Source organism: Camelina sativa, chromosome 13 (genome assembly GCF_030686135.1).
Source record: "Camelina sativa cultivar CO46 ecotype springtype chromosome 13, ASM3068613v1".
Taxonomy (NCBI): Eukaryota; Viridiplantae; Streptophyta; class Magnoliopsida; order Brassicales; family Brassicaceae; genus Camelina; species Camelina sativa.
This window is the reverse complement of record NC_141892.1, coordinates 22,063,701-22,127,620: the sequence shown is the minus strand read 5'-3', so window position 1 is coordinate 22,127,620 and position 63,920 is coordinate 22,063,701. Positions and strand designations below refer to the sequence as shown.

At 37.3% G+C, this 63,920-nt stretch overlaps 5 protein-coding genes and 3 pseudogenes across 8 annotated transcripts; 3 read left to right on the top strand and 5 right to left on the bottom strand.

Moving 5' to 3' along the window:
* The first annotated feature begins 2,384 nt into the window (after positions 1–2,384).
* Positions 2,385–2,842, top strand: LOC109128419 (protein RALF-like 28 pseudogene; annotated as a pseudogene). Its single transcript, XR_015578780.1, has one exon. The product of XR_015578780.1 is annotated as a protein RALF-like 28 pseudogene (transcript).
* A 6,121-nt stretch (positions 2,843–8,963) lies between these two features.
* Positions 8,964–10,774, top strand: LOC104738380 (uncharacterized). The gene is made up of 3 exons (XM_010458564.2): positions 8,964–9,053; positions 9,322–9,728; positions 9,937–10,774. The coding sequence occupies exons 1-3, from the start codon at positions 8,964–8,966 to the stop codon at positions 10,772–10,774; spliced, it is 1,335 nt and encodes a 444-aa protein (XP_010456866.2).
* An 8,216-nt stretch (positions 10,775–18,990) lies between these two features.
* On the bottom strand, positions 18,991–19,335 carry LOC147929843 (putative cysteine-rich receptor-like protein kinase 32 pseudogene; annotated as a pseudogene).
* Positions 19,336–28,977: 9,642 nt separating this feature from the next.
* LOC147929842 (protein RALF-like 28 pseudogene) lies at positions 28,978–29,340 on the top strand (annotated as a pseudogene).
* A 5,549-nt stretch (positions 29,341–34,889) lies between these two features.
* LOC104737148 (putative cysteine-rich receptor-like protein kinase 33) lies at positions 34,890–39,211 on the bottom strand. Of its 2 annotated transcripts, XM_087482641.1 has the most exons (9): positions 38,711–39,211; positions 37,230–37,894; positions 36,967–37,092; positions 36,569–36,684; positions 36,243–36,453; positions 35,899–36,136; positions 35,642–35,795; positions 35,228–35,549; positions 34,890–35,137 (listed from the first exon to the last, which is right to left on the bottom strand). In XM_087482641.1, exons 2-8 carry the CDS (start codon positions 37,768–37,770, stop codon positions 35,253–35,255), a joined length of 1,683 nt encoding a protein of 560 aa, XP_087338767.1. In that variant the 5' UTR covers positions 37,771–37,894; positions 38,711–39,211; the 3' UTR covers positions 34,890–35,137; positions 35,228–35,252. The 2 variants fall into 2 exon arrangements, with proteins under 2 accessions (XP_087338767.1, XP_019090136.2); XM_019234591.2 differs by lacking the exon at positions 38,711–39,211 and having other exon boundaries at positions 37,230–38,037.
* Positions 39,212–44,271: 5,060 nt separating this feature from the next.
* Positions 44,272–47,447, bottom strand: LOC104738379 (putative cysteine-rich receptor-like protein kinase 32). The gene is made up of 8 exons (XM_087480747.1): positions 47,201–47,447; positions 46,224–46,952; positions 46,019–46,140; positions 45,711–45,921; positions 45,382–45,619; positions 45,145–45,298; positions 44,899–45,056; positions 44,272–44,437 (listed from the first exon to the last, which is right to left on the bottom strand). The coding sequence occupies exons 1-8, from the start codon at positions 47,445–47,447 to the stop codon at positions 44,272–44,274; spliced, it is 2,025 nt and encodes a 674-aa protein (XP_087336873.1).
* A 678-nt stretch (positions 47,448–48,125) lies between these two features.
* Positions 48,126–50,012, bottom strand: LOC104737146 (putative cysteine-rich receptor-like protein kinase 32). Its single transcript, XM_087480180.1, has 5 exons — positions 49,617–50,012; positions 49,313–49,523; positions 48,971–49,208; positions 48,695–48,848; positions 48,126–48,601 (listed from the first exon to the last, which is right to left on the bottom strand). Exons 1-5 carry the CDS (start codon positions 49,959–49,961, stop codon positions 48,269–48,271), a joined length of 1,281 nt encoding a protein of 426 aa, XP_087336306.1. The 5' UTR covers positions 49,962–50,012; the 3' UTR covers positions 48,126–48,268.
* Positions 50,013–50,748: 736 nt separating this feature from the next.
* On the bottom strand, positions 50,749–53,365 carry LOC104737147 (putative cysteine-rich receptor-like protein kinase 31). 2 transcript variants are annotated; one of them, XM_087480074.1, is made up of 7 exons: positions 52,676–53,351; positions 52,424–52,585; positions 52,215–52,336; positions 51,917–52,127; positions 51,597–51,834; positions 51,356–51,509; positions 50,749–51,270 (listed from the first exon to the last, which is right to left on the bottom strand). In XM_087480074.1, the coding sequence occupies exons 1-7, from the start codon at positions 53,337–53,339 to the stop codon at positions 50,938–50,940; spliced, it is 1,884 nt and encodes a 627-aa protein (XP_087336200.1). In that variant the 5' UTR covers positions 53,340–53,351; the 3' UTR covers positions 50,749–50,937. The 2 variants fall into 2 exon arrangements, with proteins under 2 accessions (XP_087336200.1, XP_010455558.1); XM_010457256.2 differs by having other exon boundaries at positions 52,424–53,365.
* Positions 53,366–63,920: the final 10,555 nt, after the last annotated feature.

Below are 63,920 nucleotides of genomic sequence, written 5' to 3'. Positions count from 1 at the left end.
TTGGAATCATGTTTTGTGATGTGCGTGTTGCATCAAACGATGCAAGGCTAGATTATCGTGAAGCGAGTTAATTTAAATGTTGCTTAATGGGTCAGGAAAACCCTTAGGGTCGTGTATAAAAGGAGAAGCTCATGCCGAGTTTGGCCGTTTTTGAGAAAGAGAGAAGAGAGGAAGAAGTGCTAAAGCGTTCTTGTGAGTATTTGTGCTTTTCTGGCTTTTCCTGTGGAGAACTGTAGTTGGGATCATTGTAGGAGCTTGATAGGAGTGTAGATCTGTCGGTTTTGAGTCAGAATCTTCGTTGGCAAAAGTGAGTGCAGGACCATGGCTTATCGAAGCTTGAGATTCCTCTGATTTTCGTGTTTATATGTTATGTGGTTGATTCCTTGGCTTGTTAGAACGTTATTGGATCACTTGAGGCTTTGATTGGCTTCTTTGTGGCATTGGGTTGTGTTTTGGTGGTTTAGAGACGGAGATCCGGCGAGGAGCTTCAGGGAAGATGATGCTCGGCAAGTGCGTTGATCGATGCACTTTGTGCGTCAGTCAATGCAATGCGATGACGGCGCGGTTTGACCTAGGAGCATCGGTTGATGCTATGTGAAGGCGTCGATCGAAGCAATTAAGGATTTCGTGCAATGTCGAGCATGCATCAGTCAATGCAGTGTTAGTGTCGGTAGATGCATGTGATCTTGCATCGGTCGATGCAGGTTTGCGTCTAGCCCTGGGCATTCGGGTTCGGGTTTTCGGGTTTAGACATATAAAACCCGTTCGAATTTTTTATACTATCGGGTCGGGTTCGGGTATTATCCGTTCGGGTTCGGGTGATTCCGGTATACCCGAACTCAAACAAATCATGAACAAAAAAAAAAAAAAACTAACTTTTTATTTTTTATAAATTTTAGAACACTTGTATCTATATAAATATTTAACGTTTCACATTATGACAAAGAAACTAAGATGGCAAAATGGTTAAAGATACACTCTTAAATGGCAAAAGGCAATGGGTTCAAATCCCTTTAGATGCATATTTTTACATTTAATTCAGATTAGTTCGGGTGGACATTCAGGTTCGGATATTACCCGAACCTGATTGGGTATCCGAACCTCAAAGGTACTGAACCCGATCGGGTTTTACACACTACCCAAACCCCCTACTTCGGGTCGGGTTCGGGTATGGGTTTCGAGTTCAGGGTAATATGCCCAGTCCTATTTGCGTTGGTTGATGCAACTCCAGTTGGTGTCGGTCGATGCATTGGTCCTGGTTTGTTGTTTGTTTTTGATTGTTTTTTGATGGTTAATGTTATCTCAATTGCTTGTGTGTATACTCCAGTAGATGGGAGGATTGTCTCACGGAGTGTTTATAAAATACTCACGCATCTCATATGTGTTGTGGTGCAGGTAAAGGCAAAGTGTGATCATGAAATTAAGGCGATGAAAAATAGGATGTTCTAGTGGCTTATTGATGTGGTCTGACTTCTATTAGATTGTTAGAGTTGGGTCATTAGAACTTTGTTAGGTTGTTGGTTTGATGTTTTATGATTCTGTTAGTGGTTTGTTATTGCTATTAAATTATGGGTTTATTAATTTTTCGTTATTGTTTTAATGGTATCTGCTGGTTATATTTCTCTGGTAGTTTAATTGTGGTTAGGCGGCTAGTAGATGTAGTATCACTAGTTGAATTAGTGTTATTAAATTAAAAAAAAATTGATCGGGTTGATATAATACTTTTGTTAAACAATATTGTTTTTCACAAATTACAATACTTTGCTACATTTCTATATATCTTTTATTGGATAGGTGTTTTGATATTTTTTTATCTCTAATAGACATTAGCTAATGATTATATTTTTCTAACTCTTTTGATTATGACTATATTTTTAAAAAAATAGTTAGTAATATAACCCTTGTTTTAGTATACCAACAAAATTTCATGAGGATGTATTGTCGTTAGTAGAGTCAACAAACTAATATGACACCTCATCACTAATTTTGCAGATAACTATAACAAAAATTTGTTTTTTCTTTTGCAGATAAATATTACACCTAATATAGTATGGATATAGAAGTAAACTACCAGTTATAAAATTAAACTATTTTAGCGTCTGTCAAGTTTATATATTCTTCCTTCTTTGATATCTTTCTACATACAATAAAAAATAGAACATAATCAAGTTTATGTAGAAAGATATCAAAGAATGAAGAATATATAAACTTGAAAATACTATTTTGGCATCTATCAAATTTATATATTCTTCCTTCTTTGATATTCTCACGAAACAATGGATCTAAAGATTGACCTAAATTTCTTTCATTATGGTATCTTTTTTGATATATATGATGGATTTGTCTTCTAAAATTTGTATTCACTATAAATATCACAAAGTGAATCCCTTTTTATATACATCTTTTCTATAAGAAAACAAAAACACACACACACACAAGTCATCATCATGGGCATTTCGAAAGGAACACAAAGGTTCATGCTCGTTGCCATATTCATAGCATTTGTGGTTATAAGTAACATAAACGTAGCAGTTGCAAAATATATTAGCTATCCAGCGATAGGACGTGATCGCCAACGAGGATGTAGTCATGGGCCTCATGGCAAATGTCCACCCGCTCAGCATATGAGTCCGTACCATCGAGGATGTGATTTGATACACAGATGTCGTCGTCAACCTTCACCTCCACCAGTTCCTAAAAAAATGTAGTAGCGAAAAACAATAATAATAATACGAACAACGTCTATTGATTAAAAATGTAACCAAACCCTTTGAATCATAAAAAAAAAATTATTGGTTATTGCTTTTGTTTAACAAAGTTATTTTAAATCAATTTCCCATTATATTTTACGACTGATGAAAGAAATATTCTTTGTGTCTTTATTTCCTATATCATACAACAAAACAATAAAATTTTCAAATATCAGTTACAAGTGATAATGTTATACCAAACTAAAACGATTCGACTTATTTAAATATATATATATATATATATAATAATAATAATTCTGTACTAATCTCATATCTATCTTAACATTTTTGAAGTATATTTTTGTGTCATTCTCTCTTATCTTTGTATCCAAACAAGTCTCAATTAAATTCTCTACAATCCTTACAACCAAACACAATCATTTTCTTATTTGATAATATTAATTTCCTAAAAACTATCTACCTAATTTAAATCAATATGTTAGATTAAAATATAATTCTCCTTGCACTTTTATTTAATCTTATATTTGATTATTTTAATTACTATTTAATACATAAAGTTAATAAAATTTTAGATTTTTTTCAGCATATGATGTGATTTGGATTTTTATAAACGGATATATATTTTAAAATTTTCTTAGAATATTTATAACCAAACAAGTATATCCACATATAGAGCTCGAAATACATTTTTGAAGTACAATAGGGTGTCATCACTTTTTGGTTTTTTGCCAACTTCAGATCAGATTTTTAACTAAAATTATAACAGATTCAATTATCTGGATTCTCCTTAAGATTACCGAATATTTTGGGCCGGCTTTTAATCTATAGCGTACTTATTTACATCCAATTAATGTCAATTAATGCCCATTGTATCTTAGGAAAGATCTAATTTACATGCCGAATTTTTAGTGCTTAGTTTGACAAAAAGAATTGATAACACAAATTCTGTAATCACATCCCGATAATATAACAACTAATTTAGATGAATACATCTTAGAAAATATTTAATTTGTGTTTAATAAACTATTACATATTTGCTAAGTTCTTATTAGCTTTAAATGCATTATTAATCCAATAATATCAATTGAGAATCAAAATAAGAATATGTCATATCATTCATTCATAAATCATAACTAACCAAATCATAAAATGTATATTCTCAATTTGCGAATCAAGAGTTTATACAAAACTTATCTACACCCGTTAATAGGATATATATAGATGCAACTCACCATCAACTACAAGCACCACTAAACTATTACAGTATCATATCAACAAAATAAAAGACCCGTGGTGTACCACGGGGTAAAACCTAGTTCACTAATATACTAACATAATTTAATACAAACAACGCAAGATACCAACTGTTATATCCGTGAACCAAATTATAATTTTTTTTAGGATGAGTGTCGATCGACAAGAAGGTGAGTGTCGAACGACACCGCCATTTTCCGTTTTGACCGGATTGATTTAAATTGTCAATTTGGTTCAGTTTGGTTTAGGTAAAATCCTTAAAGGGGGAAGTCAACCTAGGTCGTGGTAGAGAGTGTTGTTTGCCATTTCCCGAGTGTTTTAGTGAGAAAGGAGAAGTTCTTGAGAGTTTGGGAGATTGCTGGAGTTTTCTAGTTGTTCTCGAGATATCTGAGGCTAGGATTGTGTGGGAAGCTTGCTAGGAGTGTGCTTTCTTCAATTGCTGGTCAGAATCTTCTGGTAAAGAGATGAGTGCAGGCCAATAGATGATATAAGCCTGAGATTTTCTTTGTTTTGCTTGTTTTATATTGTTTGTGGTGTTTTCTTGCTTGTTATGATGGCTACATGGTTCCTATGGCTTCTTGTGGCTTTTGGTTGAGTTTGGACGGTTTGGAGGTAGAGAGAAGCGGTGATTCCACTCTCGGCTCAAGCATATTGCGTAGGCAGAGTCAGTGTTGATCGACACCAGGTGGATGTTGGTCGACACCAAGTAGATGACGGCGCGGAGACTTGGCGAGTGTCGGTGCTAGGATTTCGGGGACGAGGGAAAGTGTCGGTTGACATCAGGAGGTAGTGTCAGTTGACACTAGGAGGTGGTGTCGGTCAACACTAAAACGATCTAATCCGGTTTTTTTAAATATAATAATAATAATCTAGTGATCTCATAGTTACTAACCACCTAACCACATTCAAACCAAACATCCAAAATAACCAAAAATTCAACCCATGAATTAGTCAATAACCAAATAACCAGTATTAATTTCATAACCACTAAAACAATAAACCAAACAAACATAAGTCAAGAACCAGCAATCCTAGACAACATTCTAAAGACTCAACTCTAGCAACCTAACAGGAGCCAAACAACAACCAATCGATCCACTAGAACATCCTCCTCTTCATCGCCTTGATTCCACGATCACACTTTTCCTTTACTCGTACCGCAAACACAAATTGAGATGCATGAGTATTGTCATAAACACTCAGTAAGGCAATCCTACCCATTGATTGGGATACATAAACAAGCAACTGAGATTCCAATGTTAAACAAACAACAAACAACCAAAAACAAACCAGGAAAACAAGTATCAGCCGCCTGCCAAAAGGATGGGTGTCGACCGACACAAACGTGGATGCGTGCGTGGTCGTGGTGTTGACAGAGGTCCAGCGGTTAGTGATATCGTGGACGAGAGTGTGTCAGCTCAGGGCGTCAATGAGTCACAGACGTTTCAGGAGGGATCAGTGGCTGTGGTTTGTAGTACCGATGGGACCGTAGGAGCCGGTGGGGGTGATGTCGGTGCCGGGTTAGCTGGTGGTGCTGGGCTTTCGGGTGTAGGAGTTACAGCAGGTGGAGCCACTGGTCGAGAGGACCGCATTGCAGACTTGTTGGTGTGGTTATTGGAGCGGTTACCAGCTGTGGTACCTGCGCAGGCTTTGGTAGTGCCGCCTGTGATGGCAGAGGTGCAGCAGCCAGTGGCTGCGGGTGCAGAAGTTCATTCTCGGTATGTCAGCATGTTTACGGAGATGAGGAGGATCGGTACAGTGCATTTCTTGGGTGGTACCGACCCTACTGCTGCTGATTCATGGAGGACGAGAGTGGAACGAAACTTCCAGTCTCTCAGGTGTCCAGAGGAATTTCGGGTGGACATAGGGGTCCACTACCTAGGAGATGATGCCCACTTGTGGTGGTGGTTAGTGGCTGCCAGGAGAGTGTAGAGGGAGATTTTATGGGTTGATTTCGTGGAGGAGTTCAACCACAAGTACTCTCCTCGTGAGGCACTAGAACGGTTGGAGGTGTCGTTCCTAGAGTTATCTCGGGGGATTCGTACTGTGCGGGAGCTGGACGTAGAGTTCCGTCAGCCTCCGATTTATGGGGGTCGGGCGATGGAGTGTGAGGAAACACATGTTCAGAGGTTCATGAGGGCCCTTTGGGATGGCTTAAGTGTCCACTGCAGAGGGCGGAGTTATGCTTTGAGAGTCGAGCTAGTTGTGATTGTAGTTGTGATCGAGGAGGATATCCGTGCACATGTAGTGATAGTGAGTCCAGTGGTTCAGCCTAGGAGGGCTCATCATCCTGGAGGTTCTAGGAAAGGCGGCAAGCCTGAACAGGAAACCAAGAGGAAGTGGGAGGCGACGGGTGCTACGGGTGTGGTAGCATGGACCACAAGGTGGCCAACTGTCCGCATAGGGTCGAGCAGCGGGCAGTGACGGAGCAGCGGGCGAATACAGGGAGACGAGTAGACATGGAGACAATGCATATGAAGCTTTGTTGTCCCAAGTTGTAGACTTGCAGTAGATGGAAGTAGCGACGCTGCAATCGAGTACACCCCAGTACGGATCAAGCCAACGCCGTGGGTGTACTCGATTGTGGAGACCGGTGGCACTAGTGCAGGAGCGTTCACATGTATAACTTCTGCTACTCGGTGACCTGATCCTCCCAAGGAATCGACGCTCTAAGGTAGGTAGACTAATAATCATTAAACTTTGAAGGTTCATGAAGCTGGATGATATGGCGTGAGATGTAGTCAAAAATCATTATGCCCCAAATTCTCTGAAAACAAACCAAATAAAGCAAGGCGGTGAAACTTTAGATAGAAGCTACGTGGGGATAGATGACAAGGCGTGAGACAAATCCCAAAAATCCTTGTGCCCTAGACTTTCTTGTAACAACTCTTCAATCTTTAACTAATGAATGGTAACGTCAAGTACTGCATAATCACTTGATATACCGAAAACTCTTTAATGTAACCCACCAAGGAGAAATAACAAAGGAGTTTACCGCTCTCAAATAAAAGATAAAAGATTTCTTGGATTGATTTATTTCTCAAATGAGATTACATTTGTTTATATAGAGACAAGAAACTTGGTCACAAAGCCAAGTATTAATTATTCTTGAAACTATATGATAATTAAGATAGTAAGTTGAATGAAGACCCAACTCTTGGTGCATGTTTCCCTTCCTACACCAGAGTCCAAGGTACTTGGCTCCTCTCAGAGTGGTTGAGCAGGTGGGGCCAGTGGCATATAAGCTGGAGTTTCCTGATGTTATATGTGCGTTCCATAAGGTGTTTCACGTGTCGATGCTGAGGAAGTGTCTTCACGAGGATGATCAGTTGTTTGCTAAGATTACTAAGGATCTTCAGCCCACCATGGTTTTAGAGGCGAGACCGTTGAGGGTTCTCGAGAGGAGAGTCAATGAACTTCGGAAGAAGAAGGTTCCTTTGATGAGGGTCCTATATATGGGACTGTGATTGAGTAGATTAACAGAATTGGGAGTCCGAGGAGCAGACTAGGGAGCCATAGGCGAGAATGAAGGCAAGGTTCAAGAAGAGATACGAGAAGCAGGTCGCGACTTGATTGTTGCTCCATCGTGAAAACTTGGTCATGCCAAAGTCCGCAATTTTGGGGTTCATATCAGCATCTAGAAGGATCTTGCTTGCTTTCAGGTCGTAGTGTATGAATGTGAGTCGTGAATCTCAATGAAGATTTAGGATCCCTCGAGTAATCCGTTTGATGATATTGTACCGTTTGGTCCAGTCCAGCAGTCGTTGATTGATAGTGTCTGCGCATGGATGTATTGGTAAGTTAGTCATGATTGTATTAAAGATTCATTAGAAATTCAGGCAGGTAAGGTACATAGAGCTTTGTTCAAAAAAAAAAAAAAAAAGGTATATAGAGTTGGCAATTAGGAATGTTAACAGACCAAAGAGGAAACAATCGAGGCTTTTGTAGGATAAAAACTCATAGACAAGTATCTTCTCCTCTCCCTCCAAGCAAAACTCAAGAAGCTTAAGAAGAATTTTATGCTAAAGCTTTGTTACAACAAGGACTTCGTTCTTGAACTCTTGAGCCTTTTTCTGAGGTTCTTGATAGCCTCTTGACCGCACTTGCAGTTCCATTTGGAACAAAAAGGTTCATGCTCTTGGCGATATTTCTATCATTTGTGGTTATAAGTAACATAGACGTAGCAGCTGCAAAAGAGATTACTCACCGTGAGGCAGGAGTAGAGCACTTCTTTTTGACGAATCAACACTGACGATCCACACTACCACGAAGATTCAAGACTCATGACGAACTCCAGCGAAGATCTCAACAACACTTCCGAGCAGCCAACGGAGCAACGATGGGGGCGAACGAGAACACGAACTGTCCCGCCTCTACCTTCCTCGACGATCTCAATCGCAGGCTCCCTGCCGAGCACAGTCTCTCTGCCAGCGTCCGACACGCCCTCTGAACCTCTTGTAGCCACACATGCTGAAGCCGGAGCTGCCACAGACCAGCTCATCACCAGCACCGCCACTCTCCTAAGCGCCGCCCTCCCTAGCGCCGCTCCCCCTAACGCCGCTCTCCCTAACGCCGTTCTTCCCAACGCCGCTCTCCCTAACGCATTGCCCTTACAAAGGAGTGGGATCGATAACCTGATGCAAGTAATTCTCGACCGACTTGACGGAACAAACGAGCGACTCGAGGCGATCTCAGCTGCACAGGAGACCTCCCAGAACCAGATCAGCAGGCTCCAGCGAGCGCCGGAACGAGAGCAACCTTGCCGAGCAGAACGAGAATCCTCCCCCGCCGCAGCTATTGGTGGAAGATCGATACGACAGCCACAGAAGCCGCCCGACATCCATAATCATAGGATCCGTCGATCAACGCAGAGAGGAGCCAACTGATTAGCAGCAAGATAGCCAGGGCCGACGGAGCGGAAGTCCGCCGACTTTGACACTGCCAAGCCGGCGGTCTGATGGAGATGTCAAAGACGAGACCATACGAAGTCTAGAGACGATGTTGCTCGAGGAAGCACAGTGCTCGCCATTTACGGCAAGGATCTCACGCGTTTGCATCGGCTATGTGAACAAGTTCAAATTTACCCCTGTATAATGGATTGGATGATCCAAAACCGTTTCTAACTTCAGTGAGTGTCGCAATCAGCCGAGCTCACTTCATTGAAGAAGAATACGAAGCTGGCTGCTGCCAGTTGTTCGTCGAGAATCTAGCCCATGAAGCTCTAGGGTGGTTCTCCCGACTTCCGCCGAACTCGATTGGGAGCTATCACGAGCTGACCACCGCCTTTCTCCAGCACCACTCCACGTTCATGATTCGAGGTGCCTCGAATGCTGATCTCTGGAACTTGTTCTAGCAGAACGATGAATCACTCCGGGATTTCATGGAGAGATTTAAAAGAATCGTTTCGAAACTCTCCATTGCCGACGACACAGCGATATCAGCTCTCCGTAATGCTCTTGTTCACGGTTCCCGATTCAGAGAGGACATCATCATCCACAAGCCTCTAACTTTGGATGACGCACTGCACCGTGCTAACAGATACATCGAGCTCGACAAAGAGAGAGCATCAAGAACAAACCATGCAGAACCACCGACCTCCAAGTCGACCAAAGGAAAAGAGAAGGTACAAGATGAGCATCACGAACCTCGTCAACACTTCGACAAGGAGTACGCCGAAAAGTTGGACAAAGGAAAGAAAGTTCAAACGTTTGCAGTTAGTAATCAAGCTCCCCAAGCATCTTCGTCAAAGCCTTGGAACAACAAGTGGGTCTGAGACCCATCGGTAAAGGTGGTAACAAATATTGTGATTACCACAAGCGAGCGGGGCACTCAACAGAAGAGTGCCGCACCCTCCAACAAATCTTGCTTGACAAATTCAAAGAGGGCCAGATTGATGTCGATCTCGAGCGACGAAAATCGCAGCCCACAGGGACAATCACTTCTTTAACTCTGAGAACGAAAACCCAAGCAGGCAATACGACACAGCTCCAACGCCACAACAGGGAACCGAAACCCTGTCGCCACCTCCGGCCCCAACCCTCAAAAGAAACCCCGAGCCGGCTGAAGATACTAATGCTCCAGCCCCGCGTCGAAGAATCAATATGATTATGGGCGGTCTGACGACCTGCCACGATTCAGTCCGATCAATCAAAGCTTACCGGCGAGGATTGGAGGTAAAGAGGGAGTGGATAGCTCAAAGTACGCCACCTACGACAAACTCTGAGCCGATCGTATTTACCGAAGCCGACGCAGCAGGTCTAACTGGCCCGCACAATGACCCGCTGGTGGTCGAGCTAGAAATTGGTGAAAGCATGGTCACCAAAATCTTGATCGACACAGGCAGCTCAGTCAATGTTATCTTTAAGGATGTACTCATTCAAATGGAGGTCGATCTACGGACGGCCGAGCATGACGTACAACCTCTCACCGGGTGCGACGGTGATACTGTGATGACAGTAGGCACGATCATGTTGCCAGTCTACGTGGGCGAAAAAATGCATTGTATCAACTTTGCCATCATCGACAAGCCTATTGTCTACAACGTTATCCTCGGCACGTCTTGGTTGCATAAGATGAAAGCAGTAGCATCGACCTACCATCAATGTGTAAAATTCCCGACCTCGAGAGGAATATTCACACTACGAGGAGACCCGCTAGTAGCAAGAACCTGTTTCATTATCAAGCGGCAGCAACGCAGCTCTCGGACGTTCGCCATTTCAGACCCCGCCGAGCAAAGGGACGGTCGTGTTCGCCCGGACACAGAATCTGTCATCCAAGTAAACATCGATCCTTCCGACGTAACTTGCTGAGTGGGGATCGGCGCCGACCTGCCACAATCTATCAAGGAAGAGCTTGTGCAGTTCCTATGCCAAAACGCCGCGACATTTGCATGGAACATGAACAACATGACTGGGATTGACCCAAGCATAACCTGCCACGAGCTCAACGTCGACCCAACGTTCAAGCCAATTAAGCAAAAGCGACGAAAGCTCGGCCCAGAGCGCACTGCTGCCATCAACGAAGAAGTCAAGAAGTTGCTTGATCGATTACAGAGGTCAAGTACCCCGACTGGATAAGTAACCCAGTGGTAGTCAAGAAAAAGAACGGCAAGTGGCGGGTATGCATCAATTTTACTGATCTCAACAAGGCATGCCCAAAGGATAGCTTCCTCTTACCGCGAATTGACCAACTAGGTTAGGCCACCGCGGGGAACGAACTTTTGTCGTTCATGGACGCATATTCAAGATACAACCAGATTATGATGCACAAAAACGATCAAGAAAAAACAGCTTTCATCATAGATCAAGGAACTTACTGCTACAAGGTTATGCCGTTTGGCTTGAAAAACGCTGGTGCGACCTACCAGCGCCTTGTTAACCGTATGTTTGCCGAACAGCTCGGACAGACCATGGAAGTTTACATTGATGACATGCTGGTCAAGTCAACCCGCGTCGCGGATCATGTCTCCCATCTCGCAAAGTGTTTCGAAGTACTCAATAGATACAACATGAAACTAAATCCGGCGAATTGTTCGTTCGGCGTAACATCAGTAGAGTTCCTGGGATACCTCGTCACCAAGAGGGGTATCAAAGCGAACCCGAAACAAATCTCGGCGCTTGCCAACTTGTCGTCCCCACGAAATACTTGAGAAGTTCAACGCCTCACCGGGCGAATAGCTGCTCTCAATCGATTTCTTTCGCGTTCCACTGATAAGTGTCACCAGCTGCTTCGCCGCAACAAGAAGTTTGAGTGGGACGACAAATGTGAGTCCGCCTTCATGGAACTCAAGAACTACCTAGCCACTCCCCCCCCCCATCCTTGCAAAGCCCGATCAGGGAGAGACGCTTTACCTATACATCGCTGTGTCCTCATCCAAGAAGATAGGGAAGAACAACATCCAATCTTTTACGTCAGTAAAAGTCTAGATGGAGCCCGAGCTCCGCTATCCCACGTTAGAGAAGCTCGCCTACGCCTTGGTCATCTCAGCTAGGAAGCTGCATCCATATTTTCAATCTCACACAATGGAAGTTTTGACTAATCAACCACTGCGCACCATTTTGCACAGCCCAAGCCAGTCAGGTTGCCTCGCGAAGTGGGCAGTAGAATTAAGCGAATACGACATTGAGTATAAGAATCACACTTGTGCGAAGTCCTAGGTACTTGCTGACTTCCTAGTCGAGCTCTCTCCCGAGCTAGAATCCGGCGCCCCAAAAGAGGAGAAGTGGACGTTGCACGTTGACGGCGCGTCCTCCCGACACGGCTCTGGGATCGGCATACACCTTGTCTCACCGACGGGCGAAGTGCTCAAGCAATCATTCCGGCTCGCCTTTCCTGCCTCAAACAACGAGGCCGAGTACAAAGCCTTGATCGCAGGAATGCGACTGGCAGGACGAATTGGGGTAAAAAAGACACAAGTCTTTTGCGACTCACAGCTGGTGACCCACCAGTTCAGTGGCGATTATGAAGCTAGGAATGAACGAATGGACGCTTACCTCAAAGTTGTTCAAGATCTTTCTAGCTTATTCGAGTCGTTCGAGTTAACCAAAATCCCCCGCAGCGACAATGCACCGGCCGATGCCCTAGCCGTCCTCGCGTCAACATCTGACCCCGACCTTCGTCGAGTTATCCCTGTTGAAAGCATAGATCAACCAAGCATTAATCTCCTTGCGAACGCCGAGCCCAATGATCAAGATTCAAAAAAGAAAAAGATCATGCAAGATAAGACTTGCAATAATCAAGTCTCAAAAAGACAAAGAACAGATGACAGCACCCCCGTGCTCACACTGCTCGTCGTCGAACCATCGGCTAGTTCACTCCCAACATCTGTTGAGAGCTCAGCCGAGCTAGAGTCCGCCGAGCACGTATCTGTCGAACAAGGACAAGCGTCATCATCCCAAGAACAAGTGTCACCTCCTCAAGGACTAGACTCATTCTCCCTAGACCAAACGTCACCTCTTCAAGGGCTAGAATCACTCTCCCAGGAACAAGTGTCCCCTCATCAAGGAAAAGCATCATCGTCGCAAGCACAAACTAGCCCCGAACACCACGATCGGCCATACGATTGGCAGGATGAAATCCGTGGTTACATCGCAGATGGCATTGCCCCATCCGACAAGTGAGAAGCTCGGTGCCTCTGAACTCGCTGCGTGCACTATACACTATACCGCGGAGAAGTGTTTTGCTCGAACGCATCTGGCGCACTTTTGGCTTGCGTCGGTCCCAAGGAAATCGATAACGTGATGAGAGAGGTTCACGAAGGCGCCGACAGAAATTACCCAGGCGGCCGCGCGCTTGCACTGCACATTCGCACCAACGTACACTATTGGCGACGATGAACGAGGACTGCGAGAAGTTTGTTGCCAAATGCGAGAAATGTCAGCGTCATGCTCCTTTTATCCACGCGCCGACCGAGCTTCTGCGAACAACTTCGCCTCCATACCCCTTCATGAGGTGGGCAATGGACATTGTCCGACCCCTCCCCGCATCCAGTCAAAAGAAATACATCCTCATCGTGACGGATTATTTCACCAAATGGGTTGAGGCTGAAGCCTTCGCAAAAATAGGAGCAAAACAGGTTCAGAAATTTGTCTGGAAAAACATTATCTGTCGGCATGGACTATCATACGAAATTGTCACTGACAATGGCTCGCAGTTCACCTCATTGGAATTTGAGGGTTTCTGTGCGAGGTGGAGGATTCGCCTGAGCAAGTCCACGCCCCGCTACCCACAAGGTAACGGCCAAGCTGAAGCAACCAATAAGACTACCATCGATGGGCTTAAGAAGCGATTTGAAGACAAGAAAGGCCTCTGGGCCGACGAGCTCGACGGCGTGCTATGTTCGCATCGTACCTCTCCGCACCGATCAACAGGACGGACCCCGTTCTCCCTCGCACATGGGATGGAAGCCCTTGAACTCGAAGAAATCGCCGTGCCAACACTGCGACGCTCCATGCTCGTCCATGATCCTACTCTGAATTCCGAAATGATACTTGATACTCTTGACACTTTAGAAGAGGAGCGCGGCAAAGCACTTCTTCGGATCCAGAACTACCAACAGCAAGCTGCCAAGTTTTACAACAAGAATGAGAAGCAACGCCACTTCGACGAAGGCGATCTAGTTCTCCGAAATGTTTTCGAGAACACCACCGAGCTCAATGTAGGAAAGATGGGCGCCCATTGGGAAGGCCCTTACCTAATTTCTAAGATCGTCACTCCTGGCGTCTACCAACTCCTCAACTTGGACGGCACTCCAATTCCACGGTCATGGAATTCCGCAAACCTGAAACGTTACTACCATTAGAAAAAGCGCAAATCGCTAAAAAAAAAAAAAAAAAAAAAAAAAAAAAAAAAATAGAACGCTCGTACAACTGAGCTCTCCCTTTGTAATATGAACTACGAATGGCTTGATCCCTTTCTAAGGGTACGTAGGCAGCCCGTCAAAAGGCAGAGCTATAGAAAAAAAAATAATAAAAAGTTTCACTTAGAAACACAAACGAGCTCTCTCGAACGAGTCCGTCTCAGCGAGTTGTCCAGCTCTTACATCGATCCTTTTGCCAAGGGAACGATTTAAAAGGCGTTCCTCATGGATGCAGCGGCGAAAAAATCCGCATAAATAAGCTGACCCAGATCGCATTCAGCTAGCAGGCGGTTAAGTTTGTATAGGCCAATTTCTTATTTGCACTCTCTTGTCGACCTCGTGGCACACACAGGGTAAGCCAGACACCAGAGCCGCACCTAAAAGGTACGACGAGCTCATCGTGACTACCACCCTAAACATTTGGTATTCAACACACGTAATAGGATAAGCAGAGAGACGTCTCGCCCCGTAAAGTACAACTCGATACCAAAGATTAGAAGAACACAATAGAAAAAAGCCACACTTGAAAAACATACAAATCCGACCATAACGGAAAGGTCCAAAAAGAAAATACAACGCCCAAACGGCTCAACATCCGCTACATCACGGGAATAAGTTCGGACAATACAAGGAAATCAAAGCAAATCACTGGTCGGCAATGACCTGAGCATCTGAGGTCGCAGGTGCCCCTGCCGCGCCGACCTGCGCACTACCAACGCCCTCCCCGATGGTCGCAAGAACCTCCGAACTCTCCGGCACCACCTGAGGAACCATAGGAAGAGTCGCACCCTCCACGCCGAACATCATAGTCTTTGGAAAGGCCTCGAGGTCGCTGTCCAAAACATCGGTGATGTTGAAGCTGAGAACCTTGTCCTCCCACATCTTCGCATCAACCTCCGACCCAAGCAGAGTCTTCGATGGAATAACCGTACCATCCTTTACCAGCTCCTGGAGACAATCATAAGTGCCCGTCACCTGGCTCAATGTCAGAAGGGACTCGTTCGCCGCCCTATTCTCAATGATGTGCCTTCTCATCCTCTCAATACGAGACCTGTAGCCAGCAATCTCGACATCAACACTTTGTTGCTCCGCTTGCAGCTGCTGCATCTGCCCCTTCTGAAATGCATGATCGGTCTCTAACTGCTCAAAACGAGAGTGGGAAGCATCAAGAGAAGCCGTGACCTCGGCCACCTGCCTCCTGAAACCGGTGGCTTGCTTCGTGAGAGCAGCAGTAATCCCTCGCACCTTGTCAAGATCCTGGCGAAGTTCTTCAGCTGACCTTCTAGATGGCTCAGAAGTGCGAGAATCAGCAAGCTGCTTTTCCAGATCGGCGATGCGACGCTCGTACGAGACAACCATGCGGTTCACACCCCACCATCCTGAAACGTAAGAAGTGAGGAATCAAGGCAGCAACTGGAAACTTTAACTCAGAGCGTAAAGAAGAATACAAACCTGAATGTGTTTCCGAGCCCACAAGCGATACAGCTCAGGATCGTAGAGAGAACCCACAGCAGGAAGCGGGTCGAAGGAGCCGCAAACCTTTCTAGCAAGCTCGCCACAAGCAACTCTGTAGTTGATAAATAACCTACGAGATCTCTTAGTAACCGAAGGCCAATCGAGCGCCCTTAGTGCTCTAATCTTCCTGAGATTATCGAAGAAGCCTGGAGGATGAGCGGGCAAGCGAACGACGGGATCTGCAAAATATCAACCAAAGCAAAGAGAGGGTTAAAACCCGATCAAGGAGAATCAAACAACTATAAGTGAGAAACAATGAAGCTACCGGGAAACATGTTCCACTCAGTAGCGTAAAACATATCAAGACTATCAACTGAAATCTCGTCCAGCCTAACAAAGAAGAAATAACGCTGCCAATGACAAATCTTCTTTTCAGCCCCAACGACGATTTGGTGACCCAATTTAGCACTAGTGTAGAGATACCCTGGGCTACCTCTGACTTTCGTGAACTTGGTGGCCTCCTCAAGAAAGTGCACATCAACCTCTACGCCACAGTTGGTACTAAGTATCGCCAAACCAGCCGTGTTACGGATACCGCCCACAGAAAGTTGAGAGATAGCTATCCTACGCCTCACGCAATAACGCGTCAAAAACTCTAGTAGAGGGAGCCACAGCCACAATCAATAAAGTAATGCTCGTAGAGTGTGATGAAACCAGCTGGAGGCGTCCAAGGGCGTTCATGAGGCTCAGGAACCCGGAAAACCAACCCCTCGGGCATCTTGTTCCATTTCACCATCTCAGCGATAGTATCCAAGGTACACAATGAAGGACCATGATCGGACGGACCAATAACAAGATCGACATCGGGACCAATCGGAATAGCACTAAGACCCAGAACAGCTGAACTCGGACCAGCATCCTCAGCTGGGGTAACGTCCATGGGACTCCCACCAGAGCGACTCTCGTTGTCTTTGCTGAACTCGAGAATATCATCAAGATTGAAATCGTTGGCCAAACTGTCAAGATCTCCACACTCTGCTCCAATACCGACACGAACTTCATCGAAAACATCTTTATAAGCATCATACTCCTTGGAGAAAGCGCGTTGGATTCCCGCAAGAGTTTTACCACGCGCATGAATTGGAACTTGGGAGCTCGTTGAAGAACGGCCTTTCTTTCTACGAAGTGAGTCGACCTCGCGACCTCCCATCATAAGGTCGGCATCGCCACCATCAGAATCATCATCAGCCTCAGCGTCGCAACTAACACTCCTCACGCCACCCTCACAAAGATGAGAAATGTCGGGATCTGCAAGTTCCCGATCGTGCCGACCTCCGGCTCCAGCGTTCCTGACCTTGCGGGAAGTGGTGACCTTGCAAAGAGAAGTGCCGACCTCGCGAGAAGAGGTGACTCATACCCGACGTATACCTACATCACAAGAGGTGCCGACCTCAAACAAATCCTCTCGCCGATCTCCCATCTTGACCTCACCTCCCTGCCGATCTCTACCACATGAAACCGCTCCATCACTCCGGCAGCCAATCATGGAACCAGAGCCGACCTCAAGAGGGGAAGAGCCATAAATGATTCTTGATCTCGCCGATCTCAGATCGACGGATCTCGCTCGGCAATCGCCGACCTCATTGGATCCGGGTGCCCTCTCTCGCAACCCGCTGAGCTCATTACCATCAATCTCGTTATCGCCGAACTCATCATCACCTCTCTCAAAACCAGTCACGACCGACAGATCTCCGGTCCCAGAATCGAGAAATCCGCCGACCTCACCCAGATCTCCTCGTGCCGCAACCCTTGAACTAGCACGGCGACCTCTGTCCGGCTCTATATCGTCTTCACCGTGCCGATCTCCGACCGAACAAACCCGCCGATCTCAAACCGATCGGAAATGTTCAGATTTGCCGATCTCACCAATCTCGCCGATCTCCAGCCAGCTATCTCGTCGATCTCTCGCCGATAACGCCGATCTCCAGTTTCGAAATATTCAACCAAACAAAAGAGAGAAAACTAGAGTGAGAAAGAAGCAAAACACAAAGATTAAAAGAATAGAAAGAGAAAGTTACCTTTTACGAAGAGGAAGGAGCAAGTGAAAGTAATGAGAAGAGGAGGATACATAAATAAGTAATTAAACGGAAATTTTACTGTCAAAATCCGTCTTCTCAATCTGCGATCCATTCTTTTTTGGGAAATTCATCGCAAATATCCACCGGATCATGGGGTAAATCCGTACTATCCGAGATGTGAAAAAATAGAAAGATGTCGTTGTACACCTCCACGACCACTACCAAAGCCTGTTCCTAAAAATATATAGTAGCAAGAAAGAAAAAAGAAAAAAAAAAACAACGTCAATTTATTATAACGTAACACCACGCCCTTTGAATAAAGATAAAAATTATTGGTTTTTGCTTTTGTTTTAAAAAAAATTTCTAAATCAATTCCCATTAATGTATATTTTACAATCTGATGAAAGAAATATTCTCTATGTCTTTATTTCCTATATGGCTATAGCATACAACAAACCAATAAAATTTTCAAATATCAATTACAGGTGATGATGTTATACGTTTATGTCTGAACAAGTTCTTGTTATTGTAATAGGTTCAAAACGTGTTTCTTGTTATAAAAAATGTGTAACTCTATATGTAATATATCTATCCTCTGCTCTAAAATGGGTTAAAGTAACTCACTTTCAAGTTTCATTGGGTTTTATGATTTTCTCCTCTTCCAAAAAGCAAATCCTATAACAAGGTGATTGCTTTGCCATCTGCAAAAATCAAGTCAACTTTTGGGATGGGCCATACCGTATGGCTAGCAAGCTAAAACAAGACTTGCAGGTCCTTTCCATATTCAAGAGCGAATCCGCTTTAAGGGTTCATTATGCAGTTCGTTAGAAAATTAATTACTATATAATATGTACATCAAACAATCATACTTCTCATGGTTACATAAGGAGGAGGCAGGGGTTGAGGGCTTAGAGGGAGTGACTCTACATCGAGGAAAGCATCGTAATAGGGATAAATTTCCCATTGATAAAAGTAGACCGACCTCCGAATGTTACTCCCTTGCTTCCCACTGCACTCTTGCTGGTATGTACATAAGGACACTTTTTTTAAGACAGGCGTCACAGCAGATTGAATAAATCCCCGGAATGCATTGCATCAGTGCGTAGATACGCTGGAAGCTTATCGGATGAGATAACTAGGCTGCATAGTGTCTTGGACCAGATGAACTGGTAGCTGCAATGATCATACCCTCCATGAACTCCCCCAAAACTCTGTTAAACTCTGTTACGTTTCCAGTGATGATTATACTACTACACATCCATTGGATAGGCTCTAGATCGTATGACTCGAAAAACGAGCGGTTGGAGTAACGAACAAAACAGACCCACTTTCCGGTTCTCCACTCGAATGAATCGGTCTGATTCAGACACTTTTCCAATAAAGAAACAGATGCCGGTTGCATACAATCCGAACAGACCTTTGGATCATTCCCTAGGATACAGAGGCCTAAGGCATATATTCTCTCAGTGAATCCCAACATGTTTGTGCAGACACGACACAAAAACTTGCTGAGACGACAAAACAGAGGATTGACAAGAGATTCTTCAAACACATTTTTGACACAAGGAGAGAGGGAGAGTGAAAAAGATACAGGTAAAAGGAGGAACTTATTATGAAAATGGTTTAGTCAATAAGAAAGAGTACAAATCTTAGCCTATAATTAATAAAAAAAAAAACATTTTTAGCCAATAGCTTTATAATAACATCTCTATCTACAATGGCTTTCTGATTGCGTTCTTAACTCAACTAGTAAAAAAAAAACTTATAATAGACAATGCACAAAAATTATTCCCATGGTAGAAGAATTATGTAAACTCGTGTTCATGTTTTAAGATTTAACCCTTATAGGATCCATTGAAATTTTTGTTTCACCTACATGTTTTGCTCTACACATATGCTAATTCCAGCTACGTGTTTTGCTCTAAATATCTAAATATATTTGGTCTAACCAAAAAAAAGTAAAACCCATTGCAACAACTAATTAATTCTATTATTATTCATCTTTTTTTTATTGAATTTTACATTAATTAAAGGTTATATGATTTCTAGTCAGGATATGTTTTTTTTGTGATGTAGCACCACCACTCACCACTAAATACTAAATTGTCAACCTCTTGGATATTTACGCATAGGCTAATACCAGCTATATATTTTGGAAAATATGGTTTTTCTTGTATAAGAACAATTTTACCATAAACCTTGAATCTTACCTTCATGGGTATTTTGGTCGGTACATTCTCGTTGCGTACCAAAACCGTCACTCTCGATAGTGTAAGCCACTCCATATGTGTCTGGATTCGGTTCTGATACCACTTGTAACGCCCTGACCGCCACCTCTTAGTGGGCTCATGTCCAATCCCAGTTCATGGGTCCACCTTCCTTAATGGGCCTCACGTCCTCTCACTAGGTTTGTGAGCCCATCCACATCCGACGGCTGTTTTGCTACGTCCGGAAGGCTTTAAAGACTTGAAACCGTCTCTATAAATCACCATATGATCTTTCTCTCTGTTTTGTCCTGAAACGACCTGACCCGTTTTTTTTTTAATAATAAATAATAATAATATAAATAACTATGGCTAGTGGTCCCATATCCACTAGCCACCTAACCACAATCACAAACAACAGCGGAATAACAATACCAATTAAATAACCAACTGAACCAATAATCCAATATTAATCCATAATAGAATAACCAACAACCAATCCTAACCATTTCAATGTTAAACAACAGGAAACCAAGGAACCGGCAACCTAATAAGTTCTAAAGACCCAACTCTAGCAACCTAGCAATGCCAGACAACATCCAATCGAGTCTCTAGAACATCTTCCTCTTCATTGCCTTGATTCCACGATCACACTTTGCCTTTACCTGCACCACAAACACAAATTGAGATGCATGAGTATTTGATAAATACTTAGTGAGGCAATCCTCCCATCTACTGGGCTATACACACAAGCAATAAGATCTCTCATGCCACAAACAACAACAATAAAACAAACCAGGAACATGAACAAGTGTTCTGACATGATCCGGTTACTGTCAGAATGGTGTCGACCGATACCAGAAGGTGTCGACCGACACTAGACATCTGGTGTCGACCAACACCACTTGGGTGTCGACCGACACCTGCTCGACACCCCCAAAATCCTAACGGTGTCAACCGACACCTGCACATGGTGTCGACCGACACTTGCTAAGTTCTCGAGCCGTCCTCGCGTTAGTGTCAACCGACACCATTGTCGAGCAGTGATTTCCTTCGAGCAGAACCTCCGAATCTCACCTCCAAACTGCTCCTTTTCGTCCCACACAATCCCAGGAACGAATCCAAGCCTCAGGAGCTATGAAAAACTCACATACAACCAAAACAAACAACCAAACAACACACAATATCACAGAAACAGAGATCTTAGCTTAGATAAGCCATGGTCATGCACTCACCTTAGCCAACAATGAGATCTAAGCCCAAAAGATGAAGCTACCACCACAGAAACCTTCCCACCATGTTCCTAACCTTGGATCTTCACTCTCACAGCAAGATCTCTCCAAAAACGCCTTCAAAATTACAAACTCTCACAAGAATTCTTAGAAACTGTTTTCTCCTCTTTCTCTCTCAAAAACAACAAACGGCGACCAAGACAACAATAAAACACGACCTAGGTCGTTTTCCCACTTAAATATCTTGGTTCAATGGTTTTTCCTAAACCAAACCGGTCCAAATCGATAATTAAATCAATATGGTCGAACCAGAAATAAGTGGTGTCGACCGACACCACATGAGTGTCGATCGACACCCACCCCCAAACGCAGAGTTTTGGTTCGCGGGCGTTACATGTCCTCACTCGCACAGTTCCGACAGTCACTTCCCGGAAGGTAACCCATCCTGAGACTACTCCAGCTCAAGCACACTTAACTCTATAGTTCTCTCAAGACCCTTAACCGAAAAGATAAGTGCACTTTGGTGACATAGGTGGCCAAATCAATTCTTTTAAACCTCTCTGCAAGTCTCTGAAACCATGATGTCACAGTTTCTCAAAAATGAATATAACAAACTTAATTTATATAACTAATAATAAAAAAAGATTTGAAAAGAAGAAATATGTTGAATAAGATAAGAACTCATATTTTGTAGCTGCTGATGATTTTATATATTTGTTTGGAAGATTTTGCTGATAATTTAAAATACAAATAGTAAGAACATTTTGAGAATAAAAATATGTTAAGGTTAGAATAGAACTCATACTTTATATATTTCTTTGGCAGATTTATGCTTCTTAAAGAAGGAGAGAAGAAAGCAGAGTTATGAATCATACAGCTTGCTTACCTGCTGATAATTTTGTTGTTTTATATATATAGTGGTTTCCCTTTCAAAATGGGTATCAAGAGGATACTTTTTTTTTTATCTGTTATCAAGAAGATACTTAGACCATCTCCAATGGTTTTCCCTATTTTTACCTCTAAAATAGAAGAACTCTATAATAGAGGTGACTTTTGCTCCAATGGATACCTCTATTTTTTCATCTAAAAAAGAATATTCCGTAGAGATTCCTTTTTTATTTTACTATTAATACATTTTACTTATAAAATTTTTAAACTAACCCATTTATTTTAGTATTTGTGAAACTTTTATCTGATATGAGAATTGAATCTTACTACAAATTTTTAGTATTGTGTTGTTCAATACAAAACCTCCACTTTATTAAATTATTATTAAACTATTTACATATATATTTTATTTATTTTGATCATAAATATAAAAGTGTTAAAAGTTCAAGGACCATTTTATAAAAAAAAAAGTCCAACTCTATTATAGAGGAAAAAATAGAGTTCCTCTATATATAGAGGAAAAAATAGAGATCTTTCTTATAGAGGTAGAAATAGAGATGGATTGGAGTAAATTTTACTCTAAAATAAAGGTAAAAATCAAATATAGAGGTGGGTTGGAGATTACAAAACATTAAGTTTTGTAAATTAAAACCTGAGAGACGAAATATGTTTTCTTGATCCACAACTAATTCTACTTGACTGGACTTTGCTGGCAGGCTTATCCACAACCCATTGTTAATGACGAATTTGAAAACTCAACTTTATATAATAAAACTAGAAGTAAGACATTTAGGATATTTAGTAGTTTTTATTTTTTAAATAAATCGATAGGTCATTGTCAATTTCACATATCATATTGTATTTTTACTTCTTAGTAAAACCAAAAGAAAAAGCAGCATCATTTTTCAATAATTTCACAGCAAAATTCCTTTTGAAGATTGAATCAAATTTAATTCTTTCATATAATTCAACAAATATCACTTTTAAAAATTATATAAAGATAAAAATAAAATATAAAATAAATAAATTTATTCGCTTTTTTATATGTATTGAATTATCTTTCAAAAAAAATCATCCACTATAAATATCAAAAAGTGCACCCCTTTTTTCATATACTCATAAAAACACTCTCTTACCTATTTAAAACACAAATACACATATTTCAAACCAAATAACAAAAACCACCAAGCATCATGAGCATTTTGAAAGGCTGCAAAAGTGATTGGCTACCCAGCAATATTTGCCAAACAGGATGCTATCTTGGCAAATGTCCACCCGATTTCAACCGGTGAACCCGTACACACCTGGATGTGAAAAACACATATAGATGTCGTGGTTCACCTCTAATAGTTCCTCAAAAGATGATATAATAAAAAAAGATATAAAGGTCAATTTGTGTAATCCAAATTACAGTATTATGTAACATTAGTGACGTTGTGTGATGAAACATGGATTTAAGAAGATGAGTTTTTTAAAATTCCCATGCTAATCAACTAGAGATTTTAAAATTACTTATCAAATCCAATGTTATTAAATCTGTGACTTTTTAAAATCATACAAAATAATTCAGAATCTCTTGTTATTTGATTAAAAATTTGTTAAAATCATATCAAATCCACTTTTATTCAAAATAATATGGATTTTAAAAAACAAAATCTCAAAAGATTGATTTAGGAGATTTTGAACACTTTCATACTAATATGGATTCCGTACTAAGCAAAGTTAATGGTATGAACCACATTAATATTAATCATTTTCGTTCCTTATTTGGATTAAGCATGAAAACAAAATTCATTTGTACTAAGGTTTTATTCTGTTTGGACTCAACTTATTTTTGTAACGTGACTTGTCTTGTATATTTTTTTTAAAACGAAATTTCCTACAATTACTATTAAATCTCACAAAATCATGAAAAAAAACTTTTTTTTTTACAAACAAAAAATAAAAAAATGTCACCAAATATCCTAAAAAGTCAGTTAGATCTAGGGATGGGCAAAAAACCGAAATCCAAAAAACCGAACCGAACAAAACCGAAATAAATAGTTTAGTTTGGTTATGGTTAAATCTAAAAATCCGTTTGGTTTTCATTTTAATTAACCATTTGGTTTAAGTTTGTTCTGGATAAAAATTGTAAAACCGAATGGTTTTTTTGGTTTTTATAAAAATTTAGGATAATTAGATATAATTACTAATTAGTTTCTCAAGCTTATAAATTTATATTGTATAACAATATCAATAAATTTTTTCTTTATTGGGCGTTATTTATTGATCTCCTATTAATCTATCGAATTACAAAACCTTAACCTAAGTCTCTATTCCCTAACCTATATATATTCATAATTACTTTTATGCTTATTTTTAGTTATGTATATCAACTATTTATGTTTTAAAAGCATGAAATAACCGTTAAAAACAGGAACCAAACCAAAACCAAAACCGAACCAAACAATGATGCATATGGTTTTTATATGGTTTTATTTCTGATGAAACCGAAAAAACCATAAACCGAAAAAACAGAATTGTAACCAAACCGAATTACATATGGTTTCTATATGGTTCCATTTTTATAAAACCGAAAAAACCGTAAACCGAAAAAACCAAACCAAAACCAAAATGGAAAACCGAACGCCCACTCCTAGTTAAATCTGCTAAAATCCAAAATTTATTAAATTCCACAAAATCATCTAAAATCCATGTTTCAATACATCTCCACGTTGTGGATAAATATGACACCTAATACAGTATGTATATAGAAATAATATACTGGTTATATATATAGTAGTTTACTAGGTCTGGATCCGTAAATCCGTGCGGGGTTATGTTTGTAAATAATTCTTTTGATAAAATATTTTGGTTTGAATTTTATGAAATAATGATGGTTTCCTCAATAATTTAACTTTTGGAATGACCTAGGGGTCATACCAAAATAAAAACTTAACATCATTAATGGTTGGTTAGATATCCATTAAATCTCGTCTAAAACAATTAAAACCCGTTTGAAATAAATACCAATATTTTGGGAAAGGACGTAATATTTGTTATCTCTTATACATGGTCTCAAATTCCTGTTGCATTGCGAATGTATTCTCGCATGTGAGATAATATTTGTATAAATATATTGAATATCACATCTAAATTCGAACTCATACCAGTTGATTTTTTGTTTGCTTTGATTTTTATATAAATAAATTTAATATATATTTAGTTCGATTTTTCGTTTGGTTTCAATCTAATTTATTATTGTTTGAAAAAATTGAATAATAATTATTTCACCAATATTTTATAACTCTTAACGATCCAACAATCGGACCACTATCAAACTAAACCGGATTAAACTCTTAAAATATTATAATTTAATATAAATTGATAAAAACGACTAAACCCCTTTGAAGAAAAATACTGATATTTAGGTATTTAATTTTTAATTATATAATTAGAAACTTTTTTAGTATGTCTAATGCAGATGCTCTTACTCCATTGGTATACTATTGGTTTCGTCTCGCATGGTTTAGGATATAAACCAATATACATACATGATACATGTACTCATTTTATCAGGTCTCTTCGTCGACATTGATCTCACTCTTTTAAATGAGCAGAGAATAGAGGGATCAGATGGATTTTTGTTTTCAAAAATGAGATAATTTTCTCATGGCGAAACCCATGATTCATTGTAAGTTGGGGAATTTTCAAAAATATTTTTTTTTTATATGTCACTTTTCAAAAATACCCTTTCATGATGTCCATTTTCAAAAATACATTTTTTAATATACAAAATCACTAAATTATAAACCCTAAACCTCAAATACTAAACCCTAACCCTTTCAAACTATACCCTAAATGTAAAATAGAGAAGCCAAACCTAAAAAAATTCTAAAAATTAATTTCACATATTGTAATTATGTAAAAGAGGGCAAAAATGAAAATGTTCAAAAGGGGTATTTTTGAAAAAAGATATCTCAAAAGAGATAAAAATATCTCTTCTAAGTTTGATATTTTTAAATATGGGAATTCATCATAGGAAGACGAAAGGATTTTTTATTTTTACCATCCATAAGGCAATATAGTTAAAATCTTTATTCTTTTGTGAAGCTTAACTGCAATTCCTTTTTTCTTTTGAGTCCGATGTTTGTTAATTAGATGGGTTGAGAATCCGAAGTAATTAAAAATATGATAATGACATCTCTTGGTAGAAATATGATAATGACATCTCTTAGCTCTACAAAATCAAAAGAGGGTGATCAAAGACACTCTTATAGAAAAAACGTTTACATTCATTCTTATAGGAGTGCAAACGAAGAAAGAAAAGTTTCTCACCTTTAAAATCTCATGTCCTTGCAGGAGAAAATATTAGATGAGTCTACCTTTTATGTTCAATATGTTCAATATGGTTCTACCTTTTATCCAAGTAAGTTTCTAATTTCTTAAGAAACTATATTAAAACTGAACTAAGTTGAACATAAATATTGGTACTGGTAATTCTTGTGATCGGGCTTGGGAGTTTCGAGATGGTGTATGTAGAACTTCTTGTATTCGAAGTTTAAGATCGTTTAATACTTTTCTTTTTATGATAAAGACACCGTTTAATACTTGGGACCAACTAAAATGGACAATACTACAATAGAGACATTAGCTTCATATTTTGAGAAACGATGCTTAAGAATAAAGAGAATTAAAATTTAAACTGTTTGGATCAAACTGACAGACTTACTTACAGATCGAGTATTGAAAAATAAATGATTATTTTTTGTTAATGCTAGGTTTAAATATAGTTACTAGATTTTAACCCGCGGTACATCGTCGGATTATTTTTTTTACTAAAATTATTAAATTTCAAGTTGTAATTGTTAATTAATTTTATACGTTTTATTTGATGTTTAAGATTGTATAGTTGTATTTTGATTGTTAATTCTACGATTTAATCTACGGTATACAACACAATAATTTATTTTTGTTATAAATTAATTTATAGTATTAAAATCCTTTTATATTATTAAGTTGCACCAGTTTGTTTATAATAATCATGTATATAGAGGTGTCAAACAGGTCGGTTCACATTTTTTTTTTTGGACCGCAGCGGGTTGACCGCGGTTGTTAAAGTTATGCCTACGCATGTACCCGATCTAAATTTTATATTAATTATTCTTGAACAATTTAGTGGCAAAGAAAAGAAAAAGCAAAATTTTAAAATAACATATATTGATATTTTGTAAATATCTTAATTGGTATACATTAAATTTCCTCATATTATCACATATTTCACGTATTATATATACATAACTATGTAAAAATATTACTTAATATATATTATATTTAATCATATATTTGTAATTTTCGGGACAATCCGCCAACCGCATATGTACCTTGCTAAAATCCGTAATCCGGATAGACTTAATTGTGAGGACCATCTTTTAACGGTACACAACAGGCCTATATTTTCTATATAAATTATATCTTTAGAAATTTATTATTTTTTAGTATATAAAACCGATGGTCGTAGCGATGGATATTGACATTTTAAATTTATAAGAATATCGATCATAACCCATCCCATAATAATATATTAGATATTATATTTTAAACCTTTTATAAAAATTAATTAGTTATATAGATAATAGCATTAAAATTTTAGACAAAACTAAACAATTTGAAGTAATTGAATATGATTGATTGGAGCGAATATAGATTTTTCTATATTGGAATGGCTAAAATTTTGTTTAGTTTTGCATAAAATTAGGCTGAGAGATGGAGATAATTTAGGAACATTATACTGGATTAATAAGAGGATATTTAATTCACATACCTTCGATTTTATCTTTCAATTTTTTAATAAATTATTTTAATGATAAAGGCATTAGTTGTAAATACCTTTAAACTTCAATACTATTTGACAAAACTGCTATAAAAATGTTAATATAGATAGTAGTGACTAGGTAAAAGTTTGTTAGAAATGATAAGAATGAATTAGATAATATATTGGTGGTCAAGTTGGATTTGAATATGTTTACGATTTGGAACCTTTGATTTTCTAAAAATATTTGAATTAGCAATTATTACGTTGTACTATATCATACTATGAATGCTTTATGGTGATTTCACTAACTAACTAGATTTTTATTGGAATATGGTCAATTTAAATTTATTTGAATCTATATTGAACGCAAGTTTTGTATACTACACTAACTTTTTAGATCTTATTATGGAATATACTCATATATGAAACAGATTAGAATTCATATAGAAGAAATGAAAAGATGATTGGTTACAGGAGTATATGATTGGCGCAGCACCCTCCATTAATTCGGATCTGAATATGATTGAACCGGATCGCCTAAAATCCGCTTGCTTTGGCCATGAAGAGTTATCAAATTGCTCTTACCTTTTTTATTTTTGTTCTTTCTTTTTTTGGCGTAGGGGCTCATCATATGTATACTCGTTTTTTGTTGTTTTTATACCTAAGTGTGCTGCCCGATTAATTATAGTATAGATATGAAAGAATGGATCTGTGTATTTTACCTGTCAAATTTATTATATATCCTTCCGTTTTTATCTTTTTCTAGTAAAATAAAATGTTAAAAAAAAAGACCAACTTATATTCTCACGACACAATGAATCCAAAGATTGATATAAATTAAATCCCCTAAATTTCTCTCATATTATGGTATCAATTTTGATATTATGGTATCAATTTTGATATGTATGGATTTGTCTTTCAAAATTTTTGTTTACTATAAATATCACGAAGTGAAACCCCTTTTTAGCACTCATCAAACAACTGATAGCTATTTGATACACAAATACACATCTTCTGTTTAAAAAAAAAAAAAAAACACAAAATCATCATCATGGGCATTTTGAAAGGAACAAGAAGGTTCATGTTCGTGGCGATATTTATAGCATTTGTGGTTATAAGTAACATAAACGTAGCAGTTGCAAAATATATTAGCTATCCAGTGATAGGACGTGGCGATCCCCAACGAGGATGTGATCATGGGAAATGTCCACCCGATCAGCAGGTACATCATTACCATCGGGGATGTGATCAAATAGAGAGATGTCGTGATACACCTCCACGACCACTACCAAAGCTGGTTCCTAAAAATATATAGTAGTAAAAAGAAGAAAGAAAAAAAGAACAACGTCAATTTATTATAATGTAACACCAAGCCCTTTGGATAAAAATAAAAATTATTGGTTTTTGCTTTTGTTTAACAAAAATTGTTCTAAATCAATTCCCATTAATGTATATTTTACAATCTGATGAAAGAAATATTCTCTATGTCTTTATTTCCTATATGGCTATATCATACAACAAACCAATAAAATTTTCAAATATCAATTACAGGTGATGATGTTATACGTTTATGTCTGAACCAGTTCTTGTTATTGTAATAGGTTCAAAACGTGTTTCTTGTTATAAAAAATGTATAACTCTATATGTAATATGCTTATAGATTTGTTCGAATGTCATTATAAAATAGAGAACTGACTAAAACAAGAGAAGATCTTGATACTTTCATGAATTTGTTAACGAGGATCTAGATCTGTGATTGATACATCATTGTTAGAACCGGGAGTAGACCTGCTTGTGGATTGTTGACTCCTGTTTGAGAGGCAAAAGCCGGGTGCTAAATGCACAGGTAAAGTGTCTGTGTTACTAGTGAGCATCACGACGAGCGCTGGCCACATTGGTCGATATGCAGGATCTTCTTGAACACATATAAAACTGCGATATGGATGCATCTTATAATAATAATAGGCTCATTACCGGGAGAACTCTCTCTGATTGTCGGGTCTATGACTTGTAACTGTGACCCTGTTCTCCAAAGCTTCCAAGCCTAGCAAAAGTGATCGAATAAAATTAATATCTTTTGAGTTAATCATATACTCGTATGTGTGACCAAATTGCCAGGAGAATCATCAATGTCGTAGAAGCTGCTATACGTTTTACCACTTATGATCTCTAGAATCATTACTCCAAAGCTATACACATCAGAATTCATAGAGAAAATATCTAAGAAGATCAATTTAAATTTAGCATTCCCCAAATGTAGTACCTAACATACAACTATAAATATATTCAAATCCCAAAAACCTTTAATGTTAATTATTCGGATTATGAAGAAAATAACTATCTCTAAGCTTAAGGAAATCTAAGTAAAATCAATTACCCTAAAAGTTAGCACTTGACATAACCACTCGAAAATTAAATGAATAATTTGATTTTGATATTTTTGGGAACAACATTGTATAATTTGATTTCAAATCTACAAACTAACCAAAAATAAAATTAAACTTTCAGTTACACGTAATAATTTAGAAAATCATATCACAATAGTTATTATATTTGCAAGTATAATATTAATCATAAATATGTTGACAGAAAAAAGCTTAATCATAAATATTGATTTCGATTTTTTTTGGAAATTAAGCATATACCTCGAATCTGTATTTAAACATTTGATTCACAAATATATTATTAATATCATATTTATGACCGTGTTAATTAACCCTAAATATTAAAACTGACTTAATTATCCTATAAATTTAGAAAGTCACTAACATATTCACTCCTCACTAATCACTGAAAATTTTCTATTTTTATTGATATTTTTAACTTATGTCGAAACAATGACTGTTGTATGGTTTCAAACGAGATATACATGTTTTTTGAATCACTCCAATGAAACATGTAATGCTTTTCTGAATCTTCTTTTTTTGATAGCAATGATTTTCTCATGTGTCAATCTGTTAGTTTTTATATAAAGACCAATTATTTTTTCTTTGGTCACAATTTGTTAATAGATTGTGTTTAACTTGGATACAAAAATAAATCTGAATGTATCCAAAAAAGTATGTATTTATAAAAAAATATAAAAATTTGAATATAGCTTTTGTTTTTATGTGCTTCAATTTGACAGATAAACACAAATTTAACTGCCATATATTTTAATGTCCCTTAACATATATTTCAAAAATTTTAAGAACAGATTTGGTGTATAACATATAGACCTATGATTGGACTTTCTTTCGCATGAAAGGGAGACATGTTGGCTGAGATAAGAAAATTGTTGGTCGGAGAGAGAGAATTTGATATATAAGCTTATTGAGATTTGATATTACCAATTTTATTTTCTTTCTACTATTTTATCTGAACCCATTACACAAATATATGATTTAATGATTGTACTAAAATTTATATGTCCCAAATATTCCCCACAGCGCGCGGGTGATCCTAGTCAGTTAGTAGTACTTCGCAAAACTTAAAAGCATTTTTTAACATACAAAAAAAAAATTAAACACATTTAAGTAGTGAGTATATTTTTCTTCTTGAAGCTTCATCACAAGAACAGCCTCGCTTTTGAACTCTTGGGCGCCTTGTCCTGATGTTCTCGATCTCTTCACTGCTACTTCAGTTCCAGTTGAAATTTTTCCCTACAAAAAACACCATACCGCTTACTAAACGTCCATATGTACGAGTAGCAAACCAGACAGATTAAAGAGCCTATACATACTTTGTAAACTTCACCAAATCCACCTCGCCCGATCATGTTACTGTCCGAAAACTTATCAGTTGCAGCTTCGATTGTCTTGAAATCGAATTGCACCAAGTGTAGAGTTGTGACCTCATCACCAACTGGACAAAGAAAATGAAAAACATCTTCCTCAACATCTAAAACTAATCCAGAACTTGGTGTGGATGAGATTAGCAGCAAGAGAAGAGGATTTAACGGCGGTTGAAGTCGTATGTACAATTGGGTTTAAACTTTAAAGAATCCATTGAAACAGAATTCGTGTGGAGAAACGTAATCTAAGGTCATGAGGAAAATCCAAAAGATTAGTAAAAAAACAGCCTTGAGCTTCATGCTGACAAGACCAGAACCAAAGACTTGTGTTAGATGATAGAAGCTGCAAGGTAACTTACTTCAAATACTTGTGTATATCCTCTGATAAAAGAGAAGATTGTTGACTTTGACAAAAAAAAAAAAATGTTAAAAGGTGGTCAAATGATAAAAAAAAATACAATCTCACTTCTCCACCAATAATATGGATTCATAATCTTATTATATAAAGTTGGGTTTTGAAAGTTAGTCGTTAACAAGATTTTGACATGTGTCAAGTTATCAGTATGAGATTTTGACATGTGTAAAGATTTAATAGGAAAAATTTGATTATAACAAAAAGAAACTATTCTGTTTTTAAAAATATTAATAAAGTAAAAATATAATTATAAAAAATTTCGGAATTTAGGAAAAAAATTTTTTTTTTAAAATAATTATAAGGAGATTATATATATATATATATATATATATGTATTTCACAAAATTCAAAATTATAATATTATTTACTTATTTTTAATTTTAAGTGATTAATTATTAAAAATAGAAAAAGGGATTAAGGAAAATATATTTTTAACTATTTCTTCTAAATTTTTTACTCACTTCTATATAATCAAAGATCGCCTCATATTTAAATAATTTATTCAAAAACATTGCTTTCAACTTTGTTTAATTGGGAATATATTTTAATGGAAAAGTAATTTTTTCTTATTTTCTTAAACCAAAATTTTCTACTACTTTCTCCTATTTCAGTTGGGAATAGGTAAGATTAATATGTTGACAAAAAAAAAAAATTAATGTATGAGTCTTCTTTTTCTAATACTGTATTTTAAAATTTATTGTAGTATTTTTAGATTGTTTTAATTTGTATTTTAATCTTTGAATGATTTGGGATTCATATATTAGCATGCTTATAATTTTCTATTGTTTTCTTAATTATGCCAAATTAATTTTTTTCAATTTCTCAACCTTGATTGGTTGGTCATAAACACTTTTTTTTTTTTTTGCAAACATAATTGTTACCATTATTCATTCAATCCCAAAGGGAGATAACGAATAGAAGCTCATCAACCTAATGAATTGATAAAATAGGCTAATCAAACACAAGCGTACAACAAACATAGATAGATAGTTTAGAAAAAATAAATCGTTGTTGATAGATCCATAGGAGCCAAATACATTTGCGGACATGTTTAAAAGAATTGATTTAGCCACATACGTCACCAAAATGCACTTATTTTTTCAGTCAAGGGTCTTGAGAGAACTTCATGATGGGTAACCTTTCTCGAAGTGATTGTCGAAATTGTGCGAGTGAGAACAAAACACAAGAAAATATCATTTGTTGATTTGTAAGGTCGGTAATCAAGTTTTTAAAGACATCCAAACGTAACAAACCGGCCATCGAATATGGGTTAGTCCACAAGCCGGGAATAGATGTAGGGCCCACTTGGGAAGGTGGGCCCATGGACTGAAATTAGACATGGGCTTACTAAACAATGTGGCGGTTGAAGCGTTACAGAGACAGAGGCTACATCATGGTGTGTCAAAGACACTTTCACTAATACATTGAGAAATTTAACATTAGTTACTATCAAAATATTTTGTGACGATTGAAAAAGGTATTGACGTTTATTGGTCGTCGAAGCAAGCTATTTTGAGATAGCAAAAAGACGTGAACATTTTCTCTCCACACAGGATGAGAGCAGAGCCGAGTTCTCTATATGGTGGAGAAGGTTGGACACAAGGTTATCTACCCAACAGAGGAAGGTGGAGGAGGTTGGACACAAGGTTATCTCTCCAAGGGAGGAAGACGAAGCCAAGGTTCTCTCCATGATAGAGGAAGTTGGACGCAAGGTTCTCTCCATAAGGGATGAGGTCGGAGCCGAGGTTTTTTCCATGGCGGTCATACATTATTGTGATGATACAACATTGATTAGTATATTATGTTATCTATGAACACATTAAGACAACTATTTTACTTTCACTTTGGCATAGTTACTATCACGAATACATTGGGAAATTTAACATTAGTTACTATCAAAAGATTTTTTTGTGAAGTTAGAAAATTGTGTTTACTTTCATTGTTTGTCGGAACAAGCCATTTTGAGATAGCAAAAAGACGTGAACATATTTTCTCCACATAGGAGGAGGGCAGAGCCGAGGTTCTCCCTATGGTAGAGAAGGTTGGACACAAAGTTATCTCCGCAAGGGAGGAAGGTGGAGGAGATTGGACGCAAGGTTATCTCTCTAAGGGAGAAAAGCGGCGCCAAAGTTCTCTCCTTGGTGGAAGAGGTTGGACGCAAGGTTCTCTCCATAATGGATGAAGGCGGAGCCGATGTTTTCTCCATGGTGGTCATACATTATTGTGATGATACATCATTGATTAGTATATTATGTAATATATCTTTTATTCAAAATGTTTTTGGAGCCAACAATTTTAGTAACTAAAAAAGTATGTAGAAGTGAAAGTAATATATTTGGCTTAATGTATTTTTATAGACAGTTTCTAGATGGTGATAAAGAATATTTTTGTAACATACAAGAGTACATTTAGGTATAAAAAATATATTTTTAATAGTAACGTACATAAAAGATTTGTAAATTGATATAAATCAGTGTATTATAACAAAAATAAAATTTATATATAACATACAATAAATTTTTTAATAAATTTAATTTCATTTATAAAACTTTAAACCCGCACATCGGGCGGGTACTCATCTAGTAAACATATAATAATAAGACAAGTAGAGGGTGCTGCCAAACAAACAACAAAAAAGCAAGCAAGTGTGAATTGGTAGATTCCTATGTTATGTTTCTCTATTCTACATTAGATTTGGAGAGAATACCAAACAAAAACAAAGGAACACGTGCCGGAAACATTTTGATTTAGAAATTGGAGTGAACAGACCAGTTTTGGAGACAATAGTTGCAATGAAGTCGACAGACAGACTAAAGAAAACCAGTATTTACATGAACATTAGTTTTCTGTATATACAAAACATGCTTGAGTTAGAACCTTCAAAACACACAAATCTTCAGTTAGACAAAACCTGACTGAGTCAGCTTATTTGCTTTACTTTTGTTCATCTCCGAACTCAGCTTTAAGAGAGCAAACTCTGTAAAAGAGAGTTTCAATGCATTTAGAGTCACTTCAAAACTAAACACAACAAATGTATAAGAAGAGATATGAGAAATTATAGAAACACCTCGGGTATGAAGGAATTGTCATCTTCAACGAGGAACTAAGTCATTAATCAATGAATCATTGATAGAACCAGGAACAGATTTGATTGGAGGTAGAAACATCTCCATTCCCTCGTATACTGGTGACTGAGGCACTGGTAATGTGATGGAGTTACTTGTGAGCATCATGATGATAGTCGATAAATTTGGACGCTCTTCTGGATCGTTTTGGACACATAATAGTGCAATATGGATGCATCTGATAACTTCATTACTCTGATAGTTCTTTTTGAGTTCCGAATCCATGAGCTCTAGTGGTGATCCGTTTCTCCAATGCCTCCAAGCCTACCACAATGATCAATCAAATGAATATCAAAACCATAACAAAGGTTATAGAAGTAAAATCTTTTTGAAAGTTTAGGTCCTTTTATGCTCACATGCGTGATCAAATTCTTTCCGGATTCATCAGTTTCATGGAAGTTGCTGTTTCTTTTTCCGCTTATAATCTCAAGAACCAAGACCCCAAAACTATAGACATCAGATTTCGTCGAGAATTGGCCATGCATCAAATACTCTGGAGAAATGTAGCCACTAGAAAGAAAACAAAAAAAAAATCTTGAGTTTACCAGTGAGACAAAAGGGTCATCAAAACTTCAGAGATTTGATAAAGAATAAAGGAGGAAAGAGTATTTACTGGGTTCCAACTACTCTCCTTGTATCAGCTCGTGATTGATCCACCCTCAAAATCCTTGCCATTCCAAAATCTGCTACTTTGGGTTCCATTTCAGCGTCTAAGAGGATGTTACTAGCTTTGAGGTCACGGTGTATGATTTTGAGAGGCGAGTCATGATGAAGATATAGTATTCCTCTAGCAGTCCCGACAATAATCTTGTACCGTTTAGGCCAATCCAGCTGACCTTGCTCGGTAGGTTCTGTAGAAGTAGTTCACTATGAGATTAAAAACCAATGTTTCAAGAACTACAGAATAAGAATCATTAGAACTTCAAAAATGTGAGCTGAGTGGTATATGCAAGATACCAAACAAGAACTGGTCGAGACTTTTATTAGGAACAAACTCATAAACGAGTATCTTTTCTTCTCCTTCCATACAAAACCCGAGAACTCCAACCAAATTTCTGTGCTGGAGTTTTGCCACGAGACTAGTCTCATTCTTGAACTCTTGTACACCTTGAGCTGATTCTTTTGATAACCTCTTCACCGCAATTTCTGACCCGTCATGAAGCACGCCCTACAAATAATATTGATAACACTTTATATCTGACCACCTAGATATTGTTATTGGCTTTAATGCACACATTTAGTTTCAAGAGTAATAAAAAATCTAAGAGTAGGAAAAGTTTTACCTTGAAAACTTCTCCAAATCCACCTTGACCGAGCATGTTTCTCTTCGAAAATGTACATGTTGCAGCTTCAATTGTCTTAAGATCATATTGCAGTGAATTTGTGATTGAAATTTCCTCTGCAACATGAAAATGTCTAATTATTCCAAGCAACATAAATCGAAACCATAATAATATTTCTTGTATAATCACTAAAAAATTTGCAGTCATTTTCCAAATAAACATTGGTTAGCTAATAAAAGAAACTGCAAACAGTTGACAATGGAACTGAGTAAAGTATTCCTACTTAAAAGTCCCTTGACCCGGAATCATGGTGTTTTTCTTATTAAGAATGTCTTCTGGTTAAAACAAAAAAACAAAAAAAAAAACAAAAACAGTGCATAAATCACGAATCAACTCACCTGAAGGACCAGTTTTCTTCCTTCTGCAAACAAGTGCTACTACTACAGCTGATAGCACAGAGAAGATAACTCCGGCAGCAACAACAATGACCACAATGATTTCCACTGAGATATTATTTTTGCTCTCTGGGCATACAAGAAGAATCACAGAGGATAGTTTTACAATAAGAAAAATACATCACCAGTAATATAATAGAATGTGTTTCAAATCTTTGGTCAGAACTTAGCAGAACGATACATAGTATTTCAGTTGGAGGAATTACCTGACGGGGGTGGAGGTGCCAAATTAAAAGCTCCGATGAAGGGATACAGATCCCACATGAAACAGCAGCTTGGCCATGCAACAATTCCTCTTTGTCTCCTAAGGTTGCCATATTCAGAAACAGCATCTCCCAGACATTTGTGACAATTCCCTTTTTTTAGATCTGGAGTGCATAGCATTAATCCATGTATAGTCTGGAAAGCTGTCAGATTTGTTACATCAGTTGCATAATATTTACGACCAGACAACGATGCATTCTTTTCCAAGGATGCTTCAGTTATCATACGATTCGTTAGCGTCCCCCATATGTCATTGAAATACGTTTGATTTCCTTTGATATCCACATCACTGAGCTCCATGTAAAGTGGGTGCATATCAAGCCTTTCGAAAAATGAAGTGTTAGAGTAACGAGCAAAACAGAGCGTCTTATGAGGTGTCCATGTATACGCTTCAGTTTGGTTAGGACAATTCTCTATTAATTGGTCAGCCGCAACCTCGAGACAAGCCGAGCAAACTGTTGGTTCGGTCCCTTCGATGCACATCCCCACTGCGAAAACTTGGTCAATACCTTGGCCTATTGATGAATCATTGTAGAAACCATTGTCAGCCTTCACATTAGAAGCCAGAGAAGAAAGGATGATTCGGCGGTTATCAGCATATTTACTACTGCGTTGAAAAAAACCAGTGTCAATACATTGTTGTGAAGAGGCAACAGCAATTATGCTTATGAGAAAAAACAAGAAGAACAATAAGGAAATCATCTTGGCCATTATTATGTTCAAACAATGCTTTGGGTTTAGTATATGCATATCTCTACACTTGGGTATCAGTTAAATAGTAATGGAGTTCTCTCTACAAGTTGCCAAACTTAAAATACATCCATGGCATTATAAAAAGCTAAGTCAGAGCATAGACAAAATCAGAGAGCCAATCATAGCAAAGAGCTGATGTGTTTTATGTTTATAATAATAATGTTGAAGTTTCAAATATGTTCATGATAAGAGATGCACCCACAGACTACAGGCCGACTATGCTTGTTGAATGAATCTCCTAAATTTAACACAACAAAGCAGAGCAATAGAGAGAGAGAGAGAGAGAGGAGTGCGACATATGAGTCATACCATTGGTTGCGTTAATTAAGGAAAGCCAATAGCTTTATATAATAACAATACTTTAAATCTTTGATACCTTCAAATAGCAGTCTTATTAATTAATTTAACCAGCAAATTGAGCATTCTTATTAAAACCAAAATTACTAATCAGTTGACACTTTCAAGTTTCAATATCTTATTACTTTCATCAGCACAAACAGTAATACAAAAACATTATTACCATTGTTGACAAATCATTCAACTTGAGTATAGAATTAGAAAACAAACGGTAAAAAAGTCATAAAATTTGAATCCTAAAACGACACCAAAATTAGGCCTAAATCCTTATCTGGGCACACCCAAACAATGAGTAAAGGATCAAAGGATTGACCTGACTGACTCAAAGTTTCGAACCCCGCGGCAAGAAAATTACAGGCCAGTCGAAGCATCAAGAGTCAAGAGTCAAGACCAATTTTGGACAATGTGGGACAGCATTATAATTCCCATCGCATACGTCTGGTTTATAGGAGTTAGGAAAAGTCCATCAGACGCTTTCCTTGACACAATCTAAGCACACGCACCTCCACTCGATTAACCACTCGAAGCATTGAAGAAGCCATAAAAAAAAAAAAAAACACGTGAAATCGGAAGCTTCTACGAGATAATTGATTGGAATGGAGAAAGCTCTACAGTGTCGAGTAAAAAGGTTTCTTCGATCCTCAAGCGTAACAAATATCGAATCGCGAAAACCTAAATTGCCAAATTTTGAAAATAAGCAAGTGGAGAAGAAGAAAGGCTGAAAAACATAAGAAAAGAGAGAAGGGGGTTTATGATTATATTAAATAAAACCGGTTTAGTAACCAACCGGTTTGGTTTAAACACAAATCTGTCTTCTTCAGTCTCAGTCCTCAAAATCACACAATATATCCGCTACTTGTTTCTATTTTTAAATACTAGGGAATACACCGCGCGTAGCGCGGGATTTTTTTTTTTGTTGTTTAAAATAAAATATAAATAGTATTATAAGTTAAATTAGTATATACTTTAAGGGGTGAATGGACATTGTTTATATATGATACAGTTACACCATATAAAATTTAAAGTAGTAATTTATACGGGACATTAACTATGGTCTCCTTTTTGTTTTCTGTTTGAACCAAATTAATTATCTATTAAACATTTTAAAACCAACAGAAATTGTGCATGCATTACTAGAGAACTAACTTTTAATATAAAAGATGTTTTTACTTGCTTTCTTCTTAGTCTAACCAAATAAAAATTAATGTAAACCTGCAAATCTGTATTTCCTTCAAGTTTGAAGTAGAAGGAGATTCATGTGCGTTTTAATTTCTGAGTATGTACCCCATTGACAACAAAGTCTCGTGTAGTTGATTAAAGGCTTTGAAATCTTGTTATCCCCTGAAGCAACATATGTTACATGCATTAGGAAAGGGTCTAACTAAACTTTTTTTTTGCGAGAAAGACTTTGGAACTGCTATATTTTTAGCTTGTGTTAAGTTTCAAAAATAAAAATAAAGTGTGCTCTTTTTAACACACACACACACACATATATATATATATATATATTAAGAGTTCAGACGAAAGGAACCATGACACCAAAGCTAATTACGTTATGGCTATTGTCATCCTCTGTTTGCATCTACAGTAGAGACGTCTCTCAACTACCAGTTGATTGATAACTTTTAACGTGGAACAGTTCTAGAAGAAAAATGAACCGTTAACCGTTTCAAAAAATAAAAGTAGACAAATAATAGGATTATGATAAAATCACCTAAACTGATTAAATTAAGCAAGTGTGGCTGATTGAACCAATAAACTCTCGTTGAAATTGTTTGCCCCGAATTGGTAAACTAAGTCTTTGAACCTTGCTTTCAGTTAAGGCTTGAGGGCTTTGTGCTTTTTAGTGCTGAGAAAATTCTATATATCGTTATAGAAAATATATGACGACACTTTTTGTTTTTATCTTTATACTTACTCTCATGCAATTAGACGAAGTCAGTGAGAGTTATGGTGTATGACTTAGATTTATGCAATAGCAAGAAAGATACCTAATTTTTTAAAAAGATCTTACCACGTAGTCTTGTGTGCTTGAGAATCCGGCGTCAAAAAGCTAGCTATCATCGACAATGGTCTGACTGTGTGAGTTTGAACATCATCATATCATCCAAAAACCAAAACTTCTCCGACGCATCTAGAAAACATGAATTAAGATTGTTGATTATCCTCCAACCCAATGTTTCTCCATGAGCTAGAGAGACAACAAAACAATAAACATGAGAAAACAGGACGTGAATTTTAAAAGCCCATAAACTGAAGAGGAATCAAGAAGAAGAAAGGCAATATCTTTGTACATGTGGTCTTCCACTTACAACGTAGAAAAATTGCACGTAGAAGTTATAACTAAAAGTGAGATTAGTGAAGTCGTAACTTATCTGGTGGGATTTTAATTGAGAAACCATAAAGCCATAGGAGATGAGAGAAGCTTGAAACGGAGATCATGGCCATGTGGGAGACAATGGGTTTTGAGGCTAACGTTTCATATGCTTAGCGGATTTCTTTTTTTTACAAGATGTCGCTTGTTAATTTGTAGCTGTTAATTGTTGCATTGAGAAAGAATTAGATGATGTGGCATGCTCTAAGATGAATTTGGAGTTTGCTAAGGTGGACATAAGGAAATGGCTCAAATTGTCCCTTTTATTAGTAGTAATTTTAAAATTTTATCTGTTACATTACATTCATATCTCTTGATATGTGTTTTTTCTTTTTTTTCGGGTGTAATCAAAAGATATGCTCTTAGAAAAATTCTAGGGTTAGGGTGAACAACTCTCATTCACCTCCTCCTACTTAACCAATCAGAATATAACAATATGTCGTATCATATCATATTTAAAAAAAATCAGAATTAAAATAAAAAGACAAAACAAATTAAGGAAACAAATTATGTAGATATTTTATTATGGAAATTATGTCAATTCAGGTTTATTATAATTTTAAAAATTATATGTCGATTTGGGTTTATAATTTAATGGTTAGGATTTAGATTTTATAATTAAACAAAATTATATGTCGGTTTGTGTTTACAAAATAGTGGCTAGGGTTTAGATTTTACAATTAAACAAAATTATATGTTGGTTTGGGTTTACAAAAGAGTGGTTAGGGTTTAGATTTTACAATTAAACAAAATTATATGTCGGTTTGGGTTTATAAAAAATGGTTAGAGTTTAGATGTGATAATTAAAAACTGTCATATAATATTAGAATTAACAATTTTAAAATTAATTGATCTTACAACATTTGTTTCAATAATTAAGATTTGTTTCGTTAATTTAAAGGGTGTGGATAAGAGAGGTTCACCCATAGGGGTGAACCCAATAATTGTCCATGCTCTTAAATGTCATTGTTTTATAAAAAAGAAAAATGTATCAAAACAAATTATAGAGAACAGAGATCAGGATAACAAAATATTTTGAAAAGAAAATAAAACTTCAATTAATCTATATTAACATTATTACAGCAGTTTTGGCAAAAAAAAGCTTGAAGTTGGAAAATATTTATATTTCATGCCATTGTAAAATGGATAGAGTAATTGATGTCAAAATGGATAGAAAAAAACTGAAAAATAAACTAATAGTGTATGATTTTATTATACTACATGTATTTTGTTTTAAACTCCACAAATGATATATGTTTTTTGACTAAAACTTTTTTTGTCATTTATAGAGTTATGATGTCAAATACAAATTTTCAAATATATATATTTTTTTTACAAAATTCTCTTATAAGGGGCATTTTCAAAAATACCTTGTATGTCACTTTTCAAAAATACCCTTTCATATTTTCCTTTTTCAACAATATCCAAATTTCTGTATATAAAATAACTAAATTTTAAACCCTAAACTTCAAATACTAAACTCTACCCCCTTAAAACTATATGCTAAATGTAAAATAGAGAAACCAAATCTAAAAACAATCTAAAAAATAATTTAACATATTGTAATTGTATAAAAGACAGTAAAAATAAAATGGCCAAGAAAAAAATATATTTTTGAAAAGTGATATTTCAAAAAAGGCATTTCTAACGAACTCTTGAGTAAATCAAATTTAGTCCTATGAATAATATCAATAATGTAACTAACTTTGTGATAATAAAACTAAATTTGTGTAAATACCCATTTTAGCAATTTAACATATGCTCAATATTAAAAAAGCAACAATATTTTATTGAAAAAATTATTTATCCATGGGTCCAAATCTACACGAAAAATAATCAAAAGTATGTGATGGGAATTAGGTTAATATTAGTACACTTATATATTTTTGTGGGTTGGTCTAAAAACACAAACAAAATATCTTAAAACTTAATTTTATAAGAAGTTAAAAACCAACACTAACCCACTCCATCACACTTATTTACAAAACTAACTATTTTTTTAATAACTAAGAGGTTGTGGGTAAAACTAACTAATTTCAAATTGGTGGATAAAATTTAAATAATATTATATAAATTACAAAGTATTATATATATTAACAGATGTTTATTTTCAAAACAACTAATTTGTATTTGATTAAATTTCAAAATAAAAGAATTTTGATTAATTAAATTCCAAATGAAAATAATAATTTGTACACAGATAAAACAAATAAAATTACAAATATCTCAATATTATTATATTTTGATCCAATATAATGTTTTTTTTTAATAAGTTATATAAAATATGAAGAAAAAAAACATAATCCCGAATAGGTTAAAATTTAGTTTGTGCTTTAAGAACCATCTCAATCCTCGTCTCATCTGGTCTTTTGAAGGGTGCACTTGCAATTTTCCATAGACTCCATGAGATCATGACCGTTGTAACCACCAATAACATAAAAAACAGATCACGATCAATACTATTCCCAGCTATAACAAGAAAAGTGATCACTCCTATAATAACAGACCGCCATTGATACATTCGGAAGTTGCTTTTTCCTTTTAAAAAAAAAAAGTAAAATAAAATTTTAGTTAGAAAAAATTGTATCGAAAGAAGAAAAGTTCAGTAAACTTGGAATTAAAAAAAAAAAGTACTTACTAGAAAAGTGAGACAACATGGCTGTTGCTATGCATGCTGCGTAAGTCGAAAACAAAGCTGCTTCCACAAACTTGTAAGACCAAAACATTTCCAACTTGTCATCCATCATTGATTCGTTGGTGGTGATCTTGATGACATATATTATCAATGTTATGATAACAACGTTTAGTCTCATTGCAACTGATCCTAGATCTTCATCGTTAGGGACCAAATTACGAGAAAATCTGCTAAGAGAGGTACTCATTGAGAGAAAGAGAAAGGAAGAAACAAGTGAAATTAATTAAACTAGGAAAATTACTAGGCCAATGAAAGAAAGTATGAAGCTATAACATTACGACGGGTATATATATAGATAGTTATTCCGGCAATGAGTAAGAAATATTTCCACAAAAATGCATACGTAAATAGGATATATAACTTAAATTCTCAGTTTTCTTTTCCTTTTTTATCTTTTGTTATAATTCTCAGTTTTCATTTCTTAAATGATGACCTAAAAAAAAGGGAAGACAAGGAAAGATATAATTTCCCATTTTCTCCTTATATAATTTCCCATTTTCTCCTTAATTCTAATCTATTTTTCTTTTTTGTCACAGATAAATTTCCATATTTAGATACAATCTCATATTAGGAGGAAAAAGACATAGCAATTATAGCTAGGAAGACAAAGATTGTGGATTTGAGTCAATGACACTTAAATGAGGGTACTCATGGGTTTGATATAAGCTTTAGGAGTTAGGGAAGAGCTCAATAGGAAAAAAAAAACAATGGTAAGAACTAAGAAGACTAATTGGAGGTAAGAGAGCATAATGATTTACACAACAACAGTTTCTGGATCTGTAACTAGATAACTATAATAGTATCTTCAGCAACGTTCTAAATCTGTAATCGATGCATCACTGAAAGAACTAGGAATTGGTTTTTCATATGAATTCGAGCACACAGCTTCTGGATCTTGGTCGCGGCTACTTTGTAAGAAAAAACCAGGTGCACGAGGCACTTGTAAAGTGATTGTGCTACTAGTAAGCAGCTGTTGGGATACAATCCAAGTCCCACATCTGATGTTTAAAGAGACTATCATTAATATATAAAGGGTTAGGACCAATCTACTAATTGTCAATTGGTTTTTAGTTAGAAGCCCAAGATAAGCCCAAATTTAACATGGTATCAGAATCCAAGGTTAAAATTCTGGTGGGCCTAGAAAAGTGGATACGGACATGCCTCTTGTTAACCCGAATAATGGGGGCCCAAGAAGGGGTTTATTATCGATCCAAGCGGGATCGGTTCGAGATGGAGTTATCATCTCGAGCAGGCGTGTTAAAATCCCATATGTGGTCCTTGGTTTGAAGGGGAGATTGTTGGGATACAATCCAAGTCCCACATCTGATGTTTAAAGAGACTATCATTAATATATAAAGAGTTAGGGTCAATCTACTAATTGTCAATTGGTTTTTAGTTAGAATCCCAAGATAAACCCAAATTTAACAGCAGCAAGATAATTGTAGACATCATTGGACGGTTTTCAGGATCCTCTTCCACACATAAAAGCGCGATATGAATGCATCTTGTAACTTCATCGCTTTGATAATTACTCCCAAAAGTCGAGTCCAAGAGCTCTAAAGGCGAGCCTTTCCTCCATAGTCTCCAAGCCTAACATTGATATATGAATTTATCAGTAAACAGTTTTTATATTATCTTTGATCATATGGTAATATTTAAATAGACGAAAATAACTAACATGTGTGACTAAATTGCCAGCAGATCCATCTGTTAGATAGAAGCTACTATTCATCTCGCCACTTATGATCTCTAGAACCAACACTCCAAAGCTATAGACATCAGATTTCATGGAAAATTGACCGTGCATCACATACTCGGGAGCCATGTAACCGCTGGATAATCACAAAAAGGGAAAAGTGTTTAGTGTTTGCAATGTACAAGTGAATGGTTATATATCATAATCAAAATCACTTACGAGGTTCCAGCGATCTTGCTAGTATTGGCTCGAGTTTGCTCCATTCCGAAAATCCTTGCCATGCCAAAATCCGCTATTTTCGGGTTCATATCATCATCTAAGAGAATGTTGCTCGCTTTGAGATCACGGTGTATGATTGTGAGCCGTGAATCTTGATGAAGATAGAGAATCCCTCGAGCAATCCCTCCAATGATATTGTACCGTCTGCTCCAATCTAGTTGTGGTCGTTTTAATGTGTCTGCGCATTCAATATATTTTATTAACAACAAATCTTGGTTTCAAGAATGAACACAAGAAATATCAAGAAAACAAAGGGACTAGAAACAAACCGAAGAGGAAATAATCAAGACTCTTGTTGGGAACAAACTCATAGACAAGTATCTGTTCATCTCCTTCCAAGCAAAACCCAAGAAGCCTAACAAGATTCCTATGTTGAAGCTTCGCCACAAGAACAACCTCATTCTTAAACTCTTGTGAGCCTTGTCCTGAATTTTTTGATAGTCGCTTCACGGCAACTTCAGTTCCATTCGATAATGTTCCCTACAAATATATATATGCACATCTTTTTAATTAGCTTCCATGAAAAATATAAAAAAAACAAGCAGTCATAGATATACATACAGAGGAAATTACATACCTTGTAAACTTCACCAAATCCGCCCTGACCGACTTTGTTGTTCTCTGAAAATTTATCAGTTGCCGCTTCGATTGTCTTGAAATCAAATTGCAGAGACTGTGGACTTGTAATATCAGAATTAGCTGAAAAAGTAAATGTATAGTGTTGATATAAGAATTCATAATTATACTCTGTTTCGAAATGGAGAAACCTAAAAATGACTCACTTTGAAGTTTTAATGCTTTGTATGATTGTCTTCTCTTCAAAGCAATCAAACCTATAGCTAACAGCACAACGAATATGACCACAGAGAAGACAATCGCCACTAAAACTCCAGTTGAAAATTTTTTGCTATGTGGAGGAGGCGACGCCTCGGGTTGAGATTCTTGAGGATCTTTAGAACTTTGAGGAGGAGGAGACGATTTTATCCTATCGAAAGCACCTAGAAACGGATAAGGATCAAACCGAAAAAAGCAAACAGGTCTCCTAATAGTACCCCCTTGCTTACCACCGCAACAACCTTGGTAAGAACGCACGTTTGCTTGAAGACAAGCGTCACAATCAACAGAAGAAATCCCTGGAGTACACTGCATCAATACGTATATTCTCCGGAAACCGGACAAAGGAGTTATGTCTGCTGCGTAATGTCTGCCTGAAAGCGACCCTGGAGTTGAGGAGGAAGCTGCGGATATCATACGTGCCATGAAGTCTTCCCATGTTCTGTTATACTCTGCAACATCTCCAGTGACATCTAAAGTTAAATATTCTGCTGTGGTCGGATCTAGGTTAATCTCGTTGAAAAACGACCGATTGGAATAACGAACAAAACAGAGCGTCTTGTCGGCTCTCCAGTCCCATGAGTCGGTCTGGTTCGGACAGTTCTTTAACAAACCGTCAGACGCGGGTTGAATACATTCGGAACAGACCTTTGGATGAGTCCCTGGGATACATAGCCCTTAACAGAGCCGGCCATAAGGCGCAAAGCACATGCTTGCGGCCGTTTAAAATATTAACTAATTTTCGGCCTCTTTTACAAGAAATTTTGTGTGGTCTAGTGGTTGAAACTGTAAAAGTCGAGTCTTAGCTCCTAGGTTCAAACCTTGTCAATGTCTAAAACAGATATTTTTATTTTTTTAAGAAGAAAATTAAACTAGAAATAAAAACTATGAGGTCCAATATTCTCCCTCGCTTGTAGCCCAATACATCTCCACGCCGGCTCTGGCCCTAAAGCATAGATCTTTCCAGCGCCTTCACCAGCCGAGACGTTGTAGTAGCCATCTCGAGAGCTGACGTTGGAGGCAAGAGTTGAAAGAACGAGACGACGGTTCGTATCATACGTACCGTTTGGTCTGAAAAACAGATTCTCTCCGCATTTTTGAGCAGATACGTAGCCGAAGCTAAAGACGAGTATAACAAAACAGAGGATTGACAAGAGATGGTTATGATACATTTTTTAAGAGACCAGACTTTGTTCAGATACTTGTTGCAGATACTACTACAACTAAATAAGGCAAGACTTTGGTCGTAACTTTTTAAGAAACGTTGAACTCGTCAAAAAACACATGCATGTTTAGAATTTTTCTTTGAAGTAGTTGAGTCAAGCATGCATATTCAAGTCAACTCCATATGTAGACGTTGTTGAGTAATTAATAAACGCGTTGAAAATATATGATGTAAGTGACGACACGTAAACATGGATCATATCAACTTCTACTCTTTAAATATGTTGCTTCATCCCGGCTCAAGAATATTGAAGTCCCTGAGCTCAAAAAAAAAAAGAAAATGGACCCTTTTCCCTGTGTTTTTGTGGGGAAAAAAAAGTTTGGACCCTATTTTCTTACCAAAAAAAAAAAAAAAATGACTACACCCTGTGTATTTGCACCCCTGGCACATGTCTAGAATCATAATCATATCCATAAGCTAAAAAAGCTAGAATTTATGTTACGTGTGCAACAAGAAACAAATTGGATACACTGTGACGTTAATATGAACGGACGTTAGGTTCAGTTCTTGAGTTACTTGAACTTAAGCAAAAGTAGACTTTTGGTTTCCGTCATCAGTATTCAGTAACATTTAGTTTATCAAAAAAAATAGTAACGTTTAGAAACTTGTAATAATACAAATCACATACATGAAATTATTGCTTTTAAATCTTCAACTTCTGTATACATACTTTGAAGGTTGGAGTTACTTGAGATACAAGGGAATATTACGGACTAGTGCTAAACCTGCTGATGTTAATTCTACATACAGAGTACATATTCAATCATTTCAACGAGGAGTGACTCTAGTTATTGAATCTTCGTTAATGGAATAAGGAATAGACTTGCTGCTGGATTGCCCCAACTCGGATCCATAAGTTAAAGGGTCTAAATCGGGTCTGTTCCTGAAGAAAAATCCGGGAGGTCGAGGAGCAGGTAGAGTTATGGAGCTATTGGTAAGCATTTGAAATATTGTATACATAGCTGGACGATCTGCAGGAGTTTCTTGAACACATAATAGTCCAATATGGATGCATCTAACGACTTCATCCTTCTCATAGCTTTCCTTAATCGCGGGGTCAATGAGATCCAACGGTGAATCATTGTTCCAAAGTCTCCATACCTGCCAAGAAACTCATTATCAGACTCAAAACCTTGATTACAATGAAATTTGTGGAGTAAGGTTTTTGAGATTTTTATTTTGAATTTTGCTCACATGGGTCACCAAATTGCCACCAGAATCATCCATATGATAGAAGCTGCTATTCTTCTTGCCACAAACAATCTCCAGAATCAATACTCCAAAGCTATAAACATCAGATTTGGTGGAGAATTGGCCATGCGTCACATATTCTGGAGGCATGTAACCGCTGAAAATACACATGAAAATGTTTAAGTTGATCATAAATAAAAAGGGTTCATCATAGTGTTTGTGCCAATTTTAACTATTGCTAACAAGATTCATCAAACATTAATTAAGGAAAATACTAACAAGGTTCCAACCACTCTTCTGGTCATGTCTTCAGTTTGGTCCACCCTGAAATTCCTTGCCATTCCGAAATCCGCTATTTTTGGATTCAAATCAACGTCTAAAAGAATGTTACTCGCTTTGATGTCACGGTGTATGATGGTGAGCCGTGAGTCTTGATGAAGATAGAGAAGCCCTCGCGTAATCCCTCCTATGATGTTGTACCGTCTATTCCAGTCTAGCTGAATTTTTTTTGTTAGGTCTGCACATCCATATAAATTTGTGAGTCATTTAGTTAGTAAAATATCTTAAGAAAATTTTTTGCTAAGAGGAGAATAAATTAAACAAAGAGTTATTGTTTATTACCAAAGAGGAAATAGTCAAGGCTCTTGTTAGGAACAAACTCGTAGACAAGTATCTTTTCATCTCCTTCTAAACAAAACCCAAGAAGCCTAACAAGATTCTTGTGTTGAAGCTTCGCCACAATCAAAACTTCGTTCTTGAACTCTTGAGTGCCTTGTCCAGAGTTTCTCGATAGTCGCTTCACCGCAACTTCTGTATCATTTGGTAACACTCCCTACAAATATACATATGAAAAGTTTCTTAAGGTCTAAGTTTTAATGAAAAATCAAGCAATCATACATATAAGTAAATTCCAGCTCAAATATACCTTGTAAACTTCACCAAATCCGCCTTGACCTAGCTTATTATTCCTCGAAAAATTATCTGTTGCCGCTTCGATTGTCACAAAACAGAGTGTGTTCTGGGATCTCCAGTCGTATGAGTCGGTCTGGTTCGGGCAGTTTTGTAATAAACCCATAGATGCGATTTGGATACAATCTGAACAGAGCTTTGGATCGGTCCTTGGGAAACAGAGACCTAAGGCATAGATTCTTTCAGGGCCTTCACCGACAGAACCGTTGTAGTAGCCGTTTCGAGAGGTGACGTTAGAAGCAAGATTTGAGAGAATGAGATGACGGTTTGTGTCATAAGTACCGTTGTGTCTGAAAAACATTGAGTCTACGCATTTTTGTGCAGATTGATAAGAGATTGTGTATACACATTTGTTTTTGGATCTTTTGCTGAGATCATGGAAATGGAACTGTAAATAATATACAAATTTTTCTTTTACTATAGCAATTACGGACGTTTGATTTCGTCAAAAAAGCATGTTTGGTTAGAATTTTTGTTAAATAATTGACTAATTTGTTTAAAAGCTTATACAAGTCAACTCGGTAATAATTTTACTGTAACACTTAGGGGGGTTTGATTTTGTCAAAAAGTGTTGGTGGTAAGAATGTTCTTTAAGTATTAGTTGAATCTAGCTACCATAGTCAAGTCAATTCCAAAAATGTTAAATATTTTTAAATCTTTATTAACTGCGTTCAACTCTTTAATAGGCTTTTTGAATGGGTTTGTAACTTGGACTATCATACACTTTTTTTTTTGTGCAACGAGACTGTCATACACAAGATTTATGAAAAAAAAAAAAAAAAGTTAGAGAATAAGGAATAGTGTATGATTATGTAACGGTTTGTTTATGTTCTGTTGGTTTTAGAGATAGTGAATTCGGTCTAATGTGTTTGATTCTGTTGAGATGTAAGCTAAAATCATACACCATGATATAGGAGAACTCGTTATATTTATTGTGTCGTTTCTCGGTTTTATTCTCAAGATGTATGTTCAAACTCCTTAACGCACGGTTATGAGTTAATTTGTAATCTAGTGTTCAAGCAATAGAATGGACTGGAACACCAACACTTGGTATCAGAGTTTAGACTTGTGATTAGTTCTACATAGGGTTTGTCGTATGTTACAGTCAAGCATTATAATTTCACAAGTAAACTCTTAATACATAAAAGCGACAACAGATGATGTCTATATTTTACCTACTTGGGAAGCTTGCAAAATTTTGAAAAGAACAGAATTGTTTGTGCTACAAGGAAAATTGTACGGACTAATGCTAAATACAGAGTTCAGAAGCAAAAGTTTCAGCGAGGAGTAACTCTTGTGATTGATTCACTGTCTATAGAATAAGGAACAGACATGCTTCTGGTTTGCCCCGGCTCGGATCCATAGGTTAAAGGGTCTAAATTGGGTCTGTTCCTGAAGAAAAAACCGGGCGGTCGAGGCACAGGTAGAGTAATAGAGCTATTGGTAAGCATTTGAAAGATTGCAGACATGGCTGGACGATCTGCTGGAGTTTCTTGAACACATAAAATTCCGATATGGATACATCGAATGACTTCATCTTGATCGTAGCTTTCCTTTATCGCAGGGTCGATGAGATCTAAGGGTGATTTATTGTTCCAAATCCTCCAAACCTGCCAAGAAACTCGTATTCAGAATCAAAATCATTGATGGTCACAAGAGATACAAAAGTGAGATTTTGGTTTCGTTTTTGCTCACATGTGTCACCAAATTTCCCCCAGAATCCTCCATCTGATAGAAGCTGCTATTTTTCTTGCCACAAACAATCTCCAAAACCAATACTCCAAAACTATAAACATCAGATTTGGTAGAGAATTGGCCATGTGTCACATACTCTGGAGGCATATAACCGCTGCAAATATACACATGAAAAGTATTATGTTAATTAGAAAATAAAAAAAGGTTTATCAAACTTTAAGGAGAATATTAGAATACTAACAAGGTTCCAACAACTCTTCCTGTATTGTCTTCAGTTTGGTCCACTCTAAAATTCCTTGCCATTCCAAAATCTGCTATTTTAGGATTCATATCGGCGTCTAAAAGAATGTTACTTGCTTTGATGTCACGGTGTATGATGGTGAGCCTTGAGTCTTGATGAAGATAGAGAAGCCCTCGCGTAATCCCTCCTATGATATTGTACCGTTTTTTCCAATCTAGTTGACTCTTCTTTGCAGGATCTGCATAAGACTAAATAATTCAAGACAAATTGATATAAGCAGTAGGAACATATAATTAAACCTAGTGCTGTTTTTTAATTACCAAAGAGGAAATAGTCAAGGCTCTTGTTAGGAACAAACTCGTAGACAAGTATCATTTCATCTCTTTCTATGCAAAACCCAAGAAGCCTAACAAGATTCTTGTGTTGAAGCTTCGCCACAATCACAACTTCGTTCTTGAACTCTTGTGTGCCTTGTCCTGAATTTCTTGATAGCCGCTTCACGGCAATTTCGGTTTCATTTGGTAACATACCCTAGAAATACATATATGAAAATCTAAGTTGTTATGAAAAATCAAGCAATCATACATATATGTGAATCTCAGCTGCAATATATATTACCTTGTAAACTTCACCAAATCCGCCTTGACCTAGCTTATTATTGCTGGAAAATGTATCGGTTGCCCCTTCAATTGTTGCAAAATCAAATTGAAGAGACTGTGGACTTATCATGTCATCATCAGCTGCAATACCATATGTATGGTTTACTTTTATGGATTCCAAAATGAACTGTGAGAATGGTAAAATTCCCCAAAATAAAAGTAACTCACTTTGAGGCTTTAATGTTCTGTATGATTGTCTTCTCTTCCAAATAACTAATCCTAAAGTGAGCAGCACCACTAACGTAACCGCTGAAACAAAAATCCCCACAATAGCTCCCGTAGATATTTTTTTCACATCTGGAGGAGGAGGACGCGGCGTGGGTTGGGAAACTTGAGGAGGTAGAAATGTGTCAGTAAAGGCATTAAAATATGGATAATAATGCCACCGGAAATAACAGACCGGCGTGAGGACGATACCACCTTTGTATCCACTGCAGCAAGTCTTGTACACCCGCACATTTGCTTCAAGACAAGTTTCACAGTCATCAGAGGATATCCCTGGAATACACTGCATCAGCACGTATATGCGATGAGAATCTATCGGAGGAGATGTATCTGCCAAGTAACGAGTTGGACCTACTCGGGTGAGCATAAATTCCATAAACTTGCCCCATGTTCTGGTATAAGCTGTAACGTTCCCCTGGAACATTTGAGCATCTCTTATTGTTTGTGTCGGCTCTAGATCGATCTTGTTGAAAAACGAGCTATTGGAGTAACGAACGAAACAGAGGGTCTCGTCGATAAGCCAGTCGAATGAGTCAGTCTGGTTCGGACATTTCTTTAGTAAACCATCGGATGCGAGTTGGATACATTTGGAACATTCCTTTGGATCAGTCCCTGGGATACAGAGGCCTAAGGCATAGATCCTTCCAGCTCCTTCACCGACCGAGACGTTGTAGAAGCGGTTGTTTCGAGTACTGACGTTGGAAGCAAGAGTTGAGAGAACGAGACGACGGTTTGTATCGTAAGAACTGTTGGGGGTGAAAAACATTGAATCCCCACATATTTGTGTTTGTGCAGAGACAAACCCGAAACTAACAGCGTGGACAAAACAGAGGATCAGAAAGAGATTGTTCAGACGCATTTTGCTTTTTTCCTTAAATTTTACTTCTCATTACAAATCTTTGAACTCTAAATAAGAAAATTATATGAAGGAGCGTTGATTTGGTCAAACTTGGGTATTTAGAATTTTCGTGTATGTAGAGATACACACAAGTCAACTCTTGGGGTTTTTAGTTTAAGTAGAACTAGGTAACAACCTGTACATACGATAAATCAATTCAAATAAATTTATTATATAGAATTTGATATTTGTTTGTGTAAAATAAAATATGTAAATAATTCTTTTTTTGTGTTATTCAAATTTACGTTTATTTTATATAAAAAGATGTTTCATCCATGAAATATTTGAACATAAATAATAATTTTAACGCGGTGAAAATATTTGTATGAAATTTAATTTAATAAAACATGAATAACTATTTAATATTTTAAAAAAGAAATTAATTTGTTGTTTTTAAAGAAATATAATATAGTTTCAAATTAAATGACTACAAATAGTTTAATTTATTTAATGATTTTTTATATAAGTCTATAATGGCATAGATGTAATTAGGATTAATTAATAAGGTTTATTTGCTAAAATGTGCTTCAAGCTCTCTGGCCACGACACATCAGCATTTTTTCAAAAGTACTTTTCTATTATATAGGGGATTTTCTTTTTTTTTGTTAGGTGAATGATCAATTGAACATGGACCAACTCTTACCCTAAAGTGAACACAAGCAGTGCGTCCTCTCTGACCAGAAGCCCTTTTAGGCCCAATCAGACACCAAAAGGTTCCTTTGATTCTTCAAGGCTTAAGTTAGAAACTTCTAACTTACTCCACAGCACAACGCCACACGCATTAACATTTCACGAGTATCTTCTTCTTCTTTTTTTTCGTTTTTTTATAAACCCTATCGGCAAATCCGGTCAGTCTCGGTAGAAACGCACCGAAATGCTTCAGAGTGGAATTCTCCGCGAAGGGCCACCACATTCAGGAGGGGCAGATCGAGAAGAATTATTAGTATGGGGCACATATCTAATAATTAATAAATATGTGGCCAAAAATTATAATATATATATGACAAAAAAGTAAAAAAGCAACAAATGGAGGGATCGAACATCCCACCAGCAAAATTATGAAGAGGAATACATAACTAAATGATCTAGCAGACAATTATAGCAACATTTACTAAAAAAAATTTACAAGCCAGGAAATATTTTGTGGGTATATGTGGCTGAATTTTCTAGAGCAACAATATCGAAATTTTTTAGAGAGAAATTTTGGAGAGAGAGAGATCACATAAAAATTAGGATTGACTTAGAGAGAGAAGTATATATATGATTAAATTATCCGGTTAGGTTAAAATCAAGGAATCGGTACGTATTCGGTTAGGTTCAGCTATCAGTTTGGTTAATAGTTGATGGCATAACAAAGACAACCACAAATAGTCCACAGAGAAGTCTACATAAGCAAAACTCTAAATCATATAATTTTAACCTAATCAGTCTTTCCTCCCTTAATTTGACTCGTTTATAGGTAAATTTATTTTATTTCAATCCAGGAAGTCTATGTGGTTATTATTTGGTCAATAGGTTTATCAAATTATTTTTTATAATATTTTTAATTAAAATTTAAACTATAATTAAGGAGTAGACCAATTGTTATGTCTTCTAGTTGACGTTAATTTGTAATCGACCTTATAGAAATCTATTGCAGACTTCCTTCGGGTTACATATGTCATTTCGGCTTATGTTTTTTGTTTGGTCGTAAGGGAGTCAACTATAATTTCAGTACCCTTAGTGGTTATGTTTCTCAAATATCGAATATGGAGTCTACTATTGCATTCAAGGCCAAATAAAGATATACAAAATGCAATTGTCCTTAGATTCTTAGAACTTAAATAAATAAAAAAGAAAATAATTTTTTTTTAATATAAAAATTTGGTTTTGAACTCAAGTGAAAAATATAAATAAAATTTTGTTTTGAACCGCTAGATCCAAATTTTATATATTATGTGGGGTCCTAAGGCTAATGCCTTTTTTATTACACTATAGTAGGCACGGCCTGATCGGCTAGTATATGCGCTAGTATTATTGATTATCACCAAAGAGGAAATAACGGAGACTCTTGTTGGCAACAAACTCAATCTTTTCTTTTCCTTGCAGAGAGAACCAGAGAAGCCTAACGGGATTCCTACGCTGAAGCTTTGATACAAGAAGCACCTCGTTCTTGAACTCTAGTACTTCACCTTGATCTGAAGTTATTGATAGACTCTTGACTGCAACTTCAGTTTCATTTGAGAACGTCTCCTGCATATTACAACTAAATCTAACGAATCATCTCACTATCTCAACATCTTCAAACATAACACATAAACAATTACTTAGAAAAGATAGGACTATAGACTAATTAGTCTATAGACATTTATAAACATATCATTAGACTTATAAATAAAAATAAATAGTGCAAGATGCTTTGGTGGTAATGTTTATGTTTATTATTGCACTTTGAAAATACATTTCATTGTTTATAGACTAAATAGATTTATAAATCAAAAGTTAAAAGATAGGCGATATTTTAGGCAACTAAATAAATACACTATTCGACCGTCGATAGGCCTCACGCCGCCGGCGAGAATCTCCTCTTTCTTCCCCCTATTCCTTTCTTCCTGGTCCAGTCAGGATGGCTACCTCAGAACCCCCAGACCCACCCAATCTGCTTCCACTCCCGGTTACCAGACCTACCGTTCTCTCATCAGCGCCGACTCTGGTCTCTGAATCTGCTGCCGACACTGCCACTAAGTCGAATCCACCCAATACGATGCCCCAACCTCCAGTGATAGATGATACCCAACTAACTTGGGCTGCCAGATTTGACTCCAGTCTTTGAAATCTGAGCAAGGCTGCTCAACCCACCTTCACCGAGGATGGTACTCCACGAGTTCGAGCCCTCGCTTCGGTAATTCTAAGAGCTTCTTACACATGGAAAGACCACTTAGTAGCTCATTTCCATGGTAATCCTCCACCAGCGGGCAAGATCTTTGTTGACCTGAATCCCATTTGGGGTAGAGAAGGAAGAATTAACATTCGTTGTCTCCCAAATGGCCTTGTACTCATATACGTTCCCTCTGAGTCCACAAGGTAATGGATTCTTAAAGTTGGATGTTGGTAGGCAGGGAATTGTCTTTTCACGGTTACAGCCTGGTCTCCAACAGCCTCTCTCACCCCTATCAAGCTTGTGTCTCTACCGATTTGGGTCATTCTGAAGGATGTTCCTCCTCAACTTTATTCCCTTCCTGGACTGAGCACAATTGCCTCCGGAATTGGTGAACCTCTCCACACTGAGAAGCATCAACTTCCTCCACTGATGGCTGACACGCGAATTAAGGTGGAGATTCTGCTAAAGAAGGAACTGCCTCATTCGGTGCTGGTTGAAGATGACGATGGCAATGAAGTTAGAATCTGGGTTGAATATCCAAGGCTTCCTCCAAAGTGCGACTTATGTGGTGAATTCGGACATCTATACCACCGTTGCCCCTCCGCTCCTTCTAAAACCATCCAGTCATCCCCCTACTCACACTACCATTCCGATTGCAGACCCCATAGTCTCAGACAAAGACAGATCTCATCAAAAAGGGAAACAATGAAGTATCGACCTCAGGTAACTCAAACTTAAATCCAGCTGATGTATCAAGGACGATTTTGGCCAATCATACTTACATTGAATCACCACCTGGTGGCTCCACAAATGAGTGACAAGTGGTAAAGTCTCGGTCAGCCCCATCATCATGCTTGAAAGCTATGCTTTCACCCCTTTTGCCCATTGTTAAATGTGATGAAGCTTTTTTGTTATAAGATTAGAGGGTTAAATACCACCCAGAGACAACAACAACTCAAGAACTGGGTTCAGTCTCATCCACCTCTTATAGGAGGTATTTTGGAAACTCATGTACAAGAGAAGAATGCAGTTTCAATTTTGGCTCGTATGCTTCCTGGATGGAGGTATGATTTCAACTACTCAACTCAAGCTATGAATGGGAGAATTTGGCTAGTTTGGGACCCTTCCGTAAAGGTCTTAATTTACAAGAAAACAGATCAAATTATAGCATGTGGTGTTTTTGATCCTTCTACTCGACAAAGCTTCTCCGTTTCATTCGTCTATGCCCGAAACTGCATGGTACTTCGTCGTGAGCTCGGGTCCACTTTGCAAGAATTACACTAAACCAGTGTGCAGCGTACTCATCCATGGCTGATATTTGGTGATTTCAACCAGATATTGCAGGCTCAGGACAATTACTCTCTTCATCCTTACCCGCTACCTGTCACAGGAATGTCAGAATTCCAAGACTGTATTGATCAGTGTGAACTCTTGGATTTGACTGGTCGTGGTGCCACTCATACATGGTGATATATCATGGTTTTTGTGGTTTTCAACCATGATATAAGGAGTCTTTTAGAGTCTTTTGAGTTGTTTTTTAGGATGTTTTTGAGTGTTTGCAGGTTTTCTAGGATTTTGGCAGAGAGGGAGTAAAGTGGAGCAATTTGGATCATTTTGGAGCATAAATCGGAGGAAATCAATTTGGAGTCTGATCCTATGAAGAGCACCGACCGACACCAATGGAGCATCGGTCGACACCAAGCTGATCCGACACAAGACTTCAAAATTGGAAGTTTTACAAAGTTGTCCGAAGTTTTCCATATTTGCATCATTGGTCCATGACGTGTTTTAGGACATCTATATAGTGTTTTTGGGTTTTGTAAACCCTGGAAATTTTATTCTAGCAAGTTTTATTTTAGGAAGTTTTATTTTAAGAAGTTTGATTCTAGCAAGTTTTTGAGAGAGAAATATTGAGAGCTTTTGGGAGAGAAAGAGATCAGAACTATTTTGTAGATAAGAATTCTTGAACTCCCTTCTTATTTTTTAATATCTATTGCTTATTATTCAGTATGATGTCTTATTCTTCATTAAACATGTTTGAGTAGTTTGCTTGTTAGGTTTAGGGTTTTTCACAGGGTTTTTATGATTTATTAGATATGTGATTTTTAGGGTTCTTAATCTTTTATGATCTTCATCTTTGGTTGTTCTTCACAATAGTTCTTGATTGATCACCTAGAATTATTATCTTAGGGAAATTAATTGATATGAAAATATAATTGTTTTCTTGATTAAAACCATTGATGAACAAAATTACTTTTTACAAAAAGATTTGGATTAGTGATTTTGTGAACAATCTAAACTTGTTTTTAAACTAGAATTTTATAAAGAGATTTGGATTTTCTGGTTTCAAATTTAGATAATATTTGCAGTGAGAACTGATTTATTTTACAGAAGAGTTTAGAGTTCTAGATCTGATTTTTAATTGCTTGAATCCTATTTAATTATTGATTTAATATTTTGTAATTTCCTGAGAAATTCCCTGAACCTAGCTTTTTGATCTTCTGAATTTACAACAGTTTTATTTTAATATTTTGCATTGCCTATTTCATTTAAATCATCTTGTTTAGCGAAATCATAAAACTCTATAATTTATTGTGTAGTCTTGAGTCCTTGTGGAATTCGATCCCTAAATATTATAGTGACCTCATAATTTGAGAGAGTAGCTCTAGGGTAAATTTGAACATATCACATGGTATAATGGACAGGAAAATAATCCAATCACGAGGAAGCTGGATAGAAATCTCATAAATGAATCATGGTATACGATTTTCCCTCAGTCAAGCGCTCTCTATGATGCTCATGGAGGTTCTGACCACTGTCCCATACTTGTGACTGCTTCCTCTGTTTCGGAGAGAAGGATGATACCGTTTAAGTTTTACTCTTTCTTCACTACTCATCCTGAATACAACACTCTAATGGTGAATGCTTGGAATCTACCAACTCTTCTAGGATCTGCGATGTTCCTACTATGTCAAAAGCTCAAAGCAGTTAAGGTGATGTGTAAGACGCTCAACAAGAATATCTTTAGTAACATCCAGGCGAGAACAACATAAGTGCACGACAGTCTCACTCGAATTCAAAACCAGAGTTTGGTCCAAGAAGAGAAGGCGATAAGGAAAGAGTGGCTTTATCTATCATCAACGGAGGAATCATTTTTCAAACAGAAATCGAGGATTCGCTAGTAATCGGAGGGTGATTCCAATACAGCTTTCTTTCGTAACTCAGTGAAAGCTCACCAAGCTAGAAACAAGATTTGCTCTCTGTTAAATGAGGATAATGAGAGAATATCAGACAAAGCTGCTCTCAAGGAAATCCTCAGTTCAACCTCTCTCCATCGAAGCAATCAAGACTTTAACTCCTTTCAGATGCTCCCCTGAACTGGCAACCACTTTGCAAGCAATTCCAACGTCTGAGGAGATCACATCAGTTTTATTTTCCCTCCCAAGGAATAAAGCGCCGGGTCCTGATGGGTTCACAGCAAAAAATTTCATAACCTCATGGGCAACATTTGGAACTGTGGTCATTGAAGCAGTCTCAGGATTCTTTAGAACAAGCAAGCTCCTAAAGCAGTTTAATGCAACAATTCTTGCTCTGATTCCCAAAACGACTATGTCAGAGAGGCTAAGTGAATTCAGACATGTTTCTTTTTGCAATATTATCTATAAGATAATCTCAAGACTGCTTGCTAGGAGGCTAAAGTTGTTCACAAATTTGGCTGTCCAAAAGAATCAAGTGGCTTTTATAAAGGGGAGGCTTCTATGTGAAAATGTACTTCTAGCTTCTGAGCTGGTCAACGACTTTAATAGGGAAGGGCCGATCACAAAGGGTTGCCTCCAAATCGATATCTCCAAAGCGTTTGACAATATTGACTGGTCCTTCCTTACCAACATCCTCAAAGCCTATTATCTTCCACCCATCTTCATCGATTGGCTGGTCACCTGTTTCTCCACACCTACGTTCTCGGTTTCATTGAATGGAGAACTAATAGGCTACTTTCCTGGAAACAAAGGACTTAGGCAAGGAGACTCCATATCCTCACTACTCTTCGCAATGGTCATGGACATCCTCTACAAACAAATTGATCTGGCCGCGGTACAAGGGAAAATCAGAGTTCATCCGCTCTGCGCAGACCCTTTAATCACTCATCTAAGCTTCACTGATGATGTTCTAGTCTTCTTTGATGGCTCTGAATACTCACTTATTGGAATTTTGGAGGTGTTAGACACATTCAAGCATTCGTCGGGGCTGGGTATAAACCTGGCAAAAACTTTTCTCTTTCTCGATGGGAATAACAGAGACGCAATCAGAGACATGGCACGTCGTCTGCATCTCACCCATGGTTCACTTCCAGTACGCTACCTAGGAGTTCCGCTCATCACAACAAAATTACCTCCCTCTGATTATCAGCCAATGGTTGACAAGTTTAAAAGTCGTATATCAGGATGGACTCATCGTCCTCATTCGTAGGGAGGCTTCAGCTTCTCAAATCAATTAGAAATAGCACTATCAACTTCTGGAATTCCATATTCTTGCTCCCTAACAAATGTCTTGAAGAACTAGAGCAGATTTGTAGCTCCTTCTTGTGGAAAGGGGTAGCGGACTCTACTAGAGGAGCAAAGGTTGCTTGGGATATAGTGTGCACTCCTAAACCGGCTGGGGGGCTTGGCCTAAAGAGACTAATCGACTGGAATAAGATCTTTGGCCTCAAATTGATATGGTTAATCTACTCTCAAGCTGGATCACTATGGGTTTCCTGGGTTAAAAAACATCTAATCTGGAGCAGAAGCTTTTGGACTGCTGATTTTAGAGCAACAGGAAGCTGGATATGGAGGAGACTTACAAAGCTTCACAACTTAGCAAGATCCTTCATTCACTGTGAAGTTCGATCAAGGCATTTATCCTTATTCTGGCATGACAACTGGACTGGTTTAGGTCCACTCATCGATATTATTGGTGACAATGGACCGCGAACCACTGGTATTCGTTTGTTCTCTCGGGTGTCTGCAGCGGCAGCAAATGGGAATTGGATCATTCCTCAAGGGAGACATCCTCTGTTTATACTTCTAAATGAATGCCTACCAGGTCATACTCCACCAAACACTGACCAAGGCGATTACATTTATCTCTGGAAGTTGACATCAAATCATTCCCAAGGTAATTTCTCCACTCAGCAAACTTGGAAACATCTTCATCCCTCTGGCTCTTCCGTTTCTTGGCACACCTAGATTTGGTTTAAAGAGCATATACCGAAACTAGCTTTCATGACCTGGCTTACGGTCCTCAATAGACTAACAACAAGGGACCGTTTGAGAAGCTGGAACTTGCAGGTTCCCTCAAACTGTCTTCTATGTGCTTCAGGTGAGGACAATAGAGATCATCTTTTATTTCAATGCCCCTACTCCTACGTTCTCTGGTTGGACTTCTTTGCTCACCTAGCTCCCCCAATCTCCTCAATCTTCAACGGTCTTCTCATCTGGCTTAAGAAACCGTCCTCAAACAGAAAACTCAATATAATATGCAAGATGGTGTTTCAAGCTCTAATACACAGCATGTGGACAGAGCAAAACAAAAGGATACATTCTGCCAACTTCTGCACTGGAGAGAAGATCAAAAGGGAAATTCAGCTCCTAATGCGACGACGACTAACGGGACTTGACAGAGAGGAAACCCATCGATCTTCAACAACAGCACTTTCCCACAAGACACTTACCTCTACCTATGGTTCGCAAACTTCCAAGTTCACTAGTTTTTTTATCTTATAAGAAACACAAACTGCTAAGGCACCATTGAAAGGGTATAGATCCCACCGGAAACTGCAATTAGGTCGATACTCGAGCAGCATTGCTTTCCATGACAACAATTCAAATAGTCATCAACACTTTGTTTAAAGGGTATCTTTGCGATATAGTACGTTTTTAAAACTTAATTTGAATTATGGTCACTTTACTATTTACAATTGGAAAAACACTATGTATTGCTGTTACACTAATAGAATGAGTTGTGTAATAGAGTTTTGAGTGTGTTGTGTACATTACCAAAGAGGGTATATCCCTCGTTTCTCTCTCCATTGGATAGATTCAAACCATCCAACAATATTTTTGTACGGTTTAAACTATCCAACATGTTAAATAGATTCACACCTTCCAACAAAATTTGTGTATGGTTTAAACCATCCAGCATGTTGGATAGATTCAAACCGTCCACCAATATTTGTGTACGGTTTAAACCTTCCTGCATATTGGATATATTCAAGTCTTCCAATAATACTGGTGTACGGTTTAAACCATCCAACAATTTGGATAGATTCAAACCATCCAACAATATTTGTGTACGGTTTAAACAATCCAGCATATTTGATAGACTCAAACCGTCCAACAGTATTTGTGTACGATTTAAGATCATCAAGCTACATATTAGTCAATAATAAATTTTTTTAACAGCGGATTTTAATCATACACATTTTTGGCTGGACGAATATGTTTATAATGAATTCTTTCTTTTAAGTTCAATAAATTCATGATTTTCTATCCGTTACTAGGTTATATAAGTTCATAATCTTTATAAATAGATAAAATCTATAGTAGTACAATGGTTAATGAGGATTGTTTTAATCCATGCACCTGGGTTCAGACTACATTTAGCTCTCTCTTTATCCCTTTTAATTAAAAAAGATAAAATCGTAAATATGCTTTTGGGTTCTTCTTCCCCACCAAAAATTCTAATGTCGTTTCTCTAAAAGTTTTTTTCTATTTTTATTATTTTTCACCTTTTTGCTTACAATATTGTTAAGATCTCACAAAAAACCATAGATATATCATTAAAAAAGAGATTTATGAACATAAATCGAAGTTTAAAGTGATTTATCTGTCGGACCAATTTTCCCACCGCATACAGTCATATCGTGGCGGCTTACCTTCCTTCACCGCCTGTTCGGCGCCTAGCCAGGCGGACACTCTGATTTTTACAAAATTGAATTTATGAGAGCATCAAATTTAGGAGAATAAGATAGAGAGATTTTAGAAATTAGTAAAGCTTGATCATAGATTAAAATGATGAGATTCATGAGACATGGTAGTGAGAGTTATTCTCTGTGAATTTGAAGAGTCACTAGGAAAAAAATGTTTATGGCTATGGAATCGAAGAAGGTAGATAATTTTTTTTATATTCAATTCTTTGATGGAATATGTGATACGCCCAAATTCGAGGATCACTCAGCCAGATTAGAAAGGATAGAAACTGGCCAAGGTGAAAGGTGCAATGTGCAACAAGGGAGATTTGATGGATTGAGGAGTCGCACAACAGTTGCGGAAGGCTGTTGATATTCCCAACTCCAATCGCTGCTAGATATGACACACTAGTCCAGCAAGAGGAGGTTGTTGCTTGGATATTACACACCAAGAAACAAGAAAATGTTCTAGACAAAGAACAAAGAGATAAACTCATAAAATCAAAAGGAAATTGATTGATGATTCTCAAATGGGATTACATGTGTTTATATAGGGATAAGAAACTTGGTAACAAGGCCAAGTATTAATTTTTCTTGAAACTAAAAGAAAATAATTATAGATAGTTGAATGGAGACCCAACTCTTGGTGCATGTTTCCCTTCCCAAGGTGAGTTGAACTCCATTTTCGTCTTCCCTCTTTGACCACAAAATAAAGTGATTATTTTGGGCTTTCTTA

Excerpts from the sequence above, each read along its gene's own strand:
- LOC104738380 (XM_010458564.2), top strand. The coding sequence starts at position 8,964 with ATGTTGCTCGAGGAAGCACAGTGCTCGCCATTTACGGCAAGGATCTCA. Across the intron at positions 9,054-9,321 it reads ACAAGTTCAAATTTACCCCT|AACGATGAATCACTCCGGGA; the intron begins GTATAATGGATT and ends TTGTTCTAGCAG. Across the intron at positions 9,729-9,936 it reads TCAAAGCCTTGGAACAACAA|GCAATACGACACAGCTCCAA; the intron begins GTGGGTCTGAGA and ends AAACCCAAGCAG.
- LOC104737148 (XM_019234591.2), bottom strand. The coding sequence starts at position 38,037 with ATGCATATACTAAACCCAAAGCATTGTTTGAACATAATAATGGCCAAG. Across the intron at positions 35,796-35,898 it reads AGGAGAGTAGTTGGAACCCA|TGGCTACATTTCTCCAGAGT; the intron begins GTAAATACTCTT and ends TTTTCTTTCTAG. Across the intron at positions 35,550-35,641 it reads GAAAGAATTTGATCACGCAT|GCTTGGAGGCATTGGAGAAA; the intron begins GTGAGCATAAAA and ends TCATTGTGGTAG.
- LOC104738379 (XM_087480747.1), bottom strand. The coding sequence starts at position 47,447 with ATGTATCATAACCATCTCTTGTCAATCCTCTGTTTTGTTATACTCGTC. Across the intron at positions 45,620-45,710 it reads TCTTGATTATTTCCTCTTCG|ACACATTAAAACGACCACAA; the intron begins GTTTGTTTCTAG and ends TTGAATGCGCAG. Across the intron at positions 45,057-45,144 it reads CTGGCAATTTAGTCACACAT|GCTTGGAGACTATGGAGGAA; the intron begins GTTAGTTATTTT and ends TATCAATGTTAG.
- LOC104737146 (XM_087480180.1), bottom strand. The coding sequence starts at position 49,961 with ATGTTTTTCAGACACAACGGTACTTATGACACAAACCGTCATCTCATT. Across the intron at positions 49,209-49,312 it reads CCTTGACTATTTCCTCTTTG|ACCTAACAAAAAAAATTCAG; the intron begins GTAATAAACAAT and ends ATGGATGTGCAG. Across the intron at positions 48,602-48,694 it reads GTGGCAATTTGGTGACCCAT|GTATGGAGACTTTGGAACAA; the intron begins GTGAGCAAAATT and ends GTTTCTTGGCAG.
- LOC104737147 (XM_010457256.2), bottom strand. The coding sequence starts at position 53,339 with ATGCGTCTGAACAATCTCTTTCTGATCCTCTGTTTTGTCCACGCTGTT. Across the intron at positions 51,510-51,596 it reads GGAAGAGTTGTTGGAACCTT|CGGTTATATGCCTCCAGAGT; the intron begins GTTAGTATTCTA and ends GTATATTTGCAG. Across the intron at positions 51,271-51,355 it reads GGGGAAATTTGGTGACACAT|GTTTGGAGGATTTGGAACAA; the intron begins GTGAGCAAAAAC and ends GTTTCTTGGCAG.